The sequence below is a fragment of the Cibotium barometz genome, chromosome 17, assembly GCF_041138505.1.
Source record: "Cibotium barometz isolate CiBa-2024 chromosome 17, ASM4113850v1, whole genome shotgun sequence".
NCBI classification, from domain to species: domain Eukaryota; kingdom Viridiplantae; phylum Streptophyta; class Polypodiopsida; order Cyatheales; family Cibotiaceae; genus Cibotium; species Cibotium barometz.
Window position 1 is genome coordinate 40,990,932 of NC_141062.1, and position 72,089 is coordinate 41,063,020.

General features: G+C 42.3%; 1 protein-coding gene across 1 annotated transcript; it reads left to right on the forward strand.

Annotated features, from left to right (window-relative positions):
- The first annotated feature begins 19,827 nt into the window (after window positions 1–19,827).
- Window positions 19,828–51,188, forward strand: LOC147629998 (cell number regulator 6-like). Its single transcript, XM_086811575.1, has 4 exons — window positions 19,828–20,048; window positions 30,487–30,601; window positions 50,108–50,370; window positions 50,584–51,188. Exons 1-4 carry the CDS (start codon window positions 19,938–19,940, stop codon window positions 50,803–50,805), a joined length of 711 nt encoding a protein of 236 aa, XP_086667701.1. The 5' UTR covers window positions 19,828–19,937; the 3' UTR covers window positions 50,806–51,188.
- Window positions 51,189–72,089: the final 20,901 nt, after the last annotated feature.

The following is a 72,089-nucleotide window of genomic DNA, read 5'->3' on the forward strand; positions in this document are numbered from 1 at the left end:
ACTTAAGTGCATTAAAAGATTTTTCATGCATATCACTCCAAAGAAAAATTTTAGTCTTTTTCAATAATTCAGTCAAGTAATGTGCTTTGTAAGCAAAATGTTTCACAAATCGTCTAAGAATATAAACCAAGAAAAGATCTCAACTCATGAATGTCCTTTGGTCTAGGCCATGATGTAATGGTCTCAATCTTTTTAGGATTGACACAAATTCCTTTTGCAGACACAATGTGTCCAAGGTATTCAATTTCTTTTTTAAATAATTCACTCTTGTCTGGGTTTGTATAGAGTTGATTTTCTTTCAAAATATTGAATAATATCTCTAGATTTTTCTCATGCTCATCTAACAACCAAAATGTCATCAAAGAAAACAACTAAAAAATTTTGATTCTTTAGGACTATAGGGTTCATCATGCGACTAAATGTAGCCAAAGAATTAGTAAGTCCAAAAGACATTACTAAAAACTCATACTGACCTATTTGTGTGTGAAAGGTAGTTTTATAGATATCTTCTTCAACCATTCTAACTTGAAGATAGCCTAAGTTAAGGATTGCATTCTTCTTTTTGACAAGAAGAACACGTGCTCTGTATGGTAAACTACTAGGTGTAATAAGTTTCCTATTAAGTAGGTCCTCAATTTGAGACTTGATTTCTTTTTGCTTTAGAAAAATTACTCTATAAGGAGCTCTATAAGGCGGAATACTACCACATGGATAATGTCTATCGTATGGTCTACCGATCTTGAATCAGGTAATCCAGGAGGTAACTTATTCATAAAACAATCCAAAAATTGTGAAATGAATGGCCGTGCGAGTTATCCTTGGAAATTGGTTTAGAGGTAGAAACCTCATTAACCACACGACTAGATAAGTCTTTTCCTTTTTCCTCATAGCTCGCTTAGCTTGGGTATGGCTAAGGGAGTACACATTTGCTAGATTCTCATAATCCTTTTAAACATACATTCTCACCATTTAATTCAAAAGTTATGTCATGAGAATTATAATCAATGTGAGGTTTATGCTCATGTCTCCCGTGATATTCCCATAATAACATTATATGAACGCAAAGGTGCAACTAGAAAAGTGTGAGGTTGACTATATGGTGTAATGGATAAAACTATATCTTTAACTTCCTTAGTGCAATTATACTTTATCCCTTGAAATACAATTTTGATTTTATACTATGAAGGAATAGCATTCCATTTTAGAGTATGAACAAGATTTTGGAAAATAAATTCATGTGTACTACTATAATCATGCAATATATTTACTTCCTTGCCCTTAATCTGTCCTTTCATTTTTAGAAGCATGTGAGATGTAACTTGCTTTTCAATGAGGCATACCTAGATCATCTGAAAGATCTTCATTTTTAAAATTACCTTCTTGCTCGGGAGAGAAGTCATCATCCTCTACATCTTCTTCACCCCATCAATCATGTTGACGTGTGTGGTTGGTTGTTAGCTTGTTCTTCTTCTCTGAGCAATTGGGTGCAATGTGTCATTTTTATCGACAATTGTAACATATCACATCTCAAGGCACGAGACCTTGTTTCTTATTTGCGTCATCATTATTCTTATTCTTGTTATTGTTAGCACCACGATTGTTATTGTTGTTTGAAATAGCACCTTTAGTATCATTGGTGTACCTGTCAAATTTGCAAAAAGGAACAAACTTTCTAAATTTGTTAGCATGAGAATCTTGAGGTAGTTTTTTATCCTTTGGTACTCCATTCTTTTGCTCACAATTGTAAGCCAAAGAGATTTCCCTAAAAAGAGAATGAGATTGGAACATATTGATCTCCGCTCAAAGAGTAAGCTTTAATCCGACAATGAATTTGCATGTTGGATCCTTTGTTCTCACTCGTTCAATGGCTTGGAGTTGAATGAGAACTTGCCAAAATTTATCCACATATAGCTATGTGGTCTCTTTATCAAGTTGACGAAGCATATCCCATTGTTGTGGTGTTGTTTCTTTATATTGAGGTAGCAAGAAATTCTTTTTAATAAGATTTTAAAATTCTTTCCAAGTTCTTAGCCTTTCACGTCCTTTCTTGGTTGCATTCCACCATAATTATGTAGCTTTAACCAAGTGATTTGCTTCGCACTTGACCTTATCTTTCTCAGAAAATTCTTCCCCAGTAAAATAATCATCAAGTTTACTAATCCATGACAACACCATTTTTGCATCTTTTTTATCATCAAAAGTTTGAAATGTGAAAGCCTTACAACTAATTTTCTTTCCATTTTAATGCTCTTAATAATCAAAGAAATTTTCTTTAATGATAAGTCTAATATCGAAGTCAAATTCGACACTTCTAGATATTTGTGTTAGAGATTAGTTCTTATAATTCTATCCTTTAGCTTGTTCTTCATTTAATTGAGCTTGAAGAGATAGAAGTTTCTTGGTAATAGAAGGAGGTTGTGGGTTTGACATCATGAGGAATTGAGAGAAGAAAATAAAATTATAAAAAACTGATAGTAATTAAGATAAGCAAATAAACAATATGTGAGAAGTAGTACTTATGGTCCTTGGTTCGAATTTGTTGAAGTCGTATGTTGTCCCAATTTTATGGAGCAAGAATCCCAACTTCAAGTGTCACAAAGCCCTAGCATTTGAAACTTGGGTAAATGATGTCAAAGAGGCGCAAAATATGAGAATCCTTGATGCCTAAAATTGCCTTTGAAATTTTTTATTTTGTTTCCAAAAATTAACCTTTGAATATCTCTTGTTGATTGTAACCCTTGATGAAAAAGAAAGTCTTTTGAATCTTTGTACCTTGATGTAACCTTTTAGAACCTTGGGGGGAAATAAATATCTAATAGGTTTCTTTACAATTGTAGGGGTAATAAAACCTTTGATGTTTATACGCTTTGTAGCTTTTGAGAATTCAAACTTTAATAATATAAAGCTTTTAAAGAAGTGCTAAGACTAAAGCATTGAAGCTTTTAAAAGAGCTAGAAAGCTTGTGATTATTATATAAACATTTTAAGCTTATGTTGAGAAATCTTTGAGCTTCAATTTGAAAGCTTTAAAGCTTTTGTAGTGGGGCTTAGGTAACCAAGTAGTGCACACATGAAGGGGGAGAAATAAGCGCCACTTGTCAGCGGTAGAGAGAAGAAAATAGAGAGAAAACGACGACCAATAGGGAAGAAGAAGGGAAATTACCGACGACCAGCGAAGGGAGAGAAAAAGGGAAAAATGGTCGGCGCGACCGGCAAAATTTAAGAGAAAAGAGAAAGCAATATTCGAGTGCAACATGAAAATAGTAGGTGGCAAAAACGCTACAGAAACCATAAATTTTCTCTCCTTTTCTTTATAATTCTCTTGAAGAAATACTCTCTCACCGTCTAATATGGATTGTTTGGATAGTGAAGCTCTATAAAATCTAAAATTAGGAGGATTAATCCAAAAACTTGCTTATTCCATCAATGCCGTAGGATTTTGGAGAGGATGAAGAAATAAAAAGGTGGTATTTAGAAAGCGGGGAATGGTTTTTGAAGAAAGGTGACCAAGATTCGTATCCCTTGATCTAGATATACATCCAAAAGGGGGAGCCAAAAATAACCAACTCAAAGTTGGAGGGAGTGGAGTAGAAGCAAGTAAACCTGTAGAAGGGCTCAACCCCCCTATATACTCTAATCCCTTTAGCCCTCTAAGGGATGACAGCAGAAGTAAGTAAACCTATAGAAGGGCTCAACCCCCCTATATACTATAATCCCTTTAGTCCTCTAAGGGATGACAGTGAAACTTCATCCATGGGGAAGTTCAACTACTAGCAAGTGGATATTGCTTGGAGGAAGATGCAATATATCACATGTCAAGGAGAAGTTTCCCTTGAGCTGAATATAGGGGAAAGGAAGCAGCTTGGAGATGTCCTCTTGGTGTGTTGCATGCAAATGAAGATCAATACAAGGATGCCAAGGATGCAACAAAAAAAGATACTTAGGGCTCTTGTAAAGAGTTCCACTTTGTAGATGTATGTGGGAGAGGGCTTCACAATAATCCCACATGGGAACTTTTGAGAGTTCTAGAATTTTTGTATAAAAGGTGGCTCATTTGAGAGCTTAGACACACTTTGGGCTTAGTTCATGCAAGAGCTCCTTTGAGAGACCTACTCTCCCTCTTCTCCATAGAGGTGAAGACTCTTCTCTCACCCCATCTACATTATTGTATGAGGTAAATCTCTTCATTGAATCATTAGCAATGTCATGAGTCTTTCTCATCCTCTTCTCTAATCATTTTACTCTTATGCATGCTTTTAGTATTTCATTTTTGAGTACATGGATTGATTTGAAGCTTTCATGGAAGCTTGATGCTTGAATGTGTGCATGCTTGTAGGAAGATAGGAGTGGAGTGAGGTCTTTCTCTTTGCTTGAGTGCATAGTGATTGTATTCCTCTTGCTTGTATTTGTGAATGAAGGGGTGTGTAGGAATGAGGACAAGTTGAGCTTGTGTGCATGCTTAGTCTAGTGTCAAGTGATGGTAGCCATGAGCATTCTCTCCATTTGTGGATAAGCTCTTGTGCACCGGTACGGGTCGAATCCCTAGCTCCGACAGGGATGCAAATCCCATTGGATTGAGCTACACGTGGATCGTGCTACTCTTACTACAAGTGAGAGAGTTTTCCGTCTCTCCATTGGCGCCGCTGCCGGGGAGAAGACTCAAATCCGGTTGAGAGTGTGTGGAAACCACCACTATTTCCTCTTTTGGTTGCAAAACCATTGAGTGATTAGGTTAAGTTTGGGTGTGTGATCCCGGTGTGAGTGGATAAGGTTAACCATTGAGCGGTTGAGGTTTCTCCCGCATTGTTTTTTTATGTTTCATTGCTTTTATGTTTTTTCAAGTACCGTTCATTATGCTTACCTTCATTGTTTTTTGTCATTTCATTCTTTCATGCTTTTCGTTAACATGTAATTAGTATAAATAAATAAAAAGAAAAGAGGTGCGTTGCTAAGCTCTCCCATAGCTTATGCAAGCCCCATTGACTCCCAAGCAAGAAAGAAGAGAGATAGGAAGTGTTGGAGGCGACCTTCCTTTTGTTTTGTGTTGTTATTGTGTGGGGAGCCAACGCATCAAGCGTGCTCGAGGAAAAAATGAGGAATATTTATCTATTGCAGCATGACTAACCGATTTGCTTGAAAAAAAACCGATTTGCTTGAAAGAAACGGGCAACCAAGGGTGGCCCTAAGAAAAAAACTTATAAATCTATATATATATATATATATATATATATATATATATATATATATATATATATATATATATATATTTGTGGGCTGCATCAAACATTAGAGGACAAGGGCTGCATCAAACCTGCAGAGCAGACGGCTTTTTCAAAATAAAAACAAATATATATTTATATAATCATTTCTTTTACAACAAGTGGTGCAGGCGGCCGCCAGTGTGGGCATAAGCGAGCAAAGAAAACTATATATATATATATATATATATATATATATATATAGTTATACTAAGGCTTTGGAGGGCGTGGAGCAGAGGTGGCGGTAAAGGCCAATGGCGGCCGAAGGTGGTAGCGTAGTCTGCAAGGAGGAGGGGCCATCGGCAAGAGCACAGGCGAAAGCGTAGTCTGCAATAAATATATATACATTCAGTTGGAGAGAAGAGCGAGCAAAGCGGCTGGCGGCAGCTAAAGAGAAGCTCGGCGTCGGCAGCTGAAGGGAGGGCGAAGGCTTGCAGTAGGCGGCGGCTAAGCCGGCGTGGAGGCGACTAGTGGTGGCCTTGCAAGAAGCCGGCGAGGAGAAAGCATAGCAGTGGCAGCAGCTGACGTGGCTGCAGCTGACGTGGCCTGCAGAGGCGGCTGTAGAAGGCGAGGCGCAGAGGAGGAGGAAAGCGCGCAAGAAGAGAGGCGGTGGTAAAGCAAGCGAGGGCATCGGCAGCGGGCAGAAGCGTCAAAGAGCAGAGCGCAAGGTGGCTGCAGCTAAAGAGAAGGCGTCGGCAGAGGCGTGCAGCAGACGGTGTAGCCGAGGGGCAGCAGCAGTCGGCAAGCATAGCAAAGGAGCTGAGAGCGATGGTGGTGGTGGCGAGCCACAGCAGAAATTGAAGAAGGAGAAGAAGGCGTGTGGAGCATTGAAGACGCGCCGGCGGGAAATCCGGGAGCGAGAGCGCCGAGCGGTGCGGATAAGGTAGGTGGAAATTTCTCATTTTTTTTATTTTTTTAATATTATTTTTTTAATTTTTATGTTTTTTTTATTTTTAAATTAAAAAAAACCAAAGAGAAACTGTTGCTCCTCCCCTACGAGAGTTCACTAGAGAGGGACCTTCAACATCTAAGTGGACCTCTGCTAGTAGCCCAACTCTAGCACCAAGATATTGTCCTACAACAAATGTGCGACCACCGGTCACACCACAACAACATCTTTCCCACTATGACAATCGGATGAGAAGGGAGCCAACTCGGCCTCCCATAAATGCACCTCCTGAAATGAGGGTGACAAGATCTTTGGAAGGGTTTGGTGAGGCTGGTAATAGGGTACCCACACCAATTTTGGAAACATGTGGACCATCTTTCCAAAGAGAGGAACAATTCCCACTAAGAGCGAGAGGCCGTAGGCCCTATGATGAGTATTCACGACAAGTAAGGCCATCAACTCTTCAGAAATTGGTTAAGAAGTATGAAGGGTCGGGAGATCCATACGATCATGTAGCAGCTTTTAGGCAAGCAGTTCGAGCTGAGCAAGTGGCTGATAAGCATACTCAAATTGAAGGATTTGGACTCACTCTTGAAGGAAAAGCCCTTGCTTGGTTTCAGGCATTAGAGGCTTCAGACAAAACTTCTTTACGAATTTTGGAAGAGAGATTCATTGCTGCTTTTTCCTTGATGGGAATTCAACATGACACGGTAGCACACATCTACTCTTTCAAGCAAGGCGAGAATGAGAGTGTTAGAGACTGTGTAAATAGAATGAAGCAGTACATTAATCGTTGCCCAGAAGATGAGAAGCCCGCCCAAAGTCGATTAATTTCTCTCTTCTTAAAAGGCCTCAAAAATTCGACACTGCATACACATCTCTATGCAAAGAAGCATACAAGTTTCAATGAGTGTTGCCATGATGCTATGGATTTCACCGATAACTTCAAATTCCAAGATGGATCTGGTCCTGAGGTGAAACCTAGAAATCAATGGGGTGATGATCAAAGTTCAGGGTCTAGCGTGCTGGTAAATCCAGATCAGATAGCCAACCTAGTGCTAAGGAGATTAGGACAAACCTATCGTCCACCCATGCAGCCACAACAACAGCAACAGAGAATGAGGAGTATACTTCCTACAGGTCCTCATCTTTGTGGAGCATGTGGCGGTGACCATAAAACAGAGGACTGTAATACTTTTTCTCCTCTAGTCACAAACCAACCCACAAAAAAGTGGTGCCAAGCCTGTGCTTGGAACTTTACTCATACCACACAGGAATGTACTCGCATTGCGAGAATGAGACAGGAACGTGAGCAGCCGAGAGGTGGAGTGGCTCCACAAATGTATCAACAATATACAAATTTTGAACGTAAGCCACTGATGACACAAGAACAAGCACGACCTGTTCTTGGTGCTCAACCTCCTGCTCTAGGGACTGCTCCTGTGAGGGTTGTCGACTACGACAATTCAAATATGTGTAGAGAATTGGTAAACCCAGGCTATGTGGAAGAAGAATATGTATCATATTCATCCAAGGATAATATCTTTGAAAGTCCCGCATACCCAAGCCAAACACTGGAGACTCAACCAGGGGAACAAAACTCTTTAATGTTGCTAGGCGGCTACCAACCTAGGACTCCAGGACCCTCAGGTCAATGGCAGCCAAGGAAAGTAGAGGCCAAACCAATGGGCCCCTGTTATGAGTGTGGAGAACCCCATTGGGCTCGTGATTGTCCACATCGCTCAAGGCAAGCATCTCGGTCAAATACAACAGTACAACAGTTTCCACCGATTGAAAGATATTGTCTAGGGTGTTGTGTAGAACACTTCCCAAAAGACTGTCTGCTGAAACCACATGAGGAAGGCACCTCTCAACCAAAGGTTTCACTCAACCTTGTAGGTACAGTTCCATCCCCACCTTCATCTGAGAATGAGGATGTCGTGCCACTTAGAGTCATGACTCGATCACAGACACGAAACGCTGAAATACAGACTGATGAGACACCTCGAACTAGGGACGCAAAGACAAATCTAGTGGACAAGACCCTACAGTCCAATAGAAAAAAAACCACTAGGAGAAAGAAGAACCGAAACAAACAAACTAAAAGTACATCCACTAGTTCTCAGGAGACCTCTAAACAAAACATGAGGGATAAAACTTTTACTTCCCAAGAAGTGCATGAGGAACATCAACCTCAACCTGAGCCTAGTGTTAAACAACATAAGGCTAGTACGACTGAGGATAGTTCTGGGGGTTCTGTTTTTGTGGATAAAGTAAATGAGACTCTAGAGGCCATCATTGATGCTCATAGAAGTCGCATTGCAGCTTTATCTGAGCTACCCACGAAGCTTCAAGAATACCCAAACCCTCGTGAGGAGAAGATCAATCTAGCTGTACATCAGCAAATCATTAGGGAAGCTCAGTCGATACTTGAGGGACCACCACCACCTATTCCTCGGGGCCCAACCTCTCTTAAGCCAACATTAGAAACTATACCGGAAGTGTCATCAAGTCGGGAAATGAAAAGTGAGCTCATTTCACAAGCTCAGAGCGAAAGGTCTGCACCAATTGACACTCCATTGAAAGAAGAAATTCTGCCACCACCTAGCCTTGTCTTCCCATACAATGATGAAGTTATTGATGCTAATGAAGACATGGCAAATGACATGTGGGCCGCTGTAAATGAGAAAATAAATGAAAACATGTCTTCTGTTAGTTCGCCTCCATTCTCTGAGGTGGATTTTACCAGAGACTCGGAAAACAACTTTGGACGCCCAAGCATCCAGGAGGAAGGTCAAACAATGGTTTCTCCTAGAAGTAAGCATACAATGAAAACCTTACCATCATATCTGGGGGAATATGAGAACTGTTCTCAAACTTTGAGGATACCCTCCATGCATAAAAGGTTGACAAAGGAGAAGGATATGAGTAGGGTGCAGGCTATTTTGTCAGCACCAGTGGCTTGTACCTTACCTTTGCTTGATTTGATAAAGCTTAAACCTGAGTTGTGGAATGATATTGCCACATGTTTGTCAGAGCAGGTATTGCTACAAAAGGGTCACCATGAGTGTACTATACACCCTGAGACAAAGCATGTAATGCCAGTTCCTATCAACAAAGTAGGAAAATTTTGTGAAGACGATCAGGGAAATGCTATCCTCCCATTAGAAGTGCGAAAAGTATCTTCAACTGCAATACTTGATAGTGGAGCAGGAGTGGGCATTGTCACACGGTCCATTTGGGAAAAATGGGGCAAACCAGCTATTAGGAGTACCAGGATGCGCTTGCAGCTAGCAGATGGAAGCTTAGAACATCCCCTTGGGCTGCTTGAGAACATATTGGTCACCACATGTGGGATTGAATATGAGCACACCTTTGCAGTAGTGGATTTTGGAAAACATCCAAACTACGAAGTGATATTGGGTAGACCATTCATGCGACAATTTAAAATGATACAAGATTGGGGATACAATTACTTGTACCTCCGACATGATTCTGTCATCACAAGGGTCAACCTAAGGAATCACTCATATCGTGATGTAACAAGGTCTCCAATAGATGAGTTTGATTCTGCTTCATCTGAGGGCTCAAGAGTTACATTATCAGATGGGCGAGAAGATCTATGGATGTGTGGAGCCTCATGTAGGGATTTCAACACTGAGAGACTTAAGGGTAATCGAAGTGTATCAGACGAGGCATACATTCCACAACCCTTCCCTGAGCATTTAATTGATCCATTAGAATGGAGTCATGTCCTTGCAACATTATCGACATGTGCTTTACCAAAGCCAATTCAATTCTGTGACTCAGATGGATATGACATTATACCTATACGAATGGTACAACCACGTACCCTTCTAGATGATTTGTACGATAGGGATACATCCACAACAGCACTGCATGTAGAGGAAGTCTCTGCTACTCCATGAGCTTTGTCGTGTCAAAAGGGTAATGTTTCTACCTTACCCAACCAATTCTCGAAATCTGCTCCTGAAGCTCCAAAAAAAATGATGTGGATAATTGATGAGTACTCAAGTGAGGGCCATGGCTGGCATGTTCCAACTACTCTAGTTGCTGCTCAAAGAAGGCCGGGCAAGAAGGAATTATCAATGTGGCTACCCAAATATGCGTACAAACTTGTACCATCTAGTCCAGTTGCTAAGCCTCTTAAGAAGCACATCATTTCCAAGCCTAAGCCTCGAATTGTTACTCGATGGGTCCCGAAACATGTTCTCAAAGCACAAGGTTATTATGAGGGTGCAACATCAATTTGGCTTCCAAAATGCCATGGATTGCTAAAGGTAAAAGAGTGTTTCAGAAAGGTTCCAAGAGCCTCCCTTGATTTTCCATATCAGTGGGTGCAAAAGAAATCGACACAAACTCTTCACGAAAGGAAAGGTGGCTGTGATAGCACCCACAAAACAACTTGTGTTGATCTTCCTAAAACATGTATTGAGACACCTGTTGTCCCTATTTCTCCTTGTTTCACAATTCAACCATCAACTGGTGTACCTAAGACAAGTCCAAAGGAGTCTCATTTGAGCATAGATTCTAGCATTTCAATGCCTAAATCCTCTTATCTTGCTCAAATTCCAAAACAATTGATAAAATTCGCACCCAAGAAGGACATACCTAAAACCAAAGATAAGGCATTAACACTACAAATGAAGCTCTTTGGTAGATCAATGTTTGAATAGTGTGGTTCCTTACGCCTTTAAAGAATTATGTTCTTTTTGCGATGATCCCCACTACCAGCGCAAGAGTAAGTTCAACGACTCCACAATAAGATCGACAAGCCAGGGCATTTTTCTCCCATTGGGTTTTTTCCCCTCGGCTATATTCGGTGATTGGCACCACTAACAAATTTTATTCCTTTGTTTTCCTTTTTGTTAATAAAACTTTTTGCAGAGATCTCCATAAAAAACAAAAGCATCAAACACGCCCCACTAGTCCACCTACCTTGCACACAAATTAGGAAGGGGGGAGACATGCTACGCCTACAAAGATCAAGGAGGAACAATCTGCACCAAAATCAGCAATGCCTCATTGCAAACGAACAACATCAACAGAGCACTACAACAGGTGTATGCAAATCTTAATCTTTATTTCTTTAAGTGCTCTTATCTTTCGAATATATGGTTTGCATGTACACAATATTGGCTGGTTTGAGTTTTTGATTAGTTGTTAAAATATGGTGAGTGAGTTCTAGAGTCTTAGAAGACTTAGTAAAAGATATGTCTATCCAAAGACAGTGTAGGATATATACCAAGGGAGTATGCCAAGTACTTATGTCTTCAAGGTATATTAGTTATCCCTAGTGGTAGTTATCTCTTAGATATGAGCTAGGTGCTACGAGTAATAAAAATTTATGAAAATATACCCTACAAAAATATATATACAAGGTGAATTGCGACATGACGTGTCTACCGCCATGCGAAGTGCTTGGTAGGACCTGGGGATGTCTCAGCACCTTGGGGCCGATGCCTTGGTTTCCATGGGGTGAACACTGATGTCTAGAAGCTTCAATAGAGGACCTTTGAGGAATCTATCGCCTTGATAGATGTTGGTAGGACTCGGGGGTACACTATGGGCCCTCGAAACCGATGCCCTCATCTTCAAGGGGTACTCCTTAGGTCATAAAAGAAAGAAAAAGGGTCTGTCGCCCTTGAGATACTTAGCGGTCTTTAGATTCTCTTGGCGGAGGTCTCTTGGCCATTGCTCGGGTCTCATGGGGATAGAACCTTAATCTTTATCACCTTCTACACACATATCAAAAAAAAAAAAAAACAACAAGAGAGAGCTCCAATCACCTTTGCTCATACTTAGGAGTAGGGTTGCCACTTAGGAGTAACTTACATACTGATAGGACATTGAGACTGCGGTCATAACCGGAGGTGTACAAAGACACTTGCCTTTGCATAGCATTATCTACCACTTAAGTCTCACTTTCACTAGTCTTTACTCATCTATTTTAGTACTCATTAAAACTTTAATCAGCCCTGCACTTGTATGCTCACGTGTGAAATCATCATTGCTGATTTTTCTTTTTTTTCTTTTCTTTTTTTCAATAAAGGACTTTACTTGTATCAATTGTTTTTTTTGTTGTTGCAGCTCTTGCTACTACCGCGCTCGAGGACGTGCGCAAAATAGGAAGGGGGGAGTGTTGCATGCAAATGAAGATCAATACAAGGATGCCAAGGATGCAACAAAAAAAGATACTTAGGGCTCTTGTAAAGAGTTCCACTTTGTAGATGTATGTGGGAGAGGGCTTCACAATAATCCCACATGGGAACTTTTGAGAGTTCTAGAATTTTTGTATAAAAGGTGGCTCATTTGAGAGCTTAGACACACTTTGGGCTTAGTTCATGCAAGAGCTCCTTTGAGAGACCTACTCTCCCTCTTCTCCATAGAGGTGAAGACTCTTCTCTCACCCCATCTACATTATTGTATGAGGTAAATCTCTTCATTGAATCATTAGCAATGTCATGAGTCTTTCTCATCCTCTTCTCTAATCATTTTACTCTTATGCATGCTTTTAGTATTTCATTTTTGAGTACATGGATTGATTTGAAGCTTTCATGGAAGCTTGATGCTTGAATGTGTGCATGCTTGTAGGAAGATAGGAGTGGAGTGAGGTCTTTCTCTTTGCTTGAGTGCATAGTGATTGTATTCCTCTTGCTTGTATTTGTGAATGAAGGGGTGTGTAGGAATGAGGACAAGTTGAGCTTGTGTGCATGCTTAGTCTAGTGTCAAGTGATGGTAGCCATGAGCATTCTCTCCATTTGTGGATAAGCTCTTGTGCACCGGTACGGGTCGAATCCCTAGCTCCGACAGGGATGCAAATCCCATTGGATTGAGCTACACGTGGATCGTGCTACTCTTACTACAAGTGAGAGAGTTTTCCGTCTCTCCATTGTGGTGCTTTCACTCACCAAGAACCTATTGTCAGTTGGAGCCATGGTGGATAAAGGCTTCAAAGTGGAATTTGAAGGTCAGAAATGTTTGATCGGAGATCCACAACATAGCTACAAGGTCATCGAGAAGAGGTCAAAAGCAAGGAAAACTCTTCAAGTTGAGTGGATCAATAGGCAAAACTGTTGGCAATGTAGGTTGATAGTTTTGAAGGTAAGCAATGTCTGATTAGTAATTCTCAACACAACTACAAGGTCGTCGGAGAAGAGGTCAAAAGCATGGAAAACTCTTCAGCGGATAGCAAAACTCTTCAGCGGATCAGTAGCAAAACTGTCAACAATGCACAATGATAGGTTAGCCTCCTTATCTCCATCAGAATTATGGCATAAAAGGTATGGTCACTTGAATTTCAATAGCATGTGTCTGCTAAATTCAAAAGGTATGGTTTTGGGCATACCATCTCTACGAAATGTTGGTAAAGTATGTGAAGCCTATTGCATTGGCAACAAGCAGTCCAAAGCACCATTCTCTAGAAGCACAAGTAGTGCAAGAGGAGTCCTTGACCTCATTGACACAAATGTCTGTGAATCAGCACACAACATGCCATGTTTCCTTCATAGATGATTACTCCATATACACTTGGGTTTTCTTCATGAAATCTAACGCTGAAGTATTTGGCATTTTCAAAGAGTTTTATGTTATGGTTCAGAACATGTCAAGAAGAAGCATCAAGGTCCTCAGATCAGAGAATGGAGGAGAATACCTCCCAAAAGACTTCAACAAGTACCTTCTTGCGCATGGCATCAGAAGGCAACTGATCTGTAGCCATACACCTCAACAAAATGGAGTTGTTGAGAGGAAGAAAAGAGTTTGAGTCAGCTAGGTGTATGCTAAAGGAGAAGAACCTCTTCCACACCTACAAGGTTGAAGCTATCCACATAGCATGCTACCTGATGAATAGATCCCCAACTAAAGCACTCTAGATGAGACTGCCACAGCTGGTCATCCATTAGATGCAAATAACCCTTCTTCATCTACTCTCAAAGGGGAGATATCACCTTTTGAAGACTCCATTGAAGAACTAGAGAAAGAAGATGATGTCCACCAAGCAGTCTACTAGAGACAGAAAGCAACCCCAAAGGTTAACATATCACAGAGGTAACAATTCAGACTTTGAACAAACCAATTATGTTCTCTTAACATCATTGATGCAACATGATGAACCCCTCTCCCTATGAGGATGCATGTGATAAGAAATAATGGGGATATGCAATGGACAAAGAGATGACTGCATTACACAAGAATCACACTTGGGATTTGTGTCAGCTTCCACCCAACAAGAAAGCCATAGCTGCAAAGGATCGACAAGCTGAAGTACAACAAGGAAGGAAAGATAGATAGGTTAAGGGTTTTGCTCAAAAATAGGGGGTTGATTATGAAGAGACCTTTGCACTAGTAGCCAAGATGAATTCCTTCAGGTTTGTCTTTTCTCTAGCTTCTCTTCATAAGTGGATATTGTGGCGAATGGATGTTAACAATGCCTTCCTCAATGTCCAACTTAAGGAAGAAGTCTACATGAAGTAGGCTGCAGGTTATGTCAAAGTAGGAACATAGCATCTTGTTTGCAAGCTGTAGAAGAGCTTGTATGATATGAAACAAGCTCCAAGAGCCTAGCATGGCATAATTGGTGAGCGTCTCAAAGCTCAAGGTTTCTAGAAGAGTAATGCAGATTATACTCTCTACTACATGGTGAAAGGGAAGGATATTGTTCTTATTCTTCTATATGTTGATGATCTGATTTTGACAGGAAGCAATGAAGCCATGGTTGCAAACTGTCAAATCCAAACTCTGAGCTGAGTTTGAAATGAAAGACCTTGTATACCTACACTATATCCTTGGTATTGAAGTAGCCAGGACCATAGTAGGTGGTATCTTCATCTCTTAGCATAAGTACCTGCATACTATTCTCAAAAAGTTTGGTCTGCAGACCTGCAAGCCAGTATCTACACCAGTGCAATCCACTCTGAAGCTGGCAAAGGATGAAACATGTCATCCTTTTGATACTACTTTGCACAAGTAACTCATTGGTTCTCTCATGTACTTGCCTATCATTAGGTCTGACCTCTATTTTTTAGTAAATAGTCTTGGTCCTTTTTGCTAAATCCCAAATTGTCTCATCGGATTGTAGCCAAAAGAGTGCTCAAATCCACTCGGCATTGGGGTATCTTATATGCAAGTGACACACTAAGTCTGCATGGGTTTAGTGATTCTGACTATGCAACTTATTTGATGGACATAAGAAGCATTAGTGGAAATGCAGTCTTTCTTAGTGCAGGAGTCATTTCATGGTGTTCTAAGAAGCAAAATATAGTCAACCTTTCCTCTACAGAGGCTGAATACAAGGGTTTAACCACCTCAACCTGTGAAGCTATCTGGCTAAAAAGATGCTTGCAAGAACTTAGTCTTTATGGAGTTGATGGTCCTACTCCTATTCTTTGTGATAATATATCAGCTGAGTAGCTAAAAATTGAGTCATGCATCAAAGACCAAGAATATTAATGTTAGAGAACATTTCATTAGGGAGAAGATACACTCCGGTGACATAGTGTTGTAGCATTGCAATACCAAAGAGAATGTTGCAAGCATCTTTGCTAATGCCCAAAGAGCTCTTTTTCAAGCATAGAGAAGGGCTTGGCATGATGGAGCTTCCCTTAAGGGAAGGTTTTTGAAGAGTAAGAGAAGGTCCACAATTGCTCCATGTTTGAAGAGTAAGAGAAGGCTCCAGAGAAGGGCTTGGCATGATGGAGCTTCCCTTAAGGGAAGGTTTTTGAAGAGTAAGAGAAGGTCCACAATTGCTCCATGCTTGGAGCAAGGGAAGGCTCAATAGTCTACCACAAAATAAACATGTCTTTAGTTTTTTTTTGAATTTTTATTTTGTAGGTCTGAGAGTTGGCTGTCAAAATCAACTGACTGAATCTGGAGTTAGCTTCCAACCTGCGGAGTTTATCAAAGTCAGTTTTCTGAATTAGCTAACTGAATCAGCTGACTGAATAACTCTATATAGAGTTATTCAGACGACTGAATAACTCTATATAGACAAGCTGTCTAAACAAAGGTTCAGAGATTTTGCTAATCTTGAGGGAAGGTGTTAAAATATGTAAGATTCACACCATCTAAGTGACTGAATCGGCTGATTGAATTAGCTTTTTGAATCAGCTGATTGAATTAGTCAATTGTCTAAACAAAGGTTCATAGATGTTGCTGATCTTGAAGGAAGGTGTTAAAAGATGCAAGATTCACACCATCTAAGGTTCAAAGCCTTGGAGAAATGTGTTGCCTAGTTTTCGTGAACAGAATTCCTACATCGAAGGAGGAATTGCAGGTCGCCCATCGCGTCGTAGGAGATAATTCTACAAAGCTTACCTAACTATTGCGATTTAGTCGTCGCTAGGAAGCTACATAATTTTTGGCCACACCCAACTGATTTCATCAGCTATATGGCGGAGATGAAGCCTCGATCACGATGCATCTACTATCGGCGAGATGTTCACCCTGGATCATTATAAAAGCCTATTTTGTATGCAGCTGCTAATACTGAACTGGAGTGAACTAAAGTGAACAAGATAGTGAACAGAAGCAACTTGCTGAGTGTAGCCTAAGCTTGACACTCACAACACTGTATAAATTGTCAGATCTGAGCTACTTAAGCTCCTTAGTACTAGGATTAGGGTTTTTGGGATTATCCCATCCACATATTAGAGTCAGAATTTATCACTCTTGTATCTCATTTGTTTCAGAAATATAAACAGTGCTGATTCAGTTTTTTAACTTGTTTATTCAATTAGATGTGTTGGTCGTTGTGTCACATTTTTTCCTGTCCTCACGATTTTAACATGGAGTTGAGTACAGAGGCAAAGTATAAGGATACTACTATGGAATCGTATGAGGTAACTTGGTTTCAGAAACTACTTGGTGATATGGGTGAGCTAATGGACAGGGTCATTGTCATTTATTGTGATAACATAAGTAGCATATAGCTGGCTACTAACCTAGTCTATCATGCTAGGATGAAGCACTTTGAGGTGCATTATCACTTTGTGAGGGAGAAGGTTCTAGCAGGTGATGTGGATTTAGTATATTTCAACACTTGGTATATGTGGATTTCGTATTTGGATTAGGTGGCTGACATCTTCACAAAGGCATTGGGGGTACAGAGAAGCTTCATAAGTTTAGGAGATTACTTAGGGTGCAGTGTGTGGAGTTAATCTCGAGGGGAAGGATTGCGATATCAATCTCAACTAGTGCTGCACACATTGATGACCTGCTTGGGTGATAGCTTCTGCACACTTATGCCATCGATACGATTGGCGAGATTAATCTCGAGGGGAAGTATTGCGATATCAATCTCAACTAGTGCTGCACACATTGATGACCTGCTTGGGTGATAGCTTCTGCACACTTATGCCACCGATACGATTAGCGAGATTATGGTTAATATGCCACCAATGGATGATAGGCTGTGTGATAGTGTTATATGCACATTATGTGTGCATATACTAGGAGGCTAACCCACATTAGGCTTGTGAGCATGGGAGCATGGGAACAAGCTCTAGTGGAGCATGGGTTAGGACTAACCTTAAGGGTTAAGGTTAGGGTCAGGCATCCAAGGGGGGTCACACATTAGAAATGGGAAGTCAAGAGTCACTTGAGGGCCCTCCTATATAATAGGGGCATGGGGCACACTCAGGCTTGGAGGCTTGGGCTTACGAGGCCAAGGCTATGTTATGCTCTCTTGTATAGAGGTTCATATCTACTCATCTACCATTTCACACTATAGCTATATGCTATTGGATTGGAGTTATACCTCTTGATGGTATGGGACATCAAGGTAGAGGTATGATGTATCTCATTATTATTCATATGTGCATCCCTTGGGCTCGGGGGTGGTTGGGTGGTTGAGTTTATGCCTGATTTATGCATGTCTATGCATAACAATTATCTAGAGAGATCTTAGGGTTTTAACAGATAGCCACATTTGGATTACTAAAGTATGGCATGGTTATAGCGCTAGCTCATATAATCGGGTTCCCACTATGGACCGACCTTGTATGTTTTAGTAGGAGAGTACTTTCCCTTATAGTATGTACTCTTATCTTAGTTCATATAGTCAGGTTCACACGACCTTGTATGTTTTAGTAGGAGAGTACTTTCCCTTATAGTATGCACCCTTATCTTTATAATATACTAGATTGAGAGAAGAAGAAGAAGATAGAAGAAAACTCAGCCATCCATCTCTCTCTTCTTGCTTTCTCTTTTGTGTGTGTGTGTGTGTGTGTGTGTTTGCTTGTAAGGAACTTAAGCTCTCCCTCCCCCCTACATTTTCTTTACTACATTGTTGTTGTAGCTCTCCAAGGATAAGCCTCTCACAACAAGAACTATGGACAATAACTTGTAGCTCTCACACTCTCTCTCTCACCACACATACTCAAGAGAGATAAGTTAGAGTAGAGAAGCTAGTGCTCTTAATTTCTTATAGCATTCTTATTAGAGAAGATATATTTTATACAACTTACTAAATGCTCAAGCACCTAGACTTGGACCTTAGTCTAAACTACGCATATGTTTGTTGTCATAGGCTAATTAATGTAGATCCCTTTGATGCCGGCATTACACTTAGCTCGGTCATCCCTTCATTACATAGTTATGAGCACATTTGAGCATAAAAATTAATAGATTTATATTAAGTGCCAAAAAACTGATTGGGTAGCCGAAATTACAAAGTGACCTAAATGAATAGATTTATTGATATGATCACTTGTCGGCTTTGTTAAAAGTGTGTCAAAGAAACCCGTCAAAGCCGTCTACCTCATTAATATAGAGCGTGTGACAACTTCAAGATGTGGATCCTTAGGAGCTTTTAGGGTGTATAAATTTATCTAGATATGACATAGGTGATCTCATCAGATGTAGGTTTGCATGCTTTAAATGTGGGGTGTAAGCCTAAAGAGGTAATGGATCAATCTAGAGCATGTGACTTCTTGAAGATGTGAATCCTTAAGATCTTTCAGGATTTAAAAATTTATTTAGATCTGGCATGGGTGCTCTCATCGGATATTGGTTTGTATGCTTTAACTGTGGGGTGCAAGCCTTTAGGGATAACGGATCAATATAGACCAAGAGTACTACTCTATTTAACACCTTTAGTAACTTGAAAAATGGCTTACATGTTACCACATAGTCTGCTATATCTTCTTCTCTTTTGGTGCAACCCCTATTATTCTTGCATATACTTACCTTGAACACACTATAAGGCATCATCATCTATGCCCATATCTAAGTGAGTATCAAAGCACTCCAAGGTCTTAAGAGTCTAGTACTCAACCCGTGCGTTGCTGTGGTATGTAAAAGACATTAAGAAGCGAAACGCAGGAATGGAAACCGGAATACAAAGGGTCAATCAAAGGGATTTTTTTCTCTTATTTTTTAGAAACCCAAGATTTCTTTTTTCTCTCCTCTCCTTGTGCCGTGGTTGTCCATGGTTAATATGTAATAGATATAGATTTAGTTTTTAATATTAATAGTTATAGATTTAGTTTTTAATATAAATATTTTATATTGCCAAAAAAATATTATATAGATTTGTATTATTATTGACGCTCACAACATTGCAGGATGGACATTTATTTAGTACAAACCGAATAAACAAAACTTTTATATTTGTCAATAAGAAAAAACGCAAAGTAAGCTGTTGAAATGTCAAGAGTCACTCGTTTTGAAGGTGGTCTTTGAAAAAACAGTCGAAGGTTACGAACGAGGCACGGAATCATTTGTTAATTAATCTGGCAGCGATCTTACAGAGCTTCACTGAGAGATCTGGCTATGGCGGACGAGGGGAACCCTTCCCGTTACGTGAAACTTGGCAAGGATCATGAAGGCCCCTTGGAAGAGATCCAACCGGGAGAGCTCAACCAGCCTGTTGCTGTCTCCCAGGTTTTCCTCTTCTCCTCCCTTTAGTCAGGATTTTCCTCTCTTATCATGGTCCAAAATCGTTTTTGCCTTATGATCTCTCATATCATGATTGTTTTCTCGAAATAAGGCCCATCAATCTGCCAGATGCTATACAGGTAGGCGTGATCCCATGTGTTTCTGTGTACTGAAAACATCCTTACAGTTATGAGGAGATCCTTCTCTCACCTGATCTTGATGAATAAGTAAACCAGATGCTAACCTCAATCACAGGATTCAAACGTTACTACAGTTATTGTTAGATTTTTTAAATTAATTCCTTGTAGACCTGAGAACTTGCCATATGTGTTCTTCTACTCGTCAACGGCATCCTAACAATGAAGAAACAGTAGGGTTTCATTGAAACTATATGCTGTGGAGGCTTGGCGTTCCCTGTGGCAAAACCGGTCCACAACCTACCTGCTGCTCTTCGGTTCCTGCCGGGAATGCAAACTTCCATGGAGTTCCCCACTCCATCCCATCGTGGATGTCTAGGATGCCTTTTAGATCTATGAACATGGGTCCATGTGAGATTCAGGATTCATGCTGCTAGCTGGTGGAAGGCAGCCAGTTTAGAGCTGTGTCCTGGGCTGTTGGCTAGTAATTACTGGCCACACTGACAGCTACTTATCTTAGCTATTCTTGGAAGGGAGAAATTATTGCTGAATCTTGGTGGAAAGTTGTGTCCATGTGAATGCCACATCACCCTTTGTTAGTGTTGACAGCCTCCTCAAATCATCACTCCTTCACCTTAAAGGTAGATAGAGACAATGGAGCTGTTTTCCCACTTTGTTTCAATACAATTTAAACTGATTGGTTCATGCAACACACTCCTATCTTGAGAACCTGTTGAAGGCTACCTTTCCTGGAGCGTACGATTGTGTCATACAGACCCTTGAAGTTGAGACACCACTTATGGCTGCCACCGGTCTTCTACTGTGTCCATCAGATTGGTGTTCGTGTGGTTCTGTTGGTAAAACCGTCTTTCACTTGAGGCAGCTTAAGAAGTGCAGTATCTTGTGCCTTCTGATGGTCTTGGTGAAAAGGCAACTGAATCATGCACACAAGGAATTAGGTTTACAGACTACGTATTTTCTGCACCTTTACAAACCTTATTGGCAGGGATGGCAAACTCACCTCGCAACAACACATCCCCACTAGGTGTTTCCCTCTCCACTCGGGGTTGAGAGAGAGAGAGAGAGAGAGAGAGAGAGAGTGTGTGTAACACGCGGAAGCTCTGGGAGTCTTCTTCTTTCAGCCCTAAACACCATCTAGAACATGCTGATGCAAAAACGCAGACAGAAGGGAGAGTAGAGAGGGAAAGAAATGCTGGAAATTCAGTATATTCTTATGGTACAAAAAGGTACCTAACTCTACAGCCCTAGGCTGCCTCATACAAAAGGTGAACATCACCAAAATCTGTCTCTACTTGGACTCAACTCTTAAAGAGTTGAATGAATCCTACAATGCACAAACTGCCTATTTATAGGCTCTTGGACACAATGAGAACTGGCCGATTGCTGGTCGGCCAGCAGTCGTGGTATTTATTCCCAAAAAATGCAGCGTTTCCCGACCACTTTTGCAAGTAGCCGACAGCACAACCAAAACCTTCCATGCCCTGCTGCAAGTCCACCCTTGACCAAACTGCACCTTGTGCCCCAAATCCTAACTCTAAGGATCTTTTTCTTGGCTGCCCCTTCTGGATTAGCCCTGAGAATGTACATGGGCAGGCATGCACATGACATCCCCCTCTGTGAGACTTGATGATGGGATTCCAACCTGTTCTTGGATGACTGTCATCATCCCAATCTTTTCCCGAAGTCCCTCTGTCATCCATCCATCTCTGGCAACCTTTTTCTCAGAAAACCCGGCCCGGTCTCCAAAACCACTCTGACTCTAAATAATATCTATGCATCTGTTCCCTCCAGTCCCCAATCCATTCTTGCCCTGACTCTCAACACTGCCTTGGTCTTCATTCTTGAGAAATGAGTTTGGCACTCTCACATCTCCCCTTGGAGGGTAATCCACCCTTGGGACCGTTGCCCGAGAACCTATCTGGCTCACAGGATTGCCATTCCCTCTGGCTTTGTGTGGAACCATAGTCACAAGGGACGGGGGACGGGGACAGGGACGGGACGGGGGACGGCCATATGTAGGGAACTGGGACGGGGGTAGGAACGGCACTTAAAAATTACTTTGTCAGTACCACCCACTTGCCTGTACGGGCAAAGCTTGCATGTCCATGGCTGTGCACCACCTCCATGAGGGGATGGGGTGTGATTGACCTCATCCCACCATGTCCATCCCGTCGTCCTTCTACGGGTAGTTGGAACTTGAAGAGCCACTGCCACGAGGAGGATGCCATGGATGATGGATGCCTCCTGGTCACTTGATAGCTTGATTGAGAGAGAGAGAGAGAGAGAGAGAGAGAGAGTGAGTGAGGCTTGAGCCTTGAAAGTTGAGGGAGAACTTGAGTGTGAGGATGGGTGTGTGTGTGTGTGTGTGTGTGTGTGTGTGAAGCTTGAGAGAGAGTGTGTGTGAGGGAGAGTGTCTTGAGAGGCTACAGCTTGCTTGTGTGAGAGCTTGAAACTTGAGACCTTGGCCCTTGAGGCTTGCCGCTTGAGGGAGAGAGAGAGTGTGTGTGTGTGTGTGAAGCTAAAGCTTGAAGTGTGAGGGAGTGTGTGTGTGTGTCTTCTTATAGGGAGGGAGGCAAGAGAGAGGCCAAGGCCCAAAGCCTCAAAGGCTCAAGGCCTATGGGCCAAGGCTAAAGGCCCATGAAAAGCCCCTCCCAAATGGCCAAAAGAAAAGGTAAAAAATGTGACCATTGCCCAAACAGTAACCTGCAGGCGTTCCCATGCAACCGTCCCCCACAACCGTCCCCTCTTGGATCCGTCCCCGGAATGCCGTTCCTTGTCAGGGACGTCCAGCTGGGGACGTCCGTCCGTCCCCGTCCCAGAGTGTTCCGGGACGGCATCCCCCCGTTCCAAGGGTCCGTCACCTCCGTCCCGTGTGACTATGTGTGGAGCACCACCAACAAACCTCTTGGGAGCTCTTCCCGTTTCTGTGTTCCTTGCCTTGGGCTTCGTATCCATGTACTTTCCTGTACCTTGGACTTGTACACCATCATATGGGACTGAATCAGTGTTTAGCTTTGCTGAGCGTGATGCTCTGATACCAATGTAACACGCGGAAGCTCTGGGAGTCTTCTTTCAGTCCTAAGCTTTGATGCAGTCGTGGTATTTATTCCATAAAATGCAGCGTTTCTGATCTTGTCCAGCCGCCTCTGATTTGGTCCCGCCCGCCTCTGATCTGGTCCAGCCGACCACTTTTGCAAGTAGCCGAAAGCACAACCAAAACCTTCCATGCCCTGCTGCAAGTCCACCCTTGACCAAACTGCACCTTGTGCCCCAAATCCTAACTCTAAGGATCTTTTTCTTGGCTGTCCCTTCTGGATTAGCCCTGAGAATGTACATGGGCAAGCATGCACATGACAGAGAGAGCAAGCATTTTATTCCCCCCAACACATCCCCACTAGGTGTTTCCCTCCCTTTCCCCTCAGAAGGATATGCCTTACTTGCAAAGTTAGAAAGGATTACAAATTGCTAGCTGTCACTGCATTCCTCCTTGTGGCAAGTGGCTCCAAATACTGGAGCACTTCTGCAGATTTTTAAAATCCTTTTCCCATTTTTCACCTTAAAATCCCTTTAGGCTCATTTCTATAGCCCCAACTGTATATCTATACAATGGCACTTCGCATTTGGCACTCTTGCCCTTGTTTTTGTGGCCAGTGTATGATGCTTGAGGGCGGTACATCCCCTTGATTGGCATGCAGCTCATGTTTTTTTACCCATGCTTTGTCAAAATACGCTGCGGAGATGATAACCAAGTCTGAGACCACAAGAGCAAGTAGAGTGCAGAAAATAGAGAGCACAAGAGAAGGAGAGAGATAGGCGTGTAACTCTGCTCTATTTACACAAGATCCCGGAATGATACAAGATGATATGACAAGGGAGCAATGGGGCCATTTTATATGGCCCCCATACTATAGTCGGCCTGTATCAGAAGCAGCCGACAGGCCCAAAATCTCCACGACTTGTTGAAGACACCCAGTCGGCTAGCTACAATGAGTCGGCCAACTCATGGGTGAAGTCGTGGACTTGATGCAGCAGTCAGCCAGAATCTGAGAGCTCCAGCCACCACAGGGCAGCCACCCAAGCCATAGAAAAATGGGAAAAATGGGAAAAAATACGGGAAGTGAGGAAAAATGAGAAAAAACACCTACGAGGGCGGGCACACCCACAACAGAGGCCCTGGTGTCTCAATAAAGATAGGAGATGACTTCTAACACCCCCTCTCAGCTCCTGGCTGTGAAACCAACCCTAGGGAGTTGGAGTGCCGCCTGAGCATAGCCTGAGGTAGAGACTTCGTGAAGAGGTCCGCTGCATTGTCCTCCATCGAACAATAAAGTAGCAAGATGTCACCAGCCAAGATCTTCTCACGTACAAAGTGATACTGTATCTCTATGTTCTTGGTCTGGGCATGAAAGACCGGGTTCCGAGCAATAGCTATACAACTTTGGTTATCACACTGGATGACTGTGGGCTCCTTCTGTGGAAACCCAATCTCGCCTAGTAGCCGCCGCAGCCACACAAACAAGCAGCCCGGTACTCTGCCTTTGTCGAAGATAAGGCAATAGTTGGCTGCTTCTTACTGCTCCAAGAAACTGCTCCTGAGCCGAGGGTAAAACTGTAACCTGAAGTAGATCTCCTTGTGTCTGGATCTCCTCCCCAATCTGAGTCACTCCAACCTTGGAGTCTGACTCCATCCCCTCCTGTGTAGAAGAGTCCTAGATCCTTCGTACTCTGCAGATACCGCAAGATCCGCAATCCTGCGTCCCAAGGAGACTTCAATGGTGTTTGCATAAAAGAGCTCAACAACCCCACGGAGAAGCTCAAGTCCAATCTGGTGTTCAACAACCAGATCAATGAACCAACCAGCTTCTGATACTGTGAGGCATCAACTGGCTCACAAGGATCATTAACAGTTAACTTTGTATTCGGGTCCATCTGCAAAGTAATAGGCTTGCAGTTCTCCATCCCAAAGGCCTCAAGTAGCTCATGAACATATCACTGTTGAGAGACGAAAAACCCCCTCTGGGTCTGCCAGATCTCGAATCCCAAAAAGAAGTGGAGTAAGCCTAGATTGGTCATCTCAAACTCCTTTGACAAGGCAGCCTCTCTCTAGGTTAATGGACTTCCAGGACCAGCGTTGCCTAGGCCTCTTCCTGCTTGAGCTCCACAGACACAGGGACACCTTCTTAAGAGAGCCTCGGCCCCAGCCACCCCCTCGCCAGCCAACCATCACCAGTTTCTTCCGGACCTAGGAGGTGGAGGACACCGACATAGTGGATCTTGTGGACCCTCCATGAGCTACTCTGGACCTACCTCGCCCGAGAGGAGTTACCTCTCGGACCGAGCCTCTGCACTCCAGCGTGCCCGACGCCCTCGACCCCCCCTTCGGCCACGATCACCTCATCAGCTCCAGATCCAGGACATGCTCCACCGCCATCAAGCTACCTTTCCACGTGACATAGCTGAGGGAGACCTCTCGGCCATACTCTTCAGCCCCATGCTTGATATTTTGGAGAGTGGTACACCATCTACTCAGAGCTGATGTTGCTCTCATGTTTCTATATCCTTAGTACTCCATGATGAGTTTCCATGGAGAGTTTTGTATCACCCCAGTGAGATAACTATATTTATGTTTTCATTCTGTTTATTTTCCATTCCATGATGAGATATGCCATGGACATTATTGTACCACTATGGTCTCATAGGCCCATTGGGTCTTTAGTAGACGCTTAATATATCTTTCTTTCTTTCTCTCTCTCAGTCTCAGAGCACCCTCATGGCTCTCATTGAGGAGGGACGAGCATGGGGGAAGAGGATATATTGCTGCTTTGTGGACTTCCGCAAAGCCTTTGACACGGTGCCACGTGCCAGACTCATGAGGAGATTGCATGACACGGGTGTTCTCGAGGAGGTGCAGTGGGGCATTTATGTATTATATGAGGTGGTGATAGGCAGAGTACGGACTCCCAGAGGCAGCATTGGGGTGAAGCGGGGATGCCCTTTGTCACCCACCCTTTTTGGACTTTACATTGATGAGATATCCGACTACATTGACAGGATGTGGGGGCAGGGGGCTAGTCTGGCAGGGGTTTGGATACCCATACTGTTATATGCCGATGACATTGTACTTATTGCAGAATCCCCCGAGGGTTTGCAACAGCATTTGGATGCTTTGCAGTCGTTTTGTGCAGATAAGGACCTCACAGTGAACCTTGGGAAGACTAAGATTAAGATTATGGTCTTCATGCCGCGTTCCCGAAAGAGATACAGGTTGGGATTTGCAACCGATCTCTGAAAACCAGTCCGAACAAAGAAAGAATCAATCTTCTGATTCCAAGCCCTGGGAGCCTGTTTAAGACCATACAAGGCCTTACGTAACCTGTAGACCATCCCTTCTGATCGTGGAATAACAAAGCTTGGAGGCTGCTCAACATACACCTCCTCCTGTAGGTCACCATTAAGGAACACAGGTTTTACATCCATTTGATACACAAGCCACCTCTGAGAAGAAGCAAGGGCAAGAACGGTCTGAATCGTCGTCATCCTTGCTGTCAGTGCAAAGGTATCCTTGTAGTCGATGCCTGGCCGCTGAACATAATCTTTAGCCATGAGTCTGGCTTTATGTTTGTACACCGACCCATTTGATGCATATTTGATCGTTTCGACGGCCACTCCCATGTGTTGTTCTTCTCGATGGCATCAAGTTCCACCTGCATGGCTTTCCTCCAAGTATCCTGTGAAAGGGCTTCCTTAACGGAAGTGGGCTCCTTGTTCCGCATGATACGAGACATCAAAGCATAGTTTACACAGGCCACCGCTGAATTGCTTTTGTCGCGGACTCTGTGCGATCTTTGAGGGCCTTTCTCTGTGGTCCACTCGGAGGGAAGCTCCGTGACACCTGACTCCCGAAGGGTGTCAATCAACCACTTGGGTACTCGAACAGATCACGGAGCCTCCTGCTGCTGCGGGGGCTCTACTCCAGCTGCGGGCTCAACCTCCTGTACTGACTGTGGTTAACCAACTGGAACAATGGATTGGGAATCATCATCAGACTCCTCTGGATCTCCAAGAAGTGGCGGCTCCTCGATAGTGGATACTGGAACATGCTCATCAAAGACCACATCCCGGTTGCCAACAATCTCATTCCTCTCTGGATCATACAATCTGTATCCCTTGGAAAGAGAATTATACCCCACAAATATAAGCTTACGGGATTTGGAGTCAAGCTCCCCCACTGCTTCTTTGGAATATGTACATACGCATCGCTCCCAAACACACGGAAGTGGGAAACATTAGGTTTCCTGCCAAAGTATGCCTCGAAGGAGTCATGTGAGGTACTGAAGTCGTTGGAGACCGGTTGAGGGTATGGACAGCCGTCGCCACAGCCTCTCCCTAAAATGGACGAGGAAGATCACGATGCTCCAGCATCGTCCTCGCCATCTCCACCACAGTCCTGTTTTTGTGTTCAACAACTCCATTCTCAGAAGGCGATCGTGCATTGGCCAGTTCCCGCTTGATGCCATGATCTGCACAAAATATGACGAAAGCATTCGAAGAGAATTCACCTCCTTTGTCAGCCCTGAGAGTCTTTACCTGCAATCCAGACTCTTTCTCCACCATCACATGCCAATCCTTGAAGCGTGAAAAAGCTTGGTCCTTTTGTGAACGAAAGTAGACCCATGTGAATCTAGAACAGTCATCAATGATGGTGTTTGCTGAGGTCCACACAAGTCAGTGTGAATCAACTCCAATGGTTTTGAACCCTGCCTGGAAGCCTGCTTCGGAAAGGATTCCCTGTGCTGCTTACCACGTATGCAAGAACTGCAACGTCCTTGCCTGTTGCCAACATCTGGCAAGCCAACCACCATCTGGTCCCGGAAAGCTCGCCGCAGTGCATCCACATTTAAGTGGCCAAACCGAAAGTGCCACAGATCTCCGACTTGAGAACCTGTCAATGAGGAGAGTGCGGAGAGCTTGTAGATACCATTCTCCACACCGCCTTTCCAAACAACTTGGCCAGTCTCACGGTCCCGTAGAGCAACTGAATGCTCCTCAAATTCCACCCGAAAGCGAGTCTTGCATACTTCATGCACTGACAGAAGATGAAAACCAAGAGCAGGGACGTAAAGAACACGGGAGGAATGCTTACCCCCCTTGCCGTCGAGAATAATCTCCATCCGGCCCTCGTTGTGTATCAGAACGGTGGAGTTGTTGCCAATGAAGATGCGACCTGACTGCCGTTTCAGATCCAAAAAGAAGTCTCGGGAAGGAGTCATGTGCCTGGAAGCACCACTGTTAAGAATCCACTCCCAGGTATCGTTTGCGGTGAAGCCAACTGCCTCCTTGCTCGAAGACGACGAAGCATCTGAGTCCATCATCTAAGCATCTGAGTCCATCATCTCTAAGTGCACAAATGCTGGAGTCTTTGCAGTTGAGGCTGAAGAATCAGCACTCTTCCCAGTCCGTTTAGGACACTTCCTCCAATAGTAGCTTTTCTCGCCACAATCATTGCAGGACCTCTCGGCATTCAGTTTCTCTCGATTTGTGTCAGGCTTCTTCTTAGAAGACTTCTCCGGTGAAGCCTTCCCTTTGCCCTTGTTGTTATTCCGGCCTTTCGACCGTTGGCCAGTTAAGGCCTCCGAACCTCCGCTGTGAGGAGGGTTCATGAATTGTTCCTCCTGGTCCAAGACCATGGGCACAAGCTCCTCCCATGTAATGATGCTGAGCCTGCCACTAGTAATCAAAGAGGAGTAGAAAGCGGAATACTGAGAAGGCAAGTGGGACAGCAAAGTAATGGCCATATCTTTTGATGATATCTCCTTCCCAGCCTGGAGGACTTCCTGCTGAAGGGCCTGCAGCTTGTTAATATGCTCCCGCATCGTCGACGACTTTGTAGGGTTCATAACCCGCATCTGTACTTCCAAGGAAATCCTCTTCATGGGCGATACCATGTTATAAAGAGAAGCCAAGTGCTGCCATATGCCTCTGGCCAGCGTCATATGCTTTACATGATTGATTACTTGCGGTGTGCAGTTGAGGAAGATAAATGAACGGACCCTGGCGTTGACACGATCTCACAACTGTGCTTGTGCCTCGCGGTCCTTTCTGGTTGACTAACTCCCCTTCCTTTGCTTCCGGCCGTGGAACCCCGACAATGATGAAATCAGCAAGGTCATATGACTCCAGCAGAGATTCCATCATAACCTTCCATATGCCGTAATTGTTCCCGTCCAACTGACGGTCCACCGGGAACGTGGGGAGTGTTGGGATCTTCACATGCTTCTCAGCCATCTCTAACAAATCTGCCATTGCGGGGATGTAACTGAAAAGGGTGGGTGGGTGGGAACACCTGCAAGTGGCTGACCAGCAATTCAGCCCACCGTCCTCTTGCTTCTTCTCTTCCCGAACAGTCCTGAACAATCCACCAATCAGCAACGCAACAGTCCCCCCCTTGCTCACACAACTCCCAAGATCTATCAAGAGCCTAGGGCTCTGATACCATGTCAAAATACGCAGCGGAGATGATAACCAAATCTGAGACCACAAGAGCAAGTAGAGTGCAGAAAATAGACAGCACAAGAGAAGGAGAGAGATAGGCGTGTAACTCTGCTCTATATACACAGGATCCCGGAATGATACAAGATGATATGACAAGGGAGCAATGGGGCCATTTTATATGGCCCCCATACTACAGTCGGCCTGCATCAGAAGCAGCCGACAGGCCCAAAATCTCCACGACTTGTTGAAGACACCCAGTCAGCCAGCTACAATGAGTCGGCCAGCTCATGGGTGAAGTCGTGGACCTGATGCAGCAGTCGGCCAGAATCTGAGAGCTCCAGCCACCACAGGGCAGCCACCCAAGCCATAGAAAAATGGGAAAAATGGGGAAAAATACGGGGAGTGAGGAAAAATGAGAAAAAACACCTACAAGGGCGGGCACACCCACAACAGAGGCCCTGGTGTCTCAATAAACATAGGAGATGACTTCTAACATGCTCATGGTTCACTTTGACCAGTTTTTGTTTTTATTTTAAAGTGTCAGCAATACTTGATTGGCATGCAGCTCATGCTTTTTTACCCATGCTCATGGTTCACTTTGACCAGTTTTTGTTTTTATTTTAAAGTGTCAGTGATTCAGTCCTGATTTCTGTGAAGAGGATGCATATCTAATATTTACATGTCATGCATGTTCTTCAATGATTGATAAGACTAGCGTTGGCATTTTCACTCTCTGTGAAGGATTCGGACCTCAAGGTTTCAGTGACATCATGCTGTTTGTGGGTATGTATCAGCTTGTGGTGCACCGGTGCAGAGAATGTGGTCAGCCACTCCCCGAAAGTTATGCACCACCTGGAAACGAACCCTGGACAACAGGCATCTGTGGTTGTGCTGAGGACTTCGATTCTTGTGCGTACTTGATATCTAGCACCTTTTTTCTTTTTCCAAAAATATAAATCTTTATTATACCATTTTAGTGCTCGTGTTCAATTTGTATGTAGCAAAATCATTCAAAAGGTTTTCTTCCAGATGTCTGCCTGGTGTGAAGCTCAATCTGGAAACTCTGGAGAGTGAGGTGTTGAAGATCATAATCTTGGTCTTCTCAAGCTTAGTTGTGAGGTCCCACTGCTGGCCTGCAATGCCATCAAGTGTCTTTGTAACCCCTGTACTGAATCTGAGATAAGCACTATGTCGTTTGCATAAAGCAAAATGGGTACCAGTGTATCACATAGTGTGGAGCCCATCGTGAAGGTCGTGCTCGGGTTACAGTATCAAAGGCCTTGCAGAAGTCCACAAAAAAGCAACAATAGACATTCTGACCTCCTCAATGATGGTTCTCAATGTAAAAATACGACCAAGGTAGAATAGCTCCTCCAGAAACCTACTTGTCCACTAGCTGTGTCTAGCATTGACGCATAAAATTTGGCCAATGCGTGGTGGTGCGGTAGTTGTTAGGATCTAATGGGTCCTCGCCGTTATGGATCGGCACAATGGTGTTATTAAATCATTGAAGGTATCAGGGCTAGGGTTCACGCTGGTGCACCTAAGCTAAGGTGGAAGGAAGATATCCATGGTGTGTGTGTGTAGAGAGAGAAAGAGAGAGTGAGCTAGAGAGAGAGACAATGCTCAGAGTGTTGCACAACTTAATCATAATTGATTGATTGATGTGATGATACTCACCAAGTACAATGCTTTTGTATGCTTGCAGCCTGCTGCCTCATCTTTTGACCCATACAAATATCACACTCTAATAAGCGGATGCCACATGACACACTTATCTTATCCACTTATAAGAGTGTGTTCACACACTACTAGAACAATAACACTTTTAGGGGTTGTTCACACACACACACACACACACACACGAGACTCCGAATCCCAACAAACCCCTCTTTGGAGCGAAGGTGGAGATGCTTGAGAAGAACTTCAATAGCCATGGTGACTTGGGCTCTAAACTGCAACACGTGTCACAAAAGAACACAGTGTGCTAACACCTGAAACTCTCTTGTTAGGCCTTAGATAAGAGCTTGACCACACATGATAGCCTAAATCAGCTTACCAAGGCACCTCCCCTTGCTCTAAGCAGGGTTATGATGAGAATGATGAAGCCTTTTATAGAAACAAGGCATTATAAAATGGGGGCCTTCATGTTGGAGTATGTACAGGCGGAAGCGTAGACAAAACAAGAGAGAGAAGAGGGAGCAAAGAAGAGAGAGCTTGTGGACAAGATCACCTTTTATAATAGCAAGAAGCTTTACAATGGCAATAGCTAGCAAGTAGTGTTGAACTCGTGCTTGGATCGGATTGATTGAAGTGAACAATGGGAGGCCCCCTTTTATAGTGCAGTTTGGGAGCTGGTCGACAGCTCCACGACTGCCTAAAATAGGAGAAAATGAATAAAGCCCATAAAATAGGGAAACCCTATAAATACACTGAGATGGACAATTTCTAACACCTGCCCGCACAGACTATGGAGAGTATCCCTTAGCCCTCAGCGGGGCTCATAGCGTGCAAGTATGAAGAAGATAAGTTGATGAAGATGCAACCATGGACCCTCCAGTAATGCAGATATTAGAATCACCTCGGAGAGAGCACCCGCCAACCTGTTTCCTTGAAACAAAATGACACTACGAACAGCAAGGAACTTTGCTTGGCTCCGAATTCCCACACAAGTGTGCATTGAACTCCAAGATTAAGATGATGAGCTGTTGGACACACCACGCCCATAATCCCCAATAGTGGACTGTGACACATCATGTCCCAAAAGCCTTGAACAATAAAATCTCTGCTACACCAAAGATGACCATGTCCTGCCAGTTTTTTAATGCTTGGAACTCCAACTCACGGTTCCCATGCACCAGCAAATGGAGCTGCTACCAGCCCCCTCCCGCCCACAAGCCTCGTTTGGCTGGAAGCACATGGGGGAAACTGCATGTATACTCCATCTTGGTTCTCCCGAGCCAGAAGCACCCTAGGAGCCCTAGATGTGGTACTGGAAGTATCTGTATCATTGTCGTGTGTTGTGTCTTTGCCCTTCTTCTAAGATGAAGACTTGCCCTTGGTCTTGTCCTTCTTCTTGGACAAACAATCCTTGGACAGATGTCCTCTCTTCCTACATGAGAAGCAACGACTCCGACCTTTCTTCTGTACTAAAGTAAGTGCCCGATCTGAACTGTTAAGAGACACCTTCATCTTACCCTGAGAAACAAGGATGGACTCATTTTCCAAGAGAAGCGAGCTAAGGTCATCCTTGTTCGTACAGGGGGGGAGCCATATCCACAGCAACAAAGTACACAAATCTCAACACTCCAAGACTCCTCTTGAGCACTCTCCAACGAAGTGAGGCACTAGGACCAATCAGCCCCCTCTTAAATCTGAGAGAGAAAGAGGCTGGACAGCAGCAAAACAGTCCCACCAAACCTCACCGGAAACACCCAATTGGGGGGAGGGGAAGCTGGGGAAGAAGCAGAGATGTCAGGGCCACTTGTCGGGATGCACCACATGCGAAGAAACACTTTCCACTGCAGTCCACGCTGTAAAAACAGCTTTCAGATCTCACACAATTGCTGTAAATGCATGAAGAAGCAAGAAACGCAACCAACAGAAGCTTGTAAACAATACTTGGGAACCAAGCGCAGGAGCAAGGCAGTCTGAAGAGGAAAACACAGATGTGAGGAGGGAGAAAAACACAGCTATGATGAGGAATCTCAGTCACTGTTTGATCTGCAGAAAAACGCAGCCACAATTTTGAACTCCAAAAAACGCAACACACTTATTGTGAGCTCCAAAAAACGCAGATACCGATGTGAAATCCAGGAAACGCAAAAAAGGGGAAGGATCAAACTTGCAGATGATGGCAGCCGGGTACCTAGCGACTGATATCATGTTGGAGTATGCACAGGCGGAAGCGTAGACAAAACAAGAGAGAGAAGAGGGAGCAAAGGAGAGAGAGCTTGTGGACAAGTTCACCTTTTATAATAGTAAGAAGCTTTACAATGGCAATAGAGTTAGCATATTCATCCCCATATTCTGCCCATGTATTGTGTCCATATTTGATCCCTTTTATGGCCCTTGGTTGTGTGCCAGTGGAACTGGATGCCATAGAGAAGAATAACACTTGGGAGTTGGTTCGGAGGCCGTCAAAACGCTCAGTCATTGGTGTCAAGTGGGTCTTTAAGACCAAGTATACTTCTGATGGGTCAGTGGACAAACACAAGGCCAAACGTGTGGCTAGGGACTATGCTCAACGGCCTGGCATTGACTATGAGGACAAAGAGGATGACCAGATTCAGACTGTTCTTCCCCTCGTCTCTTCTCAGCGGTGGCCCGTAGGTCAGATGGATGTAAAATTTGCGTTCCTTAATGGTGACTTGCAGGAGGAGGTGTATTTTGAGCAACCTCTAGGCTTTGAGGTTCCGGGATCAAAGGGGATGGTTTACAGGTTACGGAAGGCCCTGTATAGTCTTAAGTAGGCTCCCAAGGCTTGGAATCAGAAGATTGATTCCTTCTTTCTGCGGATAGGTTTTCAGAGATCAGTTGCAGATCCTAACTTGTATCTCTTTCGGGCATGCGGTATGGTCATGTTGATTATCCTTTATGTGGATGATCTCATTCTCACTGGCGGTCATGTGGAGCACATAGCTGTGACGAAGGCCGTCTTGTCAAAGGAGTTTGAGATGACCGACTTAGGCTTACTCCATTTCTTTTTGGGATTGGAGATTTGGCAGACCCAGAGGGGGTTCTTTGTTTCTCAATAGCGTTATGTTCATGAGTTGCTGGAGACCTTTGGGGTAGAGAACTGCAAGCCTATTTCTTCTCCGATGGACCCAAAGACCAAACTTACAGTTAATGATCCTTATGAGCAAGTTAATGCCTCCTTGTATCGGAAGCTTGTTGATTCATTGATTTGGTTTCTGAACACCAGATTGGACTTGAGCTTTCCAGTGGGGCTATTGAGCTCATTCATGCAGACGCCTTTGAAGACTCATTGAGATGCAAGATTGCGGATCTTGCGGTATCTGCAGGGTACGAAGGATCTTGGACTCTTCTATGACACTAGAGGGGGAACGACGGATAGAGTCAGAGTCCAATGTTGGAGTGACGTAGATTGGGGAGGAGATCTAGACACGAGGAGATCTACTTCAGGCTATGGATTTACCCTTGGATCAGGAGCTATTTAATGGAGCAGCAAGAGGCAGCCAGCTATTGCCTTGTCTTCTACAGAGGCAGAGTACCGAGCTGCTTGTGGTGTTGCTTGTGAGGTTGTGTGGCTGCGGAGGTTACTTGGTGAGATTGGGTTTCCACAGAAGGAGCCCATGGTCATCCAGTGCGAAACCAAAGCTGTGTAGCTATTGCTCGGAACCCGGTCTTCCATGCCCGGACCAAGCACATAGAGATACATCATACAATATCACTTTGTTCGTGAGAAGATTTTGGCTAGTGACATCTTGCTTGTTTATTGTTCGACGGAGGACAATGCGGCGGACCTCTTTACGAAGTCTTCTTCGGCACAGCACTCTAGCTCACTAGGGTTGGTTCCACATCCAGGAGCTGAGAGGGCCTTTGTTGGGGCCTTTGTTGGGGGTGTGCCCGCCCAAGAGTTCTCTCCATTTTCCCCCATTTTTCCATGTCTTTTTTCCTTTTTTTGGGTCGTGGGGGCTGTCTTGTTCTGGCAGACTCATTCTGTCCTAGCCGACTGAGCTTTTTGTCTTGGCCGACTGTACTTGTGCTGGCCGACTGGCTCCCACCCAGTTGTGGACATTCAGTTAGCTGGCGGGTTTGGTAGCTGGCACCGACATATCTTCGCCAGAGATTCTACAACTGGACTACACCGACTAGTCCACATCTACCCACTCCTCTTAGCGTGTTCACATTATGGACCGCTTGTATATACTCTATTATGTGTGTTAGTCACTTTATCTTCTTTGTAGACCTCTTTTGTTGTGTCAAGAAGAAGAAGAATTTTCAGCCTCTCACCTTGTGTGTTCTCTTCTAGGGTTTGTGTGAGTGTGTGTGTGCTTGCAAGAGCTCAAGCTCTCTTCTCCCTTGCATCTTTTCATTATCATGTGAGTGCACTATAATAAGAAGAGATTATGACACAAGTACATAACTTGCTATCAAAGGGGTTAATATGGCCTAGTTCTTCACCCTTTGTTCTCTAGTGCTTACTTTTAAAAACGTTTTTATTTTTGGAAAAGTTTTTAAAATAAGTTTTTTATTCATTAATTTTTTTAGCTGTAATTATGGCCTGTATCTATAGTTTTTAAGCTTAGGAACCACAAATTTCATGTATAAAAGTTAAGCTTGTGCATAAAAACTCAAGAGTGAACAATTTAATGTCTATGGCTAATGATAATACATTCACATGGCCCCAGGGGCCAGGCCCCCATGGGTCTGGTGGCGTCAATGCCATTCAACATTGACTATAATATTGAGTTACCAATGACTATTTAACATTAACCATTCATGCATATTGTAAACTTTAAAAACCGAAAGAATGATAACTGAAGAACTCACAGGCTAGAGTTAAGAGACAACAAGTAACATAATCCACCATCCATGATCAAAGATCCATAATCCACCATCCATGATCACAGGCTAGAGTTAAGAGACAACAAGTAACATAATCCATCATCCATGATCAAAGTCGAATCAAAATGCCAATCACAAGTGCCATTGGCTAAGTACAAATGAAATAAAAATAATGTCAAGACTCAAGACTGACATTCTAGAGTCTACACATCCATCTCAACATCATGATCAGATGCCTCAGCCTCTGAATCTTTAGTGTAAGTAGATAAATCATCCGGATCTGCCTCCTCTATCTGTGTTGCAACACTCCAACTCGTGCCAACTTGGGCTCTGACTCTCCAATGGCTTCGCGTGGTGCGAATCGGCTACATGGCCTCCTCGTAGAGCATAGCATAAATGTCTTACTAATCTGGTGGGATCTTTAGGATCTCCTTCACCTTCTTGATGTCGATCAAGTCGACATTCACCTGGCGAGGCTCAATGGGATTGTCCGTCTTCTTTCTTTCACCTCGTTCATCTTAATCCATGGGCGTGAAACAACCGTGTGCAAAGAATCCGGTCCGAACTAGTAGTACCGTGTTAACTAGAATAAACATATAGGCAAATCTAGCGGAGGAGGGTTTTTGGAGCTACAGCTCACTCTCGACTCTAAAGATGTTCAGCACCTTTGGCCTCTTTGTCACAAATTTGACAATAAACTTCGAAGTCTCAAACACTTTGGCAACCCATAATATCTTCCCCACATCCTATCACCAGAGTGGACATTTCCCAGTATGAAAGGGGTCTAGTGGACTCTAGCATGACTAAATATTTGGAAAGTACAAGCTTTGGGAATGGGGGATTATCCTGGAATACAAAGGACCACACTCCTAAAATTTAGGAGAGTTACTATTTTTGGCCCGACACCGATGGAAATTTTGTTCGCGTCATTACATCTCGAATTGAGGAGATACCAAGAACTGGCAAAGTGCCTATGACAGAATGTCTACCAGTTGGGATATTTTTAGAGAGAGAGTTTATGGAAGGAACCATCTCTTAGATTGGGACATGTGGCAAGAAAGTGGACCAAAGTGAGACAAGTGGCTTGACACTTGTTAGAAAGTGGATCAAAGTGAGACAAGTGGCCTTACACTTGTCACTTCAGCTATATTGTGTGTCATGACCCTGTGAAATTGATGCAGCATAAGTGTGAGCATGGTGGTCGGTGAGCAAGTTATATATTTAAATGTTCATACTTGGGTGGCCGGACAAAAAGGAAACATGTGTGGACAACCCAAAGTGTGAAGGGGACAAAGGAATTAAAATTTAAAAAGGTTTTATAACCTTTGGTGAGGATTTATAACCTTTGGTGAGGATTTATAACCTTTGGTGGCCCCTAAGCTATTTATGGAGACTACACTACTTTTGGGGGACACGCCACTTTTTTTTCTCTCATGCTTTTTGGGAAAGGGGCTGGCGGGCAGCGCTTGATTTTGGCTTTTGGAAAACAGCTATAGAAGGGGGTTTGCGCTGCTGGTCATCTGTTGCTTTTTGGAAGGGAATACAGTTGGGCTGTGCTGCAGAGTGCAGAGGCGCAGCCTAATACTTCTTTACGCATGTTTCTTGGGATATAAAAGTTGGCTGTTGTGCTACGCTACAGGGCAGAGACACATGCCTTCTTTTCTCTCTCTCTCTCTCTCTTTGGCTCTTGGAGGACTGGTTGGCTGCTGTGTGGCTGAATATACAGGCGCCTACAGGATCTTCTTCTTCTCTCTCCTTTGTTTTTAGCAAGAAGCTGACCGTCAGCTGAGAAGCGTGGACTTTAAGAGGGGAACACAAGGCTGGACAGCAGGTTCTCTCATAGGTTTTCTCTCTCCCGGCTGCAAGACAAGAGGACAGGACTGAACGGGGCTTTTCCTCGCGTCTTTTCTCTCTTGTGAAAAGCGACAAGGACTGCGTCTTTTGTGAAAAGCGACAAGGACTGTAAGTTTCTCTCTCTCTTTGTGAGCAGGTGGGACTGCAGGAGGTGTCATATTGAGTCTCTCTTTTCATTGGCTCGTGACTGTTCCAGAGTCGTTTCTCTGCCCCTTTGTGAGAGGAAGGGTTTGACAGTTTAGAGGGTGGAAACATGGCAAGATTGTGGACTGATTTGGAAGAGTTTGTGGACTGTTTTCATGGCTGAGTTTGTGGCTATGTGCATGGTTCAGTCAAATGCATATTCAAGGCCTCATGGATGCACTGACTTAGCAGATTAGAGGAGATAACAGTGTGGTGTTCTTGGGACACAAAGCTGTGTGTAACCTCTATGCTAAGAGGTCCAGAGGATTGGCAGATTGGACTTGCAGACATACGAGCCATGAATGGCCATGTTGTAATCATTTAAACTTTTCCATTGAAATTGAATAAAGAAATACCGAAAGGGGCGCCAAGCTTTGGGGCCAATAGGTGTCGTTCTCTTTCTTGTTTTGGAGCACTCCACCTCCCATACAAGTGTTTTATTGGTTGGACTACAATTGGATTAGGTTACTGCTAGTCTACCGCACTTTGGTTTCTTCCAAGACCGGTTTTAGGGTTCCGTTTGCCGGGACCATCATCAACTTTCTTAATGGGGTGAGCTCGTGGTTGTCTCAAGGAAAGCCATTGCTGAAAATTTCAGCAAGATGTCAGACTTTGAAGATGACTATGTTTATGATGAGGAAGAGCAGGAGACCACTTCTGAGAGAACTGAATCTGAGGATGTACTTGCAGGAGAACAGGCTGTAGAAGATGCACGTTATGAGGATGTAACGCAGCCAGAAGACATGCCAAGTAAAGAGGAAGATGATGCCTAGTTCAAATCCCGTTTGGCAGGGGCAGTGGATGTGCTTATGCAGCTCACGCAAAGTGAGAAGTTTACTGAATTTATGAGGGCCTCTTCTGAGCCTAAGAAGAAGAAGAAGAAGGTGCGTTCTAGTAACCCACCTCAGGGCAATATTGGTGCCTTCCCATAGGATCTTGCTTTTGGACAGTTTCCTAACATGCAGAACACTTCTGGTGCAAACCCACAGAGTTCCTTTTTCGGACAGCCGCAACAATCTATGCATCCAGGCTATTTTGGCAGTGGTTCTGTGTTCCAATCTATGACTGGGGATTACCCTCAAGGAGGCATGGGAATGCAAGGGAATTTTGGAGCTAATTTTCAGCCTGGTATGCAAGGCAATATGTATGGTGATATGCAATCTGGAATGTAAGGGAATATGTATGGGGACATGCAGCCCGGAATGCAAGGAAACATGTATGGGGGCATGTAGCCCGTTATGCATAGTGGTATGTTTGGAAACATGGGTGGATCAGCAGGATTGCATGGTATGCAAGGTGTGGGAACTGGCCATGTTGACCCTATGATGGGCATGAATGTAGGGGGCAGCAATCTTGTGAGGCCACTTCCTTACGATAATCTAACGCCTATGGGTAAGACAAAGGATTATAAGGAAGGGGGAGCTGCAGTAAAATTTGACACATTCAGTGGGGCCAAAGACAAGCTCAAGGCTCTTACCTTTTTACAGCAATTTGATGCTGCTTTTTTTGGTGGAAATTACACGGAATCCTCGAAAGTGAGAAAAGCTGCGACTTTTCTCAAGGGCAATGCATTGTAGTGGTGGTCCACTCTTCTTTTGTAGGGCATAGCACCATCTACTTGGGTACAGTTTAAACAGGTGTTCTCTTCCGTGTGGCTCACATCTACATTTGAGGTGGATGTAATGACAGCATGGCATACGTTGGATGCATCGAAATGTGAGAATCTTGAGGATTACAAGAAGAAGTTTTGGGAAGCTTTACTCCCAGTTACTTCTTATCGTGCAGTGCCATTGTGTTATGACCCTGTGTTTTTCCCTCTGGACAACAAGCAGGTGGGCGCGAGCACGGGCACGGGACGCACAGTGTGGACAGGCATCAGTTGAATGTGAAAAGGAAACTCATAAGTGTGGCCAGCCCAAGTGTGAAAGGGGACAAAAGGGAATTTTATTGTTTATAAGGGTGGTGAGCATGAAGGTGGCCGTGTGAGAGTCACTGGCTGGATTATACCAGGTGCTGTTGCACGTTTGGCTACAGGCGGCGGGTGGTGCTGCTGCGTAGGAGCCAGGTGACTGCTGTTGCTGTTGCCACCGCCAAGAGCTGCCGCTGCCGCCGCCACCAGGACCGCCAGAAGCTACTGTTGCCGCCGCCAAGTGCTGCTGCCAAGTGCTGTTGTCGAGTGCTGCTGTCGCTGCTGATGTTGCTACTGCCGCTGTTGATGTTGCTGCCGCTGCTGTTGGCCGCTGCTGCTGCCGTTGGTTGCTGCTGGGCGCTGTTCGGTGGACTGTGAACAGCTGCTGCTGCCGTTGGTTGCTGTCAGGTGGGCTGTGAACAGTTGCTGCTGCCGCTGGTTGCTGCTGGGCGCTGTCAGGTGGGCTGTGAACAGCTCTGGGCGCCAGATGGATTGCTGCCAGCGCATGGATATCAGGAGTGCTATATGCACAGGCTGCCAGCATCCAGTGACCAGATAGGTGGGCAGCTAGGCAAGCTATCAGTTAGGTGGACAACCAGTTGGGCAGTCAGATGGACGCGAGGTGTGGGAAAGCGGTGCAGAGGATGGGCACACAACAATGAATTTTACCAGGTACTGGTGGTCATGGAGCAGGTTACTTGCATGTGATAGCCAGGCGGGCGGGTTTTCTTGCATCATGGAGCAGACCGCATCACTGAGGCATCTCCACAGCCAAACTGGATAGGCTTAGACCAGCATGATGGAAGCGGGTCTATGGGTTTTTGGCATCGTGATTGGATGGTGCATATGTGGATTTATCTGTCATGGAAACAGGACATTGGTCTTTCGTGAAGAAACAGGACTTTGGTATCGAGGATACAGGACTATGGTTTATGGATACAGGTCTATGGTTTATCGGATACAGGTCTTTGGTTTCGTGTGGAAAGCATGTCTCTGGATTCATGTGAACAGGTTTTGGTTTTCTCGAGGTTATCTTCACGGAGGCTTTATGGGGTTCGGAAGGCAGCTTCTTTCTATGTTTAGCAGTGGTGATCTACTATGCTTCATCAGGAACTTGTGCTTACCAATTGGGTGGAGTGCAAGCAAGTTTTGGGTGCCTATGGATGTATCAGATGAGGCTCAGTTGGAAGTAGAGGAACTTGATGAGGTTCTTATTCCCGAGCAGATATTGTTACACAAGGAAAGAAAGGTACAAGGTAAAGTTTCCCGTCGCTATCTTGTGAAGTTCAAGAACTGCTCACTGATGGATGTGAAGTGCATGGAGGAGGGTGACTTAGGAGATTCACCTCAGGTATTGCAGCTTTATCTTGACGCCTTTGAGTTGGAGCCGACTCTTGCGATGGCTCATTCAGGCTCAGCAGAGCATGGGTCTGGAGCATTGCCTGATGCTCAAGAGGGGGGTAGCACCTCCGCTCCCTTGTTACAGACAGGCTCAGTTTTTCATCTAGGAGTCGCTTGGTGACATCTTTGTATTCACCCGAAGGTATTGGAGGCTGACAGTACATCATGGTAAAGTTGGGTATGGTTCAGAGTCGGCCACACCATGAACTATAACTGCAACTATGGATGGTTTTTGCCTTTGGGAACTAAGGTATGACTGAGGAAGATTGATTGTTGTCATATGGTTCTGGTTGTTCTTGACCACAGGATCGGTCAATTGGATTTTGAGATGATGCTATTTGTGGAGTTGGTCTCCTTTGGAATGGCATGGTTTGGTTGAGCTCAAAGGCTGCGGCAACCTGAGCTAACACTTCGAGACTCTATGGAGGGCATAAGTCTTGCGAGCAGTCCTAGAGTTGGTTTGGTTCATATATGGATTGAACTCTATCTGTGCATGTATTTATACACTTTCCGAGGTATTATGGTATTCTGGTGCCATTGGATCCTGGTACCCTTGGGAATACATGGGTAGTACTCTGGATGTGTCAGGATGAGATGCATGTATGTTGGTATGATACATCAGGTACTTTACCATGTTCATGGTGTATCACTGAGTGTGGCTCCTGCGGGATGACCATAAGTAGAGTGGGTAAAGCATCAAGAGGGACATATGTGGGAAGTACTTCGTGGATGTATAGTTTAGATGCATTGAGTGCTTTCATATGCTCATGTTGTACCATCAGTCGTGGGTCCTGCGGGATATCCATGGGTGTAAGGCTTGCGAGCAACCCTGAGATTGTTATTTTGGAGTGGGTGGAGAATCTTGAGGAGCATATTGTTTGCGAATGCATATATGTGTCATGCATATGTTTGTTATATGTTGTATGATGCATGGTTTTGTTTTTGGCTAACACAGATTACGTGTTTCCACTTGATTTTAGACTTTTGCTACAGGTTTTGAAAGAACAAGCAAGAGTTGTTTGTCACTCTGACGTGACGGTTTGGCCTTATTGTTCAGGATGATTGTTTCATCACCTAGATGCACTAGAGGGGCATTGCTTTGGTCATATGGGGAATCTTTCTTCATTGGATGCTTATTGTGTTATTGAGTGCAATCGAGGACGCTTGCTATTTTTCAAGAGGGGGGTATGTTACGACCCTGTGTTTTTCCCTCTGGACAACAAGCAGGTGGGCACGGGCACGGGACGCACAGTGTGGATAGGCATTAGTTGAATGTGAAAAGGAAACTCATAAGTGTGGCCAGCCCAAGTGTGAAAGGGGACAGAAGAGAATTTTATTGTTTATAAGGGTGGCGAGCATGAAGGTGGCCATGTGGAGATCGTTGTGTGGGACTCGCCGGCTGGATTATACCAGGTGCTGCTGTACATTTGGCTACAGGCGGCGGGTGGTGCTGCTGCGCAGGATCCAGGCGACTGCTGCTGTTGCTGCCACCGCCAGGAGCTGCCGCTGTCGCTGCCGCTGCCGCTGCCGCTGCCATCGTTAGAAGCTGCTGCTGCCGTCGCCGCCAAGTGCCGCTGTCGCTGCCGCTGCCGCTGCCGCTGCCGCTGCTACTACTGCCGCTGTTGATGCTGCTGCCGTTGCTGTTGCTACAGCTGCCGGGTGATGCTGCTGCCGCCGCCGCCGCCGGTTGCTGCTGGGCGCTGTCAGGTGGGCTGTGAATAGCTCTGGGCGCTAGATGGATTGCTGCCAGCGCATGGATATCAGGAGTGCTATATGCACGGGCTGCCAGCATCCAGCGACCAGATAGGTAGGCAGCCAGGCAAGCTATCAGTTAGGTGGATAGCGAGTTGGGCAGTCAGATGGACGCTAGGTGTGGGAAAGCGGTGCAGAGGATGGGCACACAACAATGAATTTTACCAAGTACTGGTGGTCGTGGAGCAGGTTACTTGCATGTGACAGCCAGGCGGGCGGGTTTTCTTGCATCATGGAGCAGATCGCATCGCTGAGGCATCTCCACAGCCAAACTGGACAGGCTTAGACTAGCATGATGGAAGCGGGTCTATGGGTTTTTGGCATTGTGATTGGATGGTGCATATGTGGATTTATCTGTCATGGAAATAGGACATTGGTCTTTCGTGAAGAAATAGGACTTTGGTATCGAGGATACAGGACTATGGTTTATGGATACAGGTCTATGGTTTATTGGATACAGGTCTCTGGTTTATCGGATATAGGTCTCTGGTTTCGTGTGGAAAGCATGTCTCTGGATTCATGTGAACGGGTTCTGGTTTTCTCGAGGTTACATGCAAGTTGTGACTGTAGGAAGGACACGAGGTTTGGGACAGCCCTACTGCTGTTAGGGAAAAGGTTGTGGGATCCATGATAGAGATGGAGAAGACCTTTTCAAGCAGGGAGGTGTCGTACAGGTGTGCCTTCTCTATGGAATGCTTTGCTGTAATAGCGAGAGATCTTATTTGGAAAGTCCTGGGTGAAAAGCTAAAAGGGATCCTATTGGTAGAGGATTCGACAAGTTGTACTTTGTACTCATTTTTGATCAAGTAAAGAAATACCGCAAGGGGCGCCGTTGCGTTTTGGGGCCAATCGGTATCCTTGTACTATTTGCAGGAGCATTCTAGCTCCCTTGTTTGTTTTCCTTTTTCAGGTTCTCATAAGTGTTTTGTGTGCGAGTGTTTGTTCCACCGCCCGTCAGATTTCTGAAGGCCCGTTTAACATTGTCTGAGCAGGTTGTCTCAAGTTTTCATCATCGTTTCATCCACAAACAGATGGGCAGTCGGAAGAGGTTAATTCCACAGTGTTAGATCTTCTCAAGTGTTATGTGTCAGAGCACAAGCAACAATGGGAAAGTATCTTCCTTTGGTGGAGTTCACTTATAACAACACCATCCATACCTCGACAGGCAAGGTGCCTTTTGAGATTGTGGAAGGAGGGAAGAAGGTACCACCCATTTTGCACACAAAGATTAAGATCTTTGAGGCTGACCAGTATGTGGAGAACATGGATGAAGCTTATAGGAGAGTTAAGTTGGCACTCCAAAAAACTTAGCAAAAGCAAAAGAAGGCAGCAGACTGTCACAGACGTGCATTAGAGTTTGCATTGGGTGACTGGGTTCTTTTGCGATTTGAGAAAGCTAGGCTCAAAAAGATGAAGGGTAAAGAGCGCTTATTCCCTAAGTTGAGCATGCACTATTATGGACCTTTTCAGGTATTGGAAAAGATTGGTGAGGTGGCATATAGCAATACCCTTCCTCTTTAACTTGGCTAAGTGGGCTTCAATACAGGTAGCCTTCCCTGTGTAGATGTCACCACAATAATTGCATCTCCACCTGCCTTGGCCACTCTCATTGTAATTGGTTAGCTCCTCTACATGTGCATTCACCGGATCTAGAATTTGGCTCATTTCAGGACTCGGGAGTAGATGGGGTAGAGGTGGGAGTAGCAGAGAGGCGGGAGGAGCAGATATGTGGCCAAAAGAGCTAACCAACAGAGACTCTTTTGCACTTTGTCCCAAACTACTGTCCACTGCAGCAGATAGGCGGGAACAGAGGGTCACGGGTGTAGCCTGCAGAGCAGAGGTTGGAGTAGCAGGCGGGAGCAGGCTGCAATAGATAGGCGGGAGCAGAGGGTGCAGCCTACAAGGTAGAGGCCGAAGCAGCAAGTGGAAGCAGCACGGGCAGGCGGGAGTAGATGTGAGCCCTGGGGGCAGAGAAGAAGGTGGCGACAACTGTTTCGAAGACTAGTACAGGCGGCGGTGGTAGCAGACTGAAGAACAATACACTGTACAAGTCCAAAATGTGTGGGGTTTTTTTAATTTAAAAAAAACTGCCAAAAAAACGCGTTCCCAAAATTGAAAGGTTTCCAAACGTACACGTTTTTTATTCCACCAAAAAAATGCGTTTTTTAACAACTATGATTACGGGGGGTTTATTAGAAACTTCGCTACCATTTCCGCTTCATTGCATGATCTAACCAAAAAAAAAAAAAGGATCTAGATGAGGCGAGCATCAGAGACATGTCTTCAACTTATTGCAGCAGAAGCTTAGTACTGTATTTGTATTGGGCATTTTAGACCTAGTGAAATCTTTTGTGGTGGAATGTGATGCATGTGGGGATTGTATAGGGGCAGTTTTGCAACAAGAAGGGCATGTGGTTGCCTTTGAGAGCTGAAGGTTGTAACATGCCGAGAAAAACTTTAGGTTTATGAGAATGAACTTGTAGCCATGATTCACGCTCTTACTTCATGGAAGCAATATTTGCTTGGGGCTGATTTCATGGTGAAGATGGATCATCAAAGTTTGAGATATTTTTTGACCCAAACCAAGCTTTCCGAGAAGCATATGAGGTGGGCAAACTTTTTGTCCATGTTTCTTTTCCAGATTATCCATACACTTCGAAAGAAGTATGTGGTTCCAAATGCTCTATCTAGGAGACCACAGGTACATTTAGTGACCATTGCCTATCATTGACAATTGGATTCCATGAGAGATCACTATGTGCATGATGAAGACTTTGGTGGGATTATTCGAAAGCTAGAGAATGGTTAGACACTTAATCACTATTCCTTGAAAGAGAGATATTTGATGGATACACGGTTATGTGTAACCAAGGATTTGAGGCAAAAAGTGATTGAAGAGCCACGTGCACCACTTTATGCAGGGCATAGAGGTATTTCTTCTACTCCGCAGGCATTGGAATGATACTTCTATTAGCCTAGCATGAGAAAGGATATTGATAAGTATGTATCTGAATGTTTGACTTGTCAAAAGGTTAAGTATAATCGTCAAAAGACTCCAAGATCACTTATGTCTCTACCCGTGCCCGAGAGGCCATGGGAAAGTATAGCGATGGACTTCATTTTGACTTGCCGAAGTCAAAGTTTGGGAATGATGGTATTTGGACCATTGTGGACAGGTTCAGTAAGCAAGCTCATTTCATTCTAGTAAGGAAGACCATCAAGGCAGACCACATGGCAAGGTTTTTTTTTTGGCACAGGTGTTCAAACATCACGGAATGCCCAAGTCTATCGTTGGTGATCGAGGTCCTAGGACCACGTTTGTGTCTTTTGCGTGTTGAACTTCACAAGAAGAGAATCATGTTGGGAAACTCCTGCCTGAGGGCGACTCTAAAGGTGCAAGGGGTGGGAGTATTTGCCAGAGAGGTCAAACCCAAGGTCACTCTATGTGAAGGATGAAAATTGTGAGGGCAAGATGCTCCCCAAAGCCAAGCACAAGAGAAGAGGAGGACATTCTGCATGAAGAACCATGTCTCAAGAGCCAGAGAGAGAAGATCTAAGCCCACAAAAAAAAAAGCAGAGAAAAGTAGAGAAAAGCAAGACCTAACAGTTGAGGACAACTGTTTAATAAGTTGGGGGATGTCACTGAAGCATTAAAATACAGGTTGTTGATATGCAAAACGCAACGCTTGCACAAAAAAAAAAAAAAAGTTTTGAAAAAAAGTGGCGTCATGTTGATAACATGGCGATGGTGACGTGACACTGACACATGGCAAGAAAGTAGTGCAAGGTCACCTTATAGGCTTGGAATGATGCGACTAGCTTTTGGAAAGCAAAAGATTAAAAGCTTTTTAAAAATTAAAAAGAGGAGAGATTTTATTATTAAAAAGATGCTTTTTGGATCAGAAGTGAGTATTAAAGCATTGTTGTCAAGTGCTTTTGGGCAAGAACTATAAATTCAGCTATTTTCTCATTGTTGAGACATGTAAAAAGACAAGAGCCATCTCTAGCTCTAAGAACTTGTATTGAAGACGACTCCAAGGAGTTTTATCTAATATAACTAGGAGGGTGGATAGGCCCAAGGCTATTTCGACCCCTAGTGTGGTGTCTTCTCTCTCTACTCTCTCTTTTTTGTATATTTTCAGATTTTCTCAAGGTTTTACGTATGAAATTGTTGTTTTCTTGAAGATAAGCTAAATACTCGTGCCACAACCCTTACGAAGGCCTGTTTCAGTAGCTGTAAAAGCTGCCTTGTACTCAACTTCACAATTGGAAGTGGCCACTGTTGGCTGTTTTTTGTTGAGCCATGATATACATGAATCACGAAGACAAAAGTAAAAGCCGCTAGTGGACACTCGTGCGTTGTTACATCCAACCCAATCTGAATCTGTAATGGCATGCTATTGTGAATCACCCCTCCGGGATAGAACAATCTGAGGTGTTGAGTGTCCTGTAAGTAGCGGAAAACCCGCTTAACAACTTGCCAATGCCTGGAGCTTGGGCTATGCATAAACCTGCTCAAAGAGACCCCAAATTGAATGTCTGACCTTGTGCTGCATAAATGAATCAAGCAACGAACAGCGTGTTGATATAATGTCTGATCAAAAGGCTCTCCAGAATCTTGAATGCTAAGCTTGGGACCTTTCTCAACACACAGCCCAACACAAGGCAACCATGAAATTCAGCCGATACACAGGCTGTAGAAATGCCGAGCCAACAATATAATCCATATCCATGTGGGTACTTCCCCAAAAACCACGGGTCTTCACGCAATAGGCTGGCACAGCTGGTACAGCTCTCCATTCAGTTGGCACATGAAGTATATGGGCTGGTACAGCTGGTACAGCCCTCTATTTAGTTGGTACAGCAAGTGCATGGGTTGGTACAGCATTTACAAGGGCTGGTACAGCAAGTATAGTGGTTGGTACAAGAAGTAGGAGGGCTGGTGGAGCAGGTACATTGGCTGGTATAGCAAGTACAAGGGCTGGTATAGCAAGTGGCAGTTGGTACAGTAGGTACAATGATTGGTACAGCCGGTACAAGGACTGGTGCAGCCAATACAACTGTATAGGGACTGGTCCAGTAGGTGCAATGGCTGGTACAATAGGTACAATGGCTTTTGTAGAGGGGAGTGAAATAGAGTAGACTCTCCATATAGTGATGTAGACAAGAATGCAAGCAACCATCGTAGTAGAGGCTGGTCTGCAGCAAGAGAGAGCCTTCTCCAAATAAAGAGAGAGGGCTCCAATTTATAGATTTGGGCCTCTCATGATCTAAAATGGCAAGAGAAGGCTATATTGACAAGTGGAGAGCCACACAATAGCTGAAGGGAGAAGTGTGAGGCCACTTATCTCACTTTGATCCACTTTCTTGCCACATGTCCCGATCTAAGAGATGGGTCCTCCCATAATCTTTACCTTAAAAATTATCGCGACTCACAGCCCATTTGGCAACTCTTGGTATTTGCTCAATTTCCACACGTAATGACGCAAACATAATTTCCATCGGAGTTGGCCAAAAATAGTAAACCTCCTAGATTTTAGGAGTCGGATCCTTTGTATTCTAGGATAATCCCCCATTCCCAAAGCTTGTACTTTCCAAATGTTTAGACGTCCTTTAGTCCACCAAACCCCTTCCATAATGGGAAATGTCCAGGTTGGTGACATTGCGCATATATAAACACATATATCGATGGCCTTTCAGTGTATGCACGCAAGAAAGTACTCATCATCATTCATCGCCGGCTGCTTCCTTTGCTTCCGTACTTGTTGCTGTACCATTCCATACGAGATTGCTATATGGCCCCAACATGGCAGTGTGTACCAACTATACCTGGAGACTGAACCTTAACACCCAAAGCTTGTAATAGATAAAAACTCCTTGGTAATATGAGTCATGACATAAATTCCAACAGGGGCCTGGTCACATTGTGGTTTCAAGTATTTAAGCGTGTCTATATATTGATACCAAGTTCTACACCCACTATTGGGCACTGATGACGACGTTAGTGGGGATGTCGGAGTATCTAGTCCATACTATGCATGATGGAGTTGATGGTTTATTGTCTTGTGGATGACTACCATGAGGTTATAAATTGCAATTTCTTATAAGGTGAATTTGGGCATGTTCCTGGATTTATCTAGATATATATTTAAGCATGCCTATGGTTGTAAGTGGATTAAGTGAGTGCCTTTATTTTAAGTTTTTAATTGCATTAATGGTCGTGTGAGAACCCCCGGATCGGTTACACTAACTTTACCCTCTAGGCGGCTGCAAGTAAGAGGCATGGCATGTCCACTTGGGTCTCTAGGCAATGTGTAGACATGCTGCATGTATGTGACGGCCTGGAACATGGCATCTATGACGAGAGGGACTAATCCAAACTCAGAATACTATGGCATGTGGTAGTGATGGCTTACTCCTGATCATGTGTGACAGCATCATAACTTGCAGTTCTCCACTCTCCTCCAGTCCTCCGTTCACCCAAGTCTACCATTTGGTACTAGGTTCCTTTGTGGCTTAATGCATCCCTGCCCTATGAAATCCCTTTTCTGAGAGGCTTTCCTCCTGACTGGCTAGTCTTGAATCTCATTAGCTTGGTCAGGATTCCATATGGAGATGCTTTTCATCAGTAATTGTCATGAATTTGGTATTTCGCGATTCTCTAAAGCATCTGGGGTGATGTTGCATGTACAGCACAAGATGTTATACATGCATTGCTATTTTTTTGCATGGTGTTATCACCTTTTTGTAGTTTCAAGTTGCATAACCTTTGGGTTTTGTCTCAGGTTGGCTAGGCCTGGTCTGCCCCTGTGTACTGTTTGGGAGGAATGTCCAGAGACTGAAAGACATACCTTGGACGACACCTTGCACATGTCATGCTATTTTCATAGAAGGTGGTCTGGCACTTGCAGCAGCCACTTTGGCTTTTCATGGAGTAAATCCTCGTGCTGCTTTCCTGGTAGGAGAAGGATTGCTGTTTGCCTGGTGGATGTGTGGCATATATACGGGACTCTTCAGGCAAGAGTTGCAAAAGAAGTATCATCTACAGGTAAGTTGCATGCAGTCTTTTCATTCTCATGAGTCATGTTTGCCTCGGAAGCTTATGTTTGCTTATGTTTCTTTTGTTCGATAAAATGCATATGCAGTAAGTTCTGTGATGACCATAAAACACACGTTGTGTATGCCATGCCACATGACACATAACATATGACATTATACATGATATTTGAAAGCCTAAGAGGGATTTTTCTGTATGCTGCAGAATTCACCATGTGATCCTTGTTTAGTGCACTGCTGTATGCATTGGTGTGCCATATGTCAAGAGCACCGTGAAATGCAGGGTAGACTTTCCGATGATGTGGTACTGCCCATGACAATTATAAACCCACCTGTACCTCAAGAAATGCATGTGCCTGAAGGTCCAAAGACCGAGTCTATCAATGGCAAGGAAGAAGGCCATAGTGTACAAGTAGAAGCTCCATGATTTGCTGTGTTTCCTCGGAGATTCGACTCATCCCTGCAAAGATGATTTGGTTCAGAATAAATAAGGTGAAGGCTTCAAAGGGACTCCAAGGTGGAGCTGCAAGCATAAGGTTTTTGCCTTACCTGAAGCTGAATGAATAGCTGCTAAGCTGAAGTGGTCGTCTTTAAGTTCTGGTCCTTTTTTGAAGCCTTCAAATTTCGTGACTAATGTGTTCTTGTGACACACGTACTTCAATTCCTAAAGATGCATAAAACTAGACTAAAGTTGGGTTTTAGGTTCTTTTCTTTAAATGCAATTCATGTAGTTCAAAGCTGCTTTAATTCAAGTGCTAGGAATTTACCTAGCATCCAAGAAGCAATTTTACAAGCATTAACAACACTAAAGAGGTGCAATTAGAGTTTGCAGGGTGGGTAGTTGCCAAAGTTGGGAAGCTACGGTAAGGAGATTCAATGTATTCTAAATGTAGATGCAATATCTTTACCTCAACTTTTATGCATATTTCTATCAAAGAAATGTCCTGATGATCATTTTTAGCCTAATAACTTACCTACCAATATCTCATCAAGAACATCATGTTATTTGTGTACCCCCTGGAACTTCATCTCCCTTCTTACTGTTTTTTTGGATAGGTGGCAACATCCTTTGGCATTGATATCTATGTTATCTTGGTATGAAATTTCTTGGACTAAGTGGTCATATCAACTTATGAAAAGCATTGATGTGATTACGTAAGCATGTAACTTCTCATCTCAGGGAATCAAAAAGTGCTTGTGAATGCTTTGGGAGTTACCTTAACTATGCTTGAAAAAAAATGTCTTTTGATATGTGGTTTCAAAGCTTTCAAGATTAACTCGTAGTTTAGTTTAGTGCTTTGATGGATTAGTATGTTGGGATCCACAAGGTACGACATAAATTGCAAGCAATGCCGTTGTCCAAATAAATTACTGTTTTGCATGGTAAAGCTAGGGAAATAGGTTGAAGATTTGCCACTTTGAAAAGAGTGAATTTGGCTAAACTACACTAGTATAAGGTTGTTAAAAAAATGATAAACTACACCCAGGTTCTAAGTGCTATTGAAAATGAAAAGTGGAAGGCTATAAAATTTTGTCATTATAACCAGATCCGGTTGACAAGATGGATGAGGGTAGCGAGGAAGTTCATACTCGTCGTGGGAAGTGATGTGCCTAGGGCTTGAAAAACATAAGAAGATCTAGTTGTTGCTATAATATTGCTCATTCTTTTGCTCAATGAACATCCATTCACACGCGCTTGCAAATTAGTTGATTTCCTTCTAGTTCTCCACATGAGAAACTTTTATTTATCGAGTTTGGCATGGGCTATTGTAAAAAATAGATAGTATCTTTGCTTATCCATTCCATCAAATCAGAGCTCTTTTGCAAGCAGAGGTCCGATGACGATGAATGATAAAACATTGACTATCCAAAACATTGACTTGCTATTGGTATGAAGGTTGTGTGACTTTGTTCCAAGGTCTTCAAATGAATTATAATCTACTACTACGTTGAGAGATTCGCTTTTCCTTGCGTATAATAATGGAATGCATGTGCCTTTTTCTTTGAAAGGTCTTTGACCTTACATGTGTTGACCAGAGCCTTAATTATAATGTGATATAAATCTAATTACTATTTTAATGGTGAAATAGGTCACCCTTCTTTGTCCATTCTAAGAAAATCATTTTTTTAAATACTCTAGATGCTCTACTCCTTACCACAACATAAACTATGGCATTAATAAAACACCATCCTTTATTGACCGCCTTTTGTTTAGGCCTATTTCAATGGTGCATGTGGTTAATAATCCTTCTAGCCGTCATCTTTGTGAAGATTTGTAGATGGTGTCCTAATATTATTCTTTCTTGTGAGCGTTGCCTTGAAGAACATCTATAAAATTATGTAGTACATTTTCTAGAGGTTGTTAGAAAACCATAAAACATGTTTTAAAAATCTGACATTAAAATAACTTTGCAAAGTTTCATACTTAACACTAGTTCTGTAATTGGACACTAAAGTGTCCTGAGGACACTAAAGTGTCCTGAAAGTTAGCATTTTTCTTGAATTTTTGTGGGCAATCTATTAAGAGTTTTGAAATGCTTAACATCCACAGATGTTCCTTAAGACCCAAAAAAAATTTGAGATTTTTTAAATTGCACTTTTCTTGGCTTTTGTAAGGCAATATTTTAATTTTCTTAGACACATGCTGATAAAACGCATGATTTTTGCTGTTTTCAAAATAGTAGTAATTTGTACATAACTTTTAGAAGGGACATAGTTTGATCATGAAACTTGGCTTGATGGAAAGCCCATGATGTAAACTAAATCTTGGAATCATCAAACGATAATTATTGGATAAATTTTTGACTCGCTAATATTGAAATGATGTTTTTTATACAGGTGGAGCATGAATTTTTCTCCTTCCATATGCAAGCTAATAATGTAAAACTTGAGGTGCACCCATGTTATATAGGGTAAATACTACTTTGTTTTGAATTTTCCAAAACTTTAGAGCCACTTTTTGGGCCTCTTCTCATACATGGTCTTTTGCGCAACCTGTTTTTAATACGTAAAATGTCTAATTATGAGCCTAATTTTGATTTTCATCAAAGGAGAAAGCTGTGTAAGTGCATTATTTGTTGTAACTATAGGTGTAGACTACTTGTGCAAGCATAGTTATGATTAGTTTTTGAAAAAAGATGATCAAATTTTGTATTTTTATTTTTTATAATTTTTTTAGAACTAGGCGATAAGAACCTACTTAAGTGGAGGCTAAGTTAGTGTCATACACATCAAATTATGGCTTATTTATCTCATCTCAAGCATGAAAACCAATAATCAACATTCTCATTGATAGGGCTACAATTTTTTTTAGTGGCATGATTGAGTTTTGATAATACGCGTTACTTTTGCTGATTTTATACAACTTTTTTAGAAAAAATTCTAGGAAAGGAAAATGATTTTTTTGGTGAACTTCTACCTCCTTGGACTGATGTATGCTATCAAAATATCTTGGGAAAAATGCTATTGATATCATTGGATTTTTTTTTTGAGTGAATGATGCTTGCATATTTGGAAAAATCCTGAAAAGTGTTCATTTTCAAGACATATGCTACTTTGTTGCTTATGTACTTCCAAATAAAAAGGCATTTTATATGTTTAGCATTTTTTACATAAGCATAGGGTTATGTTCTACATGCCCAATGAAGCATTTTGGTTTTTAAAGCCTACATTAGGAGTTTGATTTTTTTTCGCAACCCCCAAAAAAGGACACTCAAGTGTCCTGTTTTGGTACCAAACTAGTGTTAAGGATACTAAGGAAAAGGGGTATTTGTTAAAGCAAGCAATTGTGAATCCAATGGATGTTTTCTTCGGTCTAAAATATTTACATAATTAGAGGATAAGATTTTTATTTTAAAGGAGGTATACGTTCATCACTATTACTATGAAAAAAAATGTATGTTTAAAGGTTTTTCATTAAAAGTTCAAAATTAAGATTGCTAGGTAAGCTTACCATACATAGGAGGAAACTATTGGCCTGATTTTTTAGAAGTAATGTGGGATTGATAGTTAAATATTACAAAGCTAATAAATGATCCCATAAAAGAAAAAAAGTTCCTTTGAACTGTTCTCTTTCATTCTAAAGAATGTGACTATAAATCTCATGCAAGTGGATTAGGTCGCTCATAATACTTCTATTGACTCTTCACAGAGGAAGAGGCCAATCTTTGAATTCCCACAAAAGGTTGTTGAGTGAAAGAGCTCAAGAGAGCTCACAGGTTGCAACTATGGTGAAAGAGAGTGAAGATTCAAGTTTATCACAATTCATAGCTTTTATAGAAAAAACACTCCATTTTTGTACTCATTGGTGAGAAAAAAAGCACGTGTAGATATCCGTTTCATCACCATGTGAGAGAAAAAAACACGTGTTATGTTTGCCCTGCGATCTTATACCAACCAAGTCTTCTAAGATCGCAACCAAGTCTTCTCATACAAGCAAGCACTTAACATGTTGCAAAGCAATGCCATTTATCATGACCAAGTTTATTTAGCCATATTCAACTAGGCCAAAACAGGCATAATTAATGCATTTCCTTTGCAAAACTTGGCTTTTATGTCATTATGATGCAGGAGGCATTGCATCTTTCTCTTGCCCCAACCACATTCTCTACTTCTCATTATGAGCCCACATAGCCTCCAAATAAGCTCTAAAATTGTTTTGTATTATAGCATCTACTTGGTTGAGGTAGATATGGTGAATCAAGCATAAGCTCTTAAAGAGGTTTTAAGTCTTTGATGAGTGATTTGCTTCAACTTTTCTACTATTTCTCCTCCACATACCTTCCCCCTATACATCTAAAAGGCATTATACTATCATAGCTCTCAACATAAGGGAGGCCAATGTATATATGTATGTATGTATGTATATACATACATACATATCTATATATGTGTGTATATGTGTGTGTGTGTGTGTGTGTGTGTGTGTGTGTGTGTGTGTACAAATTATCAAATGGTGCATCTGGAAAGAAAAATACTACTTGGCAATTTGTTTTCCATTAAAAAATTCAACCTTATTTCTTGGTTAATGATATCTATGTGGCCTTTTCATTAGTGCTTTTATTTCAAAGTCAACCTTGGTCACGAAATTCCACAAGGCATTTTCCTTGTTAATTTTCACACTATTTACTCCAGCTACCTTTAGGCTACTATAACCCATGTATTATGGAGCTCGATGTTTCAGGCCTAAAGCGATCACTTCAATTTCATTTAGTGTTCACTAATGAGGTGTTAGATATTAGTTTTGAAAACATACATGTAGAGCCTTCAACACTACATAACTAAGGTTGTGCTCATGTGTAGCACACACTCCTTGAGATAATCCTTGGAGCATTGTGAGGCCTCTTATTTTTGTTGGGATACAACCTCCCTTCCAAATGACATTATGCCCACAAAATTTTAATGCTTTTTTAAGATTCAATGCATTTTTTCATGGTCCGCAAAAGTTTTTGGGTGTATTTTGATAATTCAAATGCCCATAGGGATGATTTTGCTTCCACATGATCTTTCCACAAATAGGATGATCATAGAGGCCATTCTTGGAGGTTGAGAAAATCCACTTCCAACTACCCTCTAAAGAAATGTCACTAGAAAAGGTAGGGAAGAGGCTTGAAGAAGAAAAGAAAATTAGGGAGAAAAATAATGAAAGCACATCAAAAATAAAATGAGCCACATCAAAAGGGAGGGGAGTAAAAAAGTGAAAACACGTTAAAAACAAAATGAGACACGTGGAGCACTCTCAAGAAAACCCACTTGATCATTTCTTCCACACTTTATTCTTGGAGAGTGGGGGAGAGCTCTCCTCAGCAGCACTAAGTAACACGGGATCATTAAAGATTTCCTTGATGTGGGATCAAGGATCACAAATGATCTCACTACCCTCCATCGTTTTTGCGCCATCGGATATAAAGTAAACTAACAGTGTACTAGGGTCAATAAACTAAGGACAAAAGTAAACTAGGGACAATGACCTAACGAGGGAATAGACTAAGTGGACTAGGGTGCGAACTAGGAATTGATTTAAAAAACAACAAGAGGGATGCCAATGTTGAGGGATAACATAGTGGTTAGAGCTTATCTCTATGAACTAGAGGTCTCGAGATCAAACCCTAAGATCCTTTTGGCTATTGAAAACTTCGAACTTATGAAAATTTTTCAGCTACAAGATTTTTTTTTGTGCATCACTCAATCCCTAGTTTACTCCTTAGTTTACTTATTTTTCCTAGTTTACTATCCCTACCATTATTTTATATCTGATGGCCTAAAAACACTGCGGGCTAGGCGAGATCATTTGTGATTATTGATCCCACATGGAGGGGGTCTTTTAATGATCCCGTGTTACTTAGTCCTAAGGGAGAGCTCTACTTATTTCTTGATTTGTGTGCATTTAGGTAGTTTTTACGCATGCAACAAGACTATTTCAAGTGTGTAAGCCTTCCCATTTATTCTTTTTATATTTCTTTGCCATAATTTTAGCTCTATCCTCTTATTTGTGTAGGTTGTCATATCAATCCAATTAATGGTGCATGCATGGCACTATGGCACATGCTCCAACAGGACCAATAGGTTATTATGCTACTAATGTCTCCACCACAAGAAGGTAGTGTTGAGGGAAAACTTTTGAGTGAACATGACATGAATCCTTCGCACCATGGGTTAAAGAGGAAAATGTAATTTTGAACAAGCATTTTCTTCAAACTTTCATTCAGTTACTTCTTTTATACACACACACACACACACACACACACACACACACATATGTATATGTATGTATGTATATATGTATATATATGTATGTATGTATATATATATATATGTATACATATACATATGTATGTATACATATATATATATATATATATATATATATATATATATATATACATATACATATGTATGTATACATATATATATATATATATATATATATATATATATATATATATATATATATATACATATACATATGTATGTATACATATATATATATACATACATACATATATATGTATGTATGTATGTATGTGTGTATACATACATACATACATACATATATATATATATATATACACACACACACACACACACGTATACATACATGTGTGTGTACTTGTGAGCATTTATAAAGGTATGTATATATATATATATATATATATATATATCATTCATAAATATATACATACATACATACATACATACATACATAGCAGCAAAGAGCCCAGCAACCTAAAAGAAGTCAAGACTGAGCAACACGACCAGCCCACAGCCAAGAAAGTCGCCACTCTCTTTTTCTCTCTAATCCTTGTTATCCAAACATCATGTTGCCAATGAGAGAGTGCACAACGAAGGTCACCCATGAGCAACGTCCTGTTGCCTTAAATAGAGCATAATAAATCAATATTCTAATGTCCTAAGGTCATAAGGGGCTTGTTCACATGGGTGCTTCGACCACTATGTGTGGGGATTGCTTGGACAATCTTCTACAAGCATTCACATTCAAGTAGGAATTGTTACAAGTTCGGGGTGTCCACTTTTAGAAATGAGACAATGATAAAAGAGGGGAGGATGGACCTCTTAGACCTCGATCGAGGTCCCTTGGACATTGTTGAGCCTTCTCTTGCTATTGTGTGGCAGACAACATCCTACCTTGATCGAGGATTGGACCTGCCACTTAGTCTATCCATGCAACACCAAGTGACATAGGCGCCTACCACATCGACCCTATGTGGTTCTACCATGCAATACCACGATCATGGTACACTGCCATGCCACCTCTATCACTGTAGAGGGGTCGGATACCCATTGTAATGGAGTGGTTATGTGAAAGCAGGTTGTAGTGTGTGTGAGTTATCCCATATGCAAGGGATTGTAATGCCTACGGGCTTTTTGTGTATACGGGGACTCTGCCACCCATCGAAGGAATGAAATAGTCCAGTTCGTGTGTTCATTCTTTGTTTGATTTAGTCATTTGGCATTCAGTTCAGCTCTACATGTGTAGATAAATTCTAGTGATCCTATTGGAGAAGGGGTCGAGTTTCCATCACTCCCCCTCCCCGGGCATAGCGACACATTGCCCCCTCCACCACTTGCTGCAAAAAGTTGGTCAAGCCGATGGCTGCAATGGAGAATGGATTTAGCTACATTTGATATTGAGGGCAGCCAATGCTAATTGGCAGAGCTAGCTGCTTCCTTGGCACATGGATTACATCATGCCACTTCTATTTGGAGCTTGGACTTCATCGCGTTTCATACTCGTGTATATAGTTTTGATGGTTGTATGGTTGGACCTAATTCCATAGTAAACAATCTTATGCTTGAGAAGGTTGTACAAGCCATTGAGTGTGTGGTGCAATAGGTTAGGATCCAAGGGGGCGGAGGGTTAGACCTGCCCTTGGTGCATAGGGAGAAGATGGCTTGGTAACACGATTACTCAAGCATAATTCCACCTTCTCTTGCTCATGTGGTTGATGATGGTTGTTTTCTATTCTTAGATTGTGGTGGTTCATGGTTATACACATGTTACAGTATGGGAATTATGTGCTAGTATTCATGTTTGTTCACACTGAGACGGTGAACTCTTAACACCCAGGGCATCTGTAGAGGGGTCGGATTCCCATTGTAATGGAGTGGTTGTGTGAAAGCAAGTTGTAGTGTGTGTGAGTTATCCCATATGAAAGGGATTGTAATGCCTACAGGCTTTTTGTGTAAAAGGGGACTCTCCCACTCATCGAAGGAATGAAATAGTCCAGTTTGTGTGGTTACTCTTTTTGTGTAAAAGGGGACTCATCGAAGGAATGAAATAGTCCAGTTTGTGTGGTTACTCTTTGCTTGATTTAGTCATTGGCATTCAGTTCAGCGACAATCGCCATATCATCCATCAAGCTACATTTATTCCAGATTTACAAACAACCTTGCGTGCCACAAACTACATTTATGCTAGAAGTCAAATGAGAGAGAGAAGTAGTGTAGAGAGATTGAGAGAGGGCCACATGTAACACACAACCAAAATGTCTATTCTAGGTGGATTTATGGGATATAATGCTAAAAAAAGTGTGTACGTTGTTTGAACAAAGGTTCAACACACTGAAAAAAATCAACAAGGTCAACCTTAGAAAAATAGGCACATGTCATGTTAATTAATTAATGACACAGAAAAAGGACATTTCGGACATATTGATGGGGCCATTGAAGGTCAATGTAAAATTTGGCCTTCCAAATTAAGGTTGGGGTAGGCTAGTCCTGGCTCAAAACTCTATTAGTTTCTACCTGCCAGTCAATAACATCTGTCCAAGAGATCAAACCTTATGATTATTTTAATTAATTGTGCTCTTTTTTATGTTACATGTCCAATACTTGTTTTTTCATTTGTGCCTATTGCCCATTGCATTGTGCCGCTTTGTCCACATGGGTTTACAGGAGCCTAGTGGTGGTGGAGTGCCTAGTGGTAGTGGAGGAGATAGATTATTTGAGTTGATTGAGAGAGAGTTGACAAATATCACGAGGATAGGTAGAGATTCTACCACTACTATGCGCCTTGTTTTGCTGATCTAGATTCCTTGCTTGCATCACTACACAACAGCCTCCTCGATAATTTTTGAGATGTAGATGAGTGGCTAGAGAGACAGTGCACACATAGTGTGTCTGCGGCATGTCCCTCTTTCTGAGGATTGGTCGATCTAGCCACTTTTTAGGCTGCACACACAAGCGTGTGGGCGCAGTGTTGGTCATAGTGGCACATTGAGTGATGGTGGTGGCAGCAATGCTTTATAGCAGTGTGTCCTCCCACACACATGCAAAGTTTGGTCACCATCGGACAATATTTGGGTGGTCAAGTAGCACCAAGTGCGTATTTTTCAAGTCTCTCAGTGCTCAAGAGGCCTTGAAAAGTCATGCCTTTCCATGTGCCATCAGATCCAAACACTGTCTGTTGGTGACCAAACTATGCAAGCATGTTTGGAGGGGACCCCTCCCACATGCTTACAAAGTTTGGTCACACCTCCAAAAATGTTTAGGTACTTAAGTAACGTCGAGTGCACAGAGGCCTTGAAAAATCCCACCTTTCCATATGCCATCATACTCAAATATAAAATAAATAATGTAAAATATATCCATTACTTGCTCCGAGAAGTAATACTCGAATTGTATCTCCTGACGAAAAGGTGTGACTGTGTTGTTCTCTCCCCTCCCACATGCTTACAAAGTTTGGTCACACCTCCAAAAATGTTTAGGTACTTAAGTAACGTCGAGTGCATAGAGGCCTTGAAAAATCCCGCCTTTCCATATGCCATCATACTCAAATATAAAATAAATAATGTGAAATATATCCATTACTTGCTCCGAGAAGTAATACTCGAATTGTATCTCCTGACGAAAAGGTGTGACTGTGTTGTTCTCTACAAAATTGACCACAATGACAACTTATTTGCTCCTTGAAGTAATACTCGAATTGTATCTCCTGTGAGATGAAAAGGTGTGACTGTGTTGTTCTCTACAAAATTGACCACAATGACAACTTACTTGCTCCGAGAAGTAATACTCGAATTGTATCTCCTGTGACGAAAAGGTGTGATTGTGTTGTTCTCTACAAAATTGACTACACCAGTAGGGAACTTTGCCAAGCATGCTTGAAACTAATGACCTAGCCACTTGAAACAATGAGTGTGCCATATGTGGGGGTAGATATGCTCTTTAAATGTCGCTGTGAAGTGATGTGGTGTACGAGTTACAACTTCCTAGACTTCCCACCACTATGGAACTATTGTGTCACATACTCATAGCGCCACCATGCCACTATCTCCTAGTCACTTACATCAAGATCTATTAGTTGTAGTTGTGCAAGTGAACCACATGATGTGCACTTGCTCTCATCAACACAAGGCAATATATGGTAATGGGCATCCTCCATGCGTGCACACAAAAGAGAGTGGATAAAATCACAAGGACTACGAGACAACTCTCTATGCCCACTAAGAGAACGAAACACATCATAAAATAATTGGAACTCAACATGGTAGCGAGACAACAACATGTGTTGCATTGTCGTGAGTATATCACGAACCAAGGCTTACACCCCTCAAATGACCTTTGCCCAATTTTAAGGTCTAGAAATGATGCCACAAACTTAGAATACAACTCAATTTTAAGGTCTAGAAATGATGCCACAAACTTAGAATACAACTCAATTTGGGTCATTTTAAGAAAGCAAGCACCAAGCTTAATGAACATTCCTCTTGTGACTCTCTTGCTCAAAGCATGCTTGAAAACTGGTGAGGCATGGTAATTCTCCTCCCAAAACCTTGTAATCAAGGCTTTAGTGGTTTTATCTAGTAGGCAATAATGCCTAGCTACACGACCACTACTCACCCACTAAGCACCAGCCTCATTGGCATCTAAACTTTATCGTCTACTAGTGCTAGTGCGCATGGTACTATGGAAAGGATGCGGAATGTGATGCTCAATATTCCTCTTCTTGTGATGAATCACATAGGAATGACTAACACTTTGTAGCACCGCCACCAGCTCTCCTCTCTCTTCGACCTCCAATGTTAGAAACCTCCCTGTAGTCTACCATGTTGGAATGATCGATCAAAGTCCTAAGCATGCATGACAGTTATGAAGATGCGAGGTCTTTGAAATATTGCATGGGCATGGAGATGCGCCCCAACTTTGATAGTTGTTTCCTACCCACACTATGGGTGCCCCCATGAGAGGGGGTGGGTTCTTGTGGAAGAGTAGGGGGGGTGGTTCATATGGTGTATCTAAACTAAGGGATACTAGAGGAGAAGAGAGCAGAGGGAGGGGTAAGGCTTGGATCGACGATACATGTTTCTTGTTGGTGTGCTCCACTCTCTCTCTCTCACGGGCTATCCTTTTTCTCTCCTCCTCTTGAGCTTAGTGGACGGGGGAATGTCTAGTCCTATCATGTTTTTGACTCCTACGACTTTGAGAACCCATTTTTAAGGAAGCTAAGAGAGAAAAATGTATGAGGGCTCAATGATTGGATAGTATTAAAGATATATGAGGGCTGAATGTGATGGGATAGTACTAGAGATGTGTGCTCATGTAAGAAAAATAAATAATCCATTTCACATTTCATTGGATTTCCTATCTTAATAGTACATGATTCATTGGATAATTAAGATAAACATAGATAAATTATGTTTTGTCAAATTTTATTCAATGGTTTTTCCTACACAAAATAATATTCTTTTAAAATATTAAATTATTTTTTAAAAGACATCAAATAAAAAATAAGTAAATATGTTTCTAATTAAATTCTATATATATGTCTCATGTATTATTTTAATTTAAAATACTTGAAAACTTATAAAAAATTAAAAAAATATATAAGCATAAATGGAGCTATGGAGAGGTATCACGTGGCAAGACATGGCTGCCATGTGGCACTTCGCTTGCTGCACGGCACCATTAGGGTTTATGTGGGTTCTCCCATGCCTACATGTGGAGGGATGCATGACATGGCATTCTATGATATGGCATGCCATGTTACCAAGTGTGAGGTGGCATATAAAGGTGGCAAGATGATGTGGCATTGATGATGATTAGGATGATGACATGGAAAGTTAACTAAGTTGACCCCATGATGACATGGAGAGTGAAGGTGGCAAGGTGAGGTGGCATGGTGCTTATGTGGATCCTCCCCAAGCTGACATGGACACAAAGTGGCATGTACATGTAGGATTTGTGCCCACCACAAGACTCACACATGGCATGATCTCTAGGCATGGTAGATTATCAAGCCTAGATTTTCAAACCGAACTAGGATTGGTTTTAGACTTGAAAAGGAGAGAGTGAACACAATATGGAGATTTTCACTTGAAAGGACTGAAAAATGGATTTCCCTTACTCAAATTAAGCCATTTAAAAAAAATCATGGTAACAAGTATAGTCGTCCCTAGAGTTTTTAGATAAAATACTTCAGCATTTAATTTTCTAGAATTAAATTACAATTGATTTACTAGGTCTCTGATATCTAGAATAAATTTTACAAATAAGATCTACAAAAATCCAACCATTAGATTTATAATTTTACCTTAGACTCATATCATAGTAATCTTCTCCTATCCATTGGTCACTAGATCCATACAAATTGACCATTTTAAATGGTAGATGTGGTGGGAGGACAAAATAGTATATTTTTAATAATTCCAATGTCTTTTAAATAATATAAAAAATAAAAAAACACATCAACAAATACTCGATAAATCAAGTTAAGCTCTATGTTATGTGGAATTGTGATATGCAAAGCAGAAACATCAATAATGTAAAAATTATAGGTAATTTACTATCATATAATTTACTTATCCAAACCTGGGACAGGGTGTGTACACAATTTTTGTGCCCAAACAAAAAGAGCTTTGCAATTATCGAATTATACTTTTTTTTGCCAAACATTGCATGTGATGTTTCATTAGAAGTCTTCGAAGTGAAACTCCTTGGCTAACTAGAAGCTAACTAGAAAGAGATTGGCTATTCTTCTTGAAAAATTACATGTTTTCATGCTAAATCCTAGGACACCCTTCTAAACAAAACTGGATAACCTCATCTTGCAACCACCCATGGGTAACCTTCATCACGATATATATGCTTCATCAACAAGATCATCATCGCACTGGTATGTGAACCCTAAGCATTCATGGCTTGGAAACATTGGCGCAAGAGGCATTTGATCACGGACATTTGTTCGAGGGAAAATTTTATCTCCCATAAATATTTATTTTTTTAACTTTATATGTGTTGAATCATGGATCCTCTGCATGTTGGATGTCCCCCCAAAAAAGATATGTAATAAGTCTTGTTAGTTTTTTATGTGTTTTATGTACCTTGGTTTATAAACAACGTCATTTTCCATGTTATACCCTATTTAGAGTGAGGAGGGATGAGTTATTTCAAGGAATCATAAATAATGCTGCTATGGATGGAGCTCCCACAAATCAGGCATGGCATGTGTGTTCCAAGATATGGGTAATAGTCTGCTAGATCACCCACCCGCGCCAAGTCTACGTGAAACCATGCTTAGACATGGAGCCTTTGAGCCATGCTCACACGCAAGTCTATAGTGCTTGGTTGAATCTTTGACCAATGCTAGAGTGAGCCATGCGAGAGAGAGAGAGAGAGAGAGAGAGAGAGAGAGAGAGAGCACAAGAGAATCGAGAAGAGAACCTAAGCGAGGAGAAGAGCCGGCAATGCAGCTGAAGCTGACAAAAGCCTGAGAAATCAAGCGGGTACCACATCTCCCTCTAAGGCATAAAACATTCCTCTGACCATGCTAAAATAAAGTGAGGTATGATGCCCAAGAGGTCAATGATTGTCCGATAATCCGACATTTCACCTTGAAGCTATGTAAGCTCTATAATATTGCTTCACTTCTTTTCACCAATATCACCATGCTTTAGGCAAGTGAGCTAAAAAGCTACTAACCCTCGAAAAAAGAGGCTCAAAAAGTGCACCAAGATCTATTCAGCCAGCCATGTATGACATGCCATACTGAGAGTCCTTCCATACTCGGTGTCTTAAATTCTTCCATTTTTATGGATAACCCAATATCATTCACACCCGTCTTATCGATTGGTCTTGCTACACATCAACACTCAGTTTCCTATCTCAAACCATGTGTAAGAGTCAAAGAAATCAGATAGATATGTTTTAAAGAAAGCGGTTTGTTAGAGTTTTCAACGGAAGGAGCTTTTACATGGGTCTACCTTTTTCCCCACACCTGCAATATAGACACAGGATCCACATATAGTAGACACATCAATAGGCACTAATATCTCAAAAACTTACACTGAGTCTCATCATCGAGAATCTATGGCCATCTTTTTCATCTTCATGTTATTGCCCATCAATGTTGGCTTTTTCATCTTTGAGTTCTTGCTTATGATGTCTTAGTTTTTACCTCTTCTTCCTTCTCTTCTCCACTTCTTCTTTCCCTCCCTTGTCTTTCTCCTTCTTCTTCTTCTTCCCATTCTCTTTCTTTTCACCTTGTTCTCCTTCTCTTTCTCCTCCTCCTTCTCTCTTCTTCTCCTTCACCTTCACCTTCGTCTTCTTCATCCTCTCCTTCTTCTTCTTTCTCTTCTCCTTCCTCCTCTTCTTCTCTTTCTTCTTCTTCGTCCTTTTCTCTTTTTTCTTCTTCTCCTCTTTCTCATTCTTCTCCGGCAATAGATGGCTCTCTCTCTTTTTCTTCTGCTCGTTCTTTGGCAATAGATATCTCTCTCGCACTCTTCTCAGTGTGGTGGCAAGGCAGCAAATCTGAGGAAGCGGAATCAGGAGAGGCGCTGAGTGTAGCGGTGCAGGAGCCAGGCAGCGCATCATAGATGCTCGAAAGGCAGCAGGGCCGCATGGTGACGCTGGTTGTCAGAGGGGGGAGAGGCGGGCGATGGCAGCATGGAGAAGGAGGTGCGGGCTCTACCAATAATGCAAGTCGTTGCCTGGGCGAGGTTAGAAGGGTGGATGCAGGCGCTCTATTGATGATGCAGGCATGTGCGTGCTAGGGCACGGACACCTGGATGAGGTCAGATAGGTGGACACAGGAGGAGTTGACTCTTCGCAACATCACCTCAACACTGGGTCATATAAAGACCCCCTCGGGCATGGGATCAACGACGGTAAGGCTGGCCGACGGAGGCGGGTGGGGGCTGTCTGATCTCCGGTGCCTTTTTGTAAACTCCGGCATTTTTGTAAACTCGGCCAAAAATGTAAACTCTGGTATTTTTGTAAACTCGGGCCAATTTAGACGTCGACATGAGTTTACCAATGAGACGGGCGCCTGGACGGGATTCGAACACGGGTTGTCGTGGACCCAGAGCAAAACCCTACCATTAAGCCCGCCACCGTTCATGCTCTGGACTGTCGGCCATTAGGCTTTAAGCTTATCACCCCAGTAGGGTTTTGCTCTGGGTCGCCGCCCGTGGACCCAAAGCAAAACCCTACCATTAAGCCCGCCCGTATTCATGCTCTGGATTGTCGAGGACATTAGGCCTTAAGCTTATCCCCTGTCCCCCCGACAGTCCAACCGGCTTGGCAGCGTCCTCCGGCTAAGATCAGACGGCCCTCGTTGTGTGGACTTGCCCATGCACCCAGTCTTCCACCGTTGATCCCATGCCCAAGGGGTCTTTACGACCCTATGGGAGATGAGGGTGGGTGTTGACGACCAACCACCATTGGGGGGACAACCAATGGGCGACGGGGTGGTTGGTGGCATGGGCGAGTGTAGCGTGTGACTTGTTTATTCATTATATATTTATTTTTATGATTTTTGTCTTTTTTTTTGTTTTGTTTTTTGTGCGTGTTTTTTGATTTTTATCTTTTTATTTTTGTGTGTTTTTAAAATCTTTTTGTGTAAGTGACTGCAATTTATTTATTTATTTTGTGTGCTTTTTGTCTTCTATCTTTTGTTTTTTGTGTGCTTAGTAGCATGAGCGGTTTATTTATTTATGCACTTGTTGTCTATGTTTTTTTATTTTAACTTTCTAATAAATGATAAAAAAATAAAGAGAAGGGAGGGGCTTTTATATTAATTATAAATAGAAAAAAAAAGATAAAAATGGTCATGAAAAATAATTTAAAAAAATGGGCGCAGATTTTGAAAGAATGGGGACAAGGAAAAAGCAAGGGTTACTACGTTATATATGTACAATTGAGGCTAGGGCTTCCATTGCTTCAGTGATGAGCAAAGGAACAAAATCACTTGCCTATCCACAATGAAAGCTTGGATGCCATTGTTGTCAGCTTTGTTGGTGTGCCTGATTGAGCTTTAGTCATCCAACTAGTTAGTTGATGTTGTAGCATGGCCCACAACAATGTTGTGATCCTTTTGAGCCTTTAGATTGCTTGGCGCTTGCAAGGGAGTTGGCGCACGACTGCCTTGGGGGTTTGGCATCTAAGTTGAAGAGGGTACAACTACCACACATGGACTTGGTGTTGCCCATGCTACTCAATGTCCATGAGATCTTTCAACTTCTTGGTGGCTCCTAAATAGAGGCAATAAGCTTTGGGAGTGGCATCGATAGTGGCGGCACAACTTCAGGTTTCCACTCCATCTTTGGTTTGTCATTTGATGGCATGGTTATAGAGGCTTGTGGTATGGGATTTTTTGACTTTGGGACCCAAGTGTGGGGGTTTCCTTGTTGGTAGAATCCTTGAGCTTCTAGCAACTTTATTGGGATCGACTAGAGTGGTATTTGAATTGACGTTTTGGGCCGTCACCACTTGACTTTCTTTAGCTTAGGCGATTGTAGTGTGGACGGTGAGGTTTTTGAGACCCAAATGGAAGAGTTCCCTTCATAGAAGCCTTGAGACTTAACATCTTAATGGGGATTTAACGGGGCTTGGGTTGTGGGTTGAACTTTGTTGCTTGAGGCTCTTGTGCTTAGTAGATTTCTATTCATGGAAAGGCTTGTAGGGCTAAATGGTGACTGTCTTTCCTTGGAAATATTTTACATTCCTTGGCTAGCTAAGGTACTCTTAGGTATCCACTTCTACTTAGTGACCTCCCTGAAGGGTTATTGAGGTTGAGGATTGGGAAGTGGTCTCCATCTCGATTGGTAGGGGTTTGGATCTATATAATGGTTTCAGGGGGTAGTCGACGCATCGAGGCACGAGGAGTGTTGAGTTTTAGGATTTACCTAAGGTGAGGACACATATTTAGATGGTGAGGATTAGGATGTTGAAGGGGGTGGTGAGGATTAGGATGTTGAAGGGGTTTCTCATCCACCAAAGGTATGGTAACCATACCATGGGGAAGTTTGAGTGTAACGGTTTGCTTTAATCAATTGAATTACACAATCATTGGCCATAATCCATCCCCTTTCATGGATGATGCTTTCTCTCAGCATACCAATGAGGGTCACATAATAAAACTTGCAAGACATTGGTTTAGTTCTAATGTAAAATTCTGCTTCAAAACAGTTGTCGACAATTATAAATTGGCAGTTGTTTACCACGGTGAGGGCAACTACAGATGGTGTAAGGTCTTAGTGGCCTAATGAGGTCCACGTCTCCCGTTTATAACCCTGGTGTTAGCCAAGATTAGCCACACAACTAGGCGGCCTTGCTAGGGAAACTCTAAATCAAAGCCTTGGTGTTAGCCAAGACTGGCCGCATAGCTAGAGGTGGTCTTTATATGGACAAGATTGCCTTACACCGTTGACTTGGTTTGGCCCATTGATCAGAGTCAAAATGTCCAGACAAATGCTTGATGACATGGACCAGCAAATGCAATCAATCCTTAGTAAAGATATAAAGGCAGCCCAAGATAGGCAAAAGCAGTATGTAGATAAGAAGAGATCAGAGAGAGAGTTTGAAGAATTAGATATGGTCTTCATTCAAGTACAACCAAAAAGAAGTTCTTATACTTAGGGAAGTATAAGAAGCTCTCTCCTAGATACTGTGGGCCATATGCTATTATAAAGAAAGTGGGCAATCTGGCTTACAAACTTCTTCTGCCTCCCCATCTCAAGGTACATAATGTATTCCATGTTAGTTTGCTTAAGAAATATGTACCCAGCCCGAGTCATATGCTTGATGATGAATAATTGATCTCTCCGACTCAAGGCCTGCTGATGGTACTCCAACTTTAGGAAATCCTTGACGTTTGGGAGAAGATTCTCAAGAGCAGAGTCCTCAGAGAATTTTTAGTAAAGTGGAAGTTCTTCTCTCTAGAAGATGCCACCTGGGAGAAAGAAGAAGAGTTGGTGAAAGATTACCGTATGTGAGTAGAGATTATGGGCTTACGACCTCTTTAGTCCTTTTTATTTTGTCAAGCAATCACCTCAAGGCGTGCCCTTCAAATAAATTTATCTAAAATTTCTCTTTTCTTTAATAAGATATCCATTATTTTAATTTTACCAAGAATTCCACTTTTACTATTTAAATGATTGAATTCCAAATGTCATGGGAATTCCTCTTTTATCATTTAAATTTTTCTCATGCATAAATTAAATTTATCTAAATTCCTCTTCAAATTTAAATAAAAATATCCATTAATTCAAATATGCCAAGAATTCCACTTTTACTATTTAAATGATTAAATTCCAAATGTCATGGGGATTCCTCTTTTATCATTTAAATTTTCTCATGCATAAAATAAATTTATCTAAAATTCTTCTAAAAATATTCATTATTTTAATATATCAAATTTTCTCTTTTTCCATTTAATTACATGGATCTCCATTATCATGGGAATTTCTCTTTTTGCATAAAAATAAAATTACCAAAATTATCTCTTTTCTTAATTACTTATTTATGCATAAACACTAAAAATTAGTTTTCCATAAATGTGATGAAAATCATTCTTTCAGCATATGATGACCAATCCTAAAATATGGTAGGAAGTCATCTTTTCACATTATGTACAAAAATGAATTATGTATTAATTTCTTAAAATTTTTGCCATAGCTTCGCTGCTATTACTGATATTTTTTAATATTTTTTAAAAAAATAAGACTTTATAATATAATTATAATTATGATAGAATAACTATCATTGGACCTAAATTCAATTTATGAAATTAAATCATAAGTTTATCATAATTTTATTAGCATATAAGCATTAAAAAGCCATTTCTTTAAAATCTAACTAGCATAGAGTTTGATTTTTGAATTGAGAATTTATCAGTGAGAAGCATCATTTGAATAGAGAATTGGTCATAGAAATGACCATTCTTTTGGGGGAAAGAGAGATATACATAAAAACATCCTAAATTAAGCATAAAGATAAACTTTTTGTGTGATTAATCATTAGAATTCTTTAGAAATCTTAATTTGCATTGGAAAACAATCCATTTGAAACTTTTCAAGCTTGAGAGGGGTTGAGAAATGAAAACATTGAGAATATTAGAGAAAAACCATGAAATTATATCTTACTTCTTAATTTTGCTTGCTTCTTTCTCTTAGAAGGAAGCCCCCAACCGATCAATTGGTTAGTGTGTTGAGAGGAAAGCTCCAAGGATGGTTGAAGAGAGAGAGAGAAGCTCCAATCTCTCCAAAATGTAGAGGATTTTTAAGCGATAATAGAAAATATCATTATTTTAATGTAATACGGGCATGGTATAGCTCAAAGATGAGAATACAAAAGAATGAGGGTCTATTTATAGCTGAGGGAGGCCACTAACTGAGTCCAACTAAGTTCTAGAATTTTCCAGCTTCAGTTTGGCTGAATTTGGACAAGATTTGGACCAGTTTAGCTCCCATTTTGATCCAGGAGAGAGGAGAGAGAAAAATATCATAATTTTTTTGATTTAAAAACTCATCCACATGTGTGAAATAGGCACCTACCTTAAAGTCTCCCCCCTCCTTTTACCAAGGTGTCAAAAATGTATCATTTTTTTAAAATATCTCATTTTTTTAGTAATATCTCATAGTTTTTAACTAATAAACCTTGTACTCAGTCAACTCTTCATCTTATGTGAGCATTTACTCATTTTTGGGTATTTTCTTTTATTCTTTGGATTTATCTCATCCAAACACTTGGATTAATCTTATTGGTTCATAGGAAACTTAATTGGACCATAATCCAGAATTTTCAAAAAATCTTGACCCTTAGGCTAAGGTCTTTCAAATCATTTTTAATTGATTCCTAATGTACTTTGGAGAATTTATTTTGAACTTCTGTTTCAGGGGAAACCATTTCAGACACTAGGAGGATTTTTATATCCAAAGATATCTCAATTTTAGATTACCTCTCTCTAGATATTTTCTCTCTCTAGGCCAAAATAGGGTAAAACAAGATCTTTCTTTTATTTCAGAGAGGGGAATAATTACAAGAACAGAAGGGGAGGTTCTTACACCTTTACACCTCAAAAGCTGGTGGAGGGAGGAATCTTACACTATCTCCGCATAAAATATAATGAAGTGTCGATTATAATCCACATGACCCATAAACCTTTGCACACCTTTGTAGTTGGTGGTTGTAGTTGGTGGGCGGTGGTAGTTCCAAGATCAACTTGACCTTGCTATCATCAGTGGATATGCCATTTTTTGAGACTGTGTGTCCTAGTATCACACCATGGCTTGACCCAGAACTGGCACTTCAAAGGGTTTAGTGATATCTGATATAATCAGCAATGTTCAAATACCTTTCTCAAACAGTTCAAACGATCTTTCGATTGAGAATCTGCACATAGATCATAATAAACACTTCCAACCACTTTTGTAAGTAGTCCTTATTAAAAGCGGTGCACATCAATATTTGAAAGGTTGTCGGGGCATTTGTAAGACCGGACGACATCACCTTGTAAGCGAATGTTCCCCACATGGTATTGAAGGTAGTCTTATGTTGGTCTTCTGTGCTATGGACACCTGGTTGTACCCTGAAAACCCATCCAAGAAGCTGTATGCTTCCTTTCCAGCCACTCTTTCCAGTACATGTTTGGTATACGGCAATGGGTAATGGTCCCTTCAAGTGGCTGCATTTACTTTCTTAAGATCAACGCATACTCTCAATTTTCCATTCTTTTTAGGCACTATCACAATGGGTGATAACCAATCCGTATGTTCGATCTCATAGATAAAGTCAACAACAATGAGCTTATCAATTTTCTCCTTGACAATTGCTGCATACTTTGGATTCATCTAGTATGGTTTCTGCCTGGTAGGCCGTGATCCTTCCATAATTAGAATCGTATGTTGTACCACCTTGGGCGGTACCCCTTTCATTTCCTTATAGTTCCAGGTGAAACAATCCTTGTATTCCTTG

Bases quoted from the DNA above. Each gene is read 5' to 3' on its own strand.
- LOC147629998 (XM_086811575.1), top strand. From the start codon at position 19,938: ATGGCGGACGAGGGGAACCCTTCCCGTTACGTGAAACTTGGCAAGGAT. The intron at 20,049-30,486 runs GTTTTCCTCTTC...GGTATGTATCAG, and splicing joins AGCCTGTTGCTGTCTCCCAG to CTTGTGGTGCACCGGTGCAG. The intron at 50,371-50,583 runs GTAAGTTGCATG...TGTATGCTGCAG, and splicing joins AAAAGAAGTATCATCTACAG to AATTCACCATGTGATCCTTG.